General features: G+C 35.8%; 6 protein-coding genes across 9 annotated transcripts; 4 read left to right on the top strand and 2 right to left on the bottom strand.

Moving 5' to 3' along the window:
• Window positions 1-17,801: 17,801 nt before the first annotated feature.
• Window positions 17,802-20,398, bottom strand: LOC130625865 (uncharacterized). Its single transcript, XM_057440978.1, has 3 exons — window positions 20,017-20,398; window positions 18,917-19,045; window positions 17,802-18,513 (listed from the first exon to the last, which is right to left on the bottom strand). The coding sequence occupies exons 1-3, from the start codon at window positions 20,131-20,133 to the stop codon at window positions 18,313-18,315; spliced, it is 447 nt and encodes a 148-aa protein (XP_057296961.1). The 5' UTR covers window positions 20,134-20,398; the 3' UTR covers window positions 17,802-18,312.
• Window positions 20,399-33,857: 13,459 nt separating this feature from the next.
• On the bottom strand, window positions 33,858-36,441 carry LOC130625647 (histone-lysine N-methyltransferase SUV39H2-like). The gene is made up of 3 exons (XM_057440747.1): window positions 35,649-36,441; window positions 34,681-34,929; window positions 33,858-34,225 (listed from the first exon to the last, which is right to left on the bottom strand). The coding sequence occupies exons 1-3, from the start codon at window positions 36,267-36,269 to the stop codon at window positions 33,968-33,970; spliced, it is 1,128 nt and encodes a 375-aa protein (XP_057296730.1). The 5' UTR covers window positions 36,270-36,441; the 3' UTR covers window positions 33,858-33,967.
• A 17,809-nt stretch (window positions 36,442-54,250) lies between these two features.
• LOC130625406 (uncharacterized) lies at window positions 54,251-58,141 on the top strand. Its single transcript, XM_057440500.1, has 3 exons — window positions 54,251-54,411; window positions 56,414-56,521; window positions 56,724-58,141. The coding sequence occupies exons 1-3, from the start codon at window positions 54,300-54,302 to the stop codon at window positions 57,098-57,100; spliced, it is 597 nt and encodes a 198-aa protein (XP_057296483.1). The 5' UTR covers window positions 54,251-54,299; the 3' UTR covers window positions 57,101-58,141.
• Window positions 58,142-58,276: 135 nt separating this feature from the next.
• Window positions 58,277-60,959, top strand: LOC130625405 (RING1 and YY1-binding protein-like). 4 transcript variants are annotated; one of them, XM_057440499.1, is made up of 4 exons: window positions 58,277-58,968; window positions 59,493-59,618; window positions 59,786-59,835; window positions 60,031-60,959. In XM_057440499.1, the coding sequence occupies exons 1-4, from the start codon at window positions 58,871-58,873 to the stop codon at window positions 60,369-60,371; spliced, it is 615 nt and encodes a 204-aa protein (XP_057296482.1). In that variant the 5' UTR covers window positions 58,277-58,870; the 3' UTR covers window positions 60,372-60,959. The 4 variants fall into 4 exon arrangements, with proteins under 4 accessions (XP_057296482.1, XP_057296481.1, XP_057296480.1 ...); XM_057440498.1 differs by having other exon boundaries at window positions 59,786-59,844; XM_057440497.1 differs by having other exon boundaries at window positions 59,493-59,642.
• A 758-nt stretch (window positions 60,960-61,717) lies between these two features.
• LOC130625407 (YY1-associated factor 2-like) lies at window positions 61,718-65,089 on the top strand. The gene is made up of 3 exons (XM_057440501.1): window positions 61,718-61,878; window positions 62,218-62,346; window positions 64,348-65,089. The coding sequence occupies exons 1-3, from the start codon at window positions 61,781-61,783 to the stop codon at window positions 64,547-64,549; spliced, it is 429 nt and encodes a 142-aa protein (XP_057296484.1). The 5' UTR covers window positions 61,718-61,780; the 3' UTR covers window positions 64,550-65,089.
• Window positions 65,090-66,462: 1,373 nt separating this feature from the next.
• On the top strand, window positions 66,463-70,857 carry LOC130625404 (suppressor of Mek1-like). The gene is made up of 5 exons (XM_057440495.1): window positions 66,463-67,083; window positions 67,755-67,988; window positions 68,579-69,337; window positions 69,915-70,044; window positions 70,243-70,857. Exons 1-5 carry the CDS (start codon window positions 66,972-66,974, stop codon window positions 70,448-70,450), a joined length of 1,443 nt encoding a protein of 480 aa, XP_057296478.1. The 5' UTR covers window positions 66,463-66,971; the 3' UTR covers window positions 70,451-70,857.
• The last annotated feature ends 800 nt before the right edge of the window (window positions 70,858-71,657 follow it).

The raw sequence follows: 71,657 nt of genomic DNA, 5'->3' as shown, positions 1-71,657 counted from the left end.
GTATTCTCACAGAATCAAAAACCCTCTGGGTTCAAACAACAAAACATCAAAACACCCAGAGGGTTCCCTTACGAGGGTTTTGTTTTGAAAAATAAACATGCTATGCGAGATATCCATGTGGTGGTAATCCATCACACTATCTGCCCTATTTTTTGCTTGACCTACATTATATCAAATTCTCCATGGTATATCATGGAGAATTTAACCTATTTTAAATTATTGGGTATGATCAAAGACGCCATAGACGAATTTGGAGAGGAGGGGATTCTACGTGACGAGACTCTATTGAAAAAGTTGGCGGAAGAATTCGCATCATATCATAATTCACGCAAAACAAAGAGTGGTTACACCGTAGGTATCATAGCAGCACAATCCATTGGAGAAACCAGCACACAGCTATCGTTGAATTCTTTTCATTAAGTTGGATATGCTAATTCGACGCTGTCACAGGGTGTTAACGTTTGAAAGCACTTATAGATGCATCGAAAGCCAAACATCCCATTAATATACTAAGGACATCATTTAGTGATGTGGAGGTACTCGATAATGTCGTGGGATCAAGTCTACGGGAGGTTAGGCTGCATGTACTAATAAGGACATTTGATGTTATTGATAATCCCAATCCAATATGGCACAATAAGTGGATAAAACGACATCCCAAAATTGACAGATCGACTATAATTCGCCTTTATTTAGATTTTAACAAATTGTTCTATTTTAAAGTTCATCCAGATATGATCGAAGTGGCAATTAGTAAATTTTTCTCAAAGGATGGTGGCGTAGCAATAGCATCACCGGTGGGGCTCGGAATCGTTGCCTGCCCTTGCGGAGGATGATTGCCCCCAAATACCTGACAGTCACTTTTCATATGATCCGGAATCAGAACATGGGAGCTTTGATAATAGAATCCGACCGGCACGATACCAGCGAATCCAATACGCCTCTAATGTACTGTTGAAACTCGTTATTTGTGGAAAAAAAGATGTGATTAATGCTACATATTCCAGGGAGAATGATGGTACATGGAGCATCTGCTCATTTGGTGATTCCCTGGGAGATTTATGTACGCTTCCATTTGTGGATGAGCGAAGAAGTACATCCACATGTGTACATCAGATACCTGAGCACTTTGGCATAGCCGCGGCATGTATGTATATACAACGTGAGCTACATAAAGTCACGGGTGATAGTGTCAGTATTGCTCATACGCAATTGGTGGCTTCCTTTATGACATTTACTGGTACAGTAAAATCCATGACAGGGTACACTATGCGAGATCAAAGTGGTGCCTTGAGCCGGGCTGCATTTGAGGAGCCAGTTGATATGTTAATATCTGCTGCCATTAATGGAGAAGTAGATGATCTATCTGGATGTTCATCGGCAATCATTTGTGGAAAGGCTCTACATGTTGGAACGAATGGAAACATGTCATTATTGTATCGTGCAGGCTGATGTCCAAAAATTTTATGAATTATGTATTCATAAAATGTAATAAAATGGAAGAAATCAAGGAATGCTTACAATGCAAAAGGTCTTTTTGTTTTTTGATGATTTTAAATTGCAGCGGAATTGGCAATGGACCAAAATGTGTATCAAATGCTTAGATATTAAAAGGGCAACAAAGGAGCGAAATAAATGCCACCATAAAAAACAGCATGGCTTTTGCAAAGATTGTGATTTCCCTGAATGTATGCATGGGCTAATTCGGAATAGGATTAAGAATGCCCTAAACCGTGGCAGAGAGATTTATTCCACCGAGTACCTGGGGTGCGGTATTTGCACTTTCATTGGTCATATCCAAGCCCAATTCAAAGACGGTATGAACTAGAGCAATCGAGGGCAGTGGGAATTCGATCATAAAATACCAGTTAAATATCGAGAAAATGGCGAATATCCAAGCGAAGAATTACAGCTTGCGCGTTTAGATTATACCAACATGCAACCCATGTGGAAAAATGAAAACCAATCGAACGGCTATCGATCCATATCTAAGTAATTTAGTGCTTTATCCAAAGGTGTTGCGAAGCACCACCTTTATACACAAAACTGCAAATAAATGGAGTTATTACTACTGATTGGTATACTCCTCCCTTATATATTGATACTTGCTTGTTTCTATCGGTATCGACGCCTAATAAACATGGCTCACGAATTAGCAGAAATATTCGATACTCCAGCCGAGTCTGTTGCGCAAAAAACCGACAAGCACCAGGCTTTGAAGGATGCGATACGTCAAGGTAAAGCACACTTACTGCCTAAAAAATGTAGTGAGGCATTTATTGATAAGGGCACGGAGGATGTAATTGAAAAAATTCATACCGATTTCATTCAACATGAATTGCAGGAAAAAGGGGAGAAAACTGCAAAGGCTCTCAGTACCCATGCCATCGGCTTATATACGAAAGCCATAGGTAATATAGTATCCATTGATAACCCAGAAGGTCTACGGAAGGATATTGAGGATGATCCAATAATACGAGATAGTATGGCTGATTTGGGTATACTGGTATATTCGGCGTTTGGCAAATTTTTAGCGCCCCTACTCGTTGCCGCTCATACAATTAACCACTGTCAACCACCCGCGTCTAAGATGAATGAAGAAAAGGTTAATGAAGAGCAAGAAAATAATGGGAAACAGTCTATCAAAGGTACACATGGGCAATCGTGAAGTGTTTGTAATGGGAAGTATCATAGCAGATTCATTAAATAATAGCAGAATAAAATCGCGGTACACGGATTGGTGTGGTATATATGGGGACTGTTTCGCACGCGGTCTAGTGATTTTGACACCCGCGGCTGATCGGTTTCCACGACAAGCATGTAATTTAATGAGGGTTCCACATATGAATAAGATAAGATACGCCGGCAGGGAAGGTTTGAAGGCTAGCTAGAGTGAAGTGATTTTATAAGCCCTGTGGCTTATAAAGAAATGAGTGAGGAACAATCAAAAGAAGAAAGGGTAATAACAAAACCAGTGAAGCATCCAGGTAGAGTGGCCCAAGGTCACAAGTTGGCTGCACTGATGAAGAAGAGGAAGGAAGATATGAAACAACAACAGGGTGTTGTTGTTACTCCAGTCAAAACCTCTTCTGAGGTGAGTTCTGTACAGTCAGGCAGTGGATATATATATGGCGCGGGGGGGTATTATTACCCTCGCCTGTATTGGAGGTGCCATATATTTTTTCCGTAGGGGACCCGCCGGTACCCAGCAGCCAGCTGCAGTGGCTCAGCAAAAATCTCAAACACAGCCAGATATTTTTCGTATGAAATAGTATAATATAAACATGTCTACAAACGTAACTCCTCAGCAGAAGGAAATCATCGATATGGTCTATGAAACAGTCGTGGACCTTGGGTTCACATTTGCATATGCTATGGTTGGTAAATAGTTCCTTGGGATCTCGACTCCTAGTACTAGGCTGGATACCAGTGACGTTATGAAGATGGTGGCCTATTTTACAGCTGGACGAGGAAGTCGTGAGATGGCAGTTAGCAAGGGTTGGTTACCTGCTTCTATCGTCCCAAAACCCAAGTAAGCACCTTCAAGGTTTTGTTGTATGCCCATGGGTATACAACAAACATGATAGTTATAGAACCCCATACAGCTATATTTACAGGCCCCACAAGCTGTGGCAAAACTAAGCGTGTGCTCGACTTTTTTGAGAATGAGTATAGGGGCCACTTTCATAATATCGTGATTCTATGCCCAAAAATTCGATGGAACACGGCGTACTTGGGGAGATCCTCGCTTTGGAAGGATGACTATGTTTTTTTGATAGAACCTCAGGATCAACTATTTGAATGGATTGAACGATTATCAAATGTCCTCGCCGGTGAGAGCACACTCTTCATAGTTGATGACATGATCGCGGATGAATCCATGGATAAAAGGCACCAGAGCCTGCTCGAATTAGCCATTAGCGGGAGGCACCGGAAGCATTCGTTATGGCTGTTGACTCAGAGTTATACCGCAATTCCCAAAAACCTGGGGAGACATAAAAAGCAGTTGTTCATGTGGTACCCGCACGAAAGGAGTGACATAAAATTGGTGGAGGAAGAGACAAACATAATTAACGATTGGGAAGCGATCAAGAATCAGTTGAAAAAATCCAAACATGCCTGTTTGTATATTAGACTGGACCATCCCAGAGCCTGGAGTATATTAGAATAAATATGTCATACATACATCAATTAGAAAAGCAACTGGATGCCTGCCACCAAGAAATGGATAGGATACCACATTTGGAGCGGAGCCTTGAGGCTCTTGATGAAGATCTTCGTGATGTACTGGAAAGGGTAAGGTATCAAAGGAACACCATGTATTTTTTCATATTAATGTCAACTGTTCTAATGACATACATCCTGGTTGGAATATAATTGGGAAAGTTATATATTGACCGTTTCAAAATATTTCAATGTATAATTAAGCGTTAAAGAAGAATGGAAAAGTACGTACATAGTCAGCAATTTACAGAGTATTACGATGTGACGGTACCGGTTCTGCGATGCTGTATCAATGCAGGTTCCAGTACCGGTTATTGTTCACAATGTTTGGAGAATTTTAGTTATCGAAATGACTACTACTGGGAGGGTTTTATACACCCGGATGATGATGAGCTTTTAGATAGAGTGCAATCAGGAGAGAAGCCTTGGGCGACAATTGCGTGTGAGGAGGAGGATGAAGTGCTCGAATACGATATTGAGGATCACAGGGGTCTGCATATTGTATCAGCAAACGTTAACGAGTGGGGGGTAATTTGCTATGAAATCATAAAAGATAAGGACCTAAAGCTCTCGGATCTGGCAGTCTTGGAGAAAATTGGTGAGATATTAAAAATTCAAATTGAGGATAGGCGCCTAGTTGATATCAAAGACTTTGATATCGAACCAAATTTTATGAAAGGTATAGTCCATGGTTATCCATTCTATACACTACATCCTTATGATTATACACGACTTCACCCTATTGATGATTAAAGGGATCTTGCTCGGTAGGTATTAATATGAACCATAGGTTCATATTAACCATAGGGCTCGTTACCATTCTTTAACATGCTCCGGAGGTATTTCAACATCCTCTGGAATCAACATTAATTCCTCTGCCACAAAATTTCGATCAGGTCCATCTGCCAAATAGTATAACAACCTCGTACCTGTCACTATACGGTCGAGTCTGTACGTCCTTTTGCTCCACCAAGCATCTGTTGCACGTCTTTTTTGATCCCCATGTTCCTCGTCGGGTTGCAGCAGATACAAGTAAAGCCCGTCTTCAGGCAAAGGCTTTTTATCGGAATATACCTCGCTTTTCGTAAGTGGGACCTCCTCGAGCTTTATATCCTTGATTGGTTTTATACCAATCATAGCCGTCTTGGAATTGCTCAAACTCTTGACGATTGTATATAGGTGTTTGACCCAGGTGGTACTGGTTTCGTCAGATGCAAGCTCCTGGGCATCTTGGGGTTTAAAGAGTCTCTCGGCGAGTACTTTGTTGTAGCTTTCGACAAATGCCGTGAAGGTATGATGTTACCGGGTGGTAGCCCGTTTAATCTCGACACCCTCGCCTTCTAACAGCTTTGTCACGTCTGACTTGAACTCACTGCCGTTTTCACACTGAAAGGTCTTCGGATAACGGAGAGGTCCTGCCTTGTAAATATCCCTGAGCATATCAGCGACTTCGCTAGCTTTCTTTGTACGTAGCGGTCTTGCCACCTTGTAGCGCGAAGCTACATCGATGCTTGTGAGGATGTATTTATAGGTGTGTTTCCATATAATTTATTATGGGGCATGTACAAGAAATCAAATTGATGCATCTCGTTGGGTTTCGTGATGGTGAAATGTGGATAACTGATGCGCTTGGGGCCTTGATTTGCCTAAGCCATAGCAGCTGACGAGCTAACCAGTGAATAACTCTCTTTTTGGAGAGACCACTCTGCTCGGTGAGTAGTTTAATGGCTTTCCGTCCAGTCCAGAGATGTTCGGGCTGGTAGATTTGAGTTAACTTTCCTGCTTCCTCAGGAGTAATGATATGTGTTTTTGACATGTTTGTTATACATGTCAAAAATATTCCCTACATATACTTGTACACCGCGAAACCCAGCAGAGCCAAGGACCCTAAGATGAACGTGAGTTCACCGTCTTTTTGGCCTTTGCTAGGTGTGTAAAAATCTGAGAGCTTTGGGGCCTTCTCTATGGTTGCAATGAAATACTCCCGCATTCCCTCGTCGAGCTCCTTGAGACTCTCCCCAGCTTGCCTTTGTTCCTCCCTTCTCTTGTTGTATGCACCAATCTTCGCTTGCCTATCCCTTACCCATTGGGCTTGGGCAGCTTGAAGCTTTTCAACCGCTAAATCATGACGTTTTCTTTCTTCCTCGCCGTGTCCACTGAGTTTGCTAAACAAAAAATTTGACCCACTGAAAGCCAGAGCATTGATCAATGCTCCTCCAGCAAGAACTTCTATAGTTGCCATTTATTTTGTAGACCCAAGGCTTACAAAAACAAATTTTTGAGCCCTTAATATTCTACACTGTGGAACCTGCCATCCAGGATGCTTAATTGCGCGTCTTGGATAAGGAAGACGTAGCACCTAATGTCTCCATTGCCATCCGCTTTTTTCGTCATGTGCAGGGTTATACCATCCGATAACCTTTGCAGAGGCCGCCCACTACCATGTAGGCCCCGATCAGGTGTTGCCCTGAAATCAATGAATAGCGCATAGCGCTCGGTGAAAAATTGACCTATGGTCACTTCACTATTATGGCACCCAAATAATTCAACGATCTTCTGCAAATGATCTCGAGGGAGCATAGCATATGAATACAGCTCATTGGCCTCACCCTCCATCATGACAGAAATCTTCTCGATTTTGGGATTGCAGAATTGCTCATTGACACCCGCTTAAGCCTTGGATACTCCAGGATCGACGAATAATAGTAATATACCCACCAAGGATTTAGCAGGATTATCGACTTGGCGATTGTAGGATGTATCACTTTTCTTCATAGTCACCACTTTACTCCTCAATACTCGTTCGTATGGTAGGACGAGGCGGCTGTATCGCGACATCATAGCGCTCGCCAGATCCTCATTTACTAATTTTTCAAACTCGAGCGAAATGTTAGAGATTTTGTATGTAGCGTCAGCTGCTTTGGCTGCGGTGGAGCCCGCGGCTGGTGTACCGGCATCCTTGATGACTTAATCGTATGAAGCGAAATGTAGAACGAACTGTAGCCTATTGTGGAGTCCATGTTGATAAAACGGGAGATCTCTCGTCAACTCGAACATTTTCCCCAACGGAATACAAAAGGCGCCTATGGCACGCTCCTCATTTGTTCCTACATGGTCAGACGCTTTTACCTGTAAAGCGCGAATTGTCCCGTCATTTGGATTGATTCCCTCCAGGATCAGGTTATTTTCCCGATTGAATTTTGATATCCATAGATCACGGTAGACACTTAATACATTAGAATCCGTAATATGCTGGACCTCATTCCCATTCAAAGTAATACGTAGGTCACGCACCAGGGCCTTCCCAATATTGCTAACGATCGTTCTTTTCGTGTTGGTGCCGGTCAATTCCATATCAAATAGTAGTCTGATACTCCCAGGAAATATAACATCGCCCCAACCCATGTTTGGTACTTCCACATAGATCCTCATTCTGGCCAATAGTGGACGGTACATGACTCACTTTAACCCGCTGCCTCTTGCCTTTGACAGCGAGCATAGTCTTGACTTCCTGATAAGGGTTTAGTCTTCCAAAAACACTCATTTATTTAGGTAGGCTGGCGGTTGAAATAAATGGCTGATAATCCGGGATATGAAGATGATTTTACGCCAGAACGAGATATTCAAGACGAAGCCGAGGAGTTTAGTAGCGAGAGCAAGATCCTTAGACCCGAGCCTGATGTCAGCTTAACGCCAGGACAACAGCAGGGAGGTGCGCGTAGTCGATTGGATGTGGGGCTTGGGGAACAGAATTTAGAGGAAACTGTCGACGATCTTTATGTTAAACTTAGCGAGCATTTAGGATTAAGGCTGTCAACCAATAAAAATTATCATTATTTTAGGGTCGATGAAGGTAAAAAGCTTGTTTTTAGGACGGTTACGCTGGGTGAACGGGACTATAAAGAGATATTGCTTACGACTACGACCGGTGAGTTAAGAGCTATTACATCTATAGAGACGGCCTTAGGACCTACGCGTCTGAAGGCCTTAGGTTTTACCAACTATGTTACACCAAACAAAGGCAAAGCAATGACTCAAAAACTCCTGAATGATATTGATACAGTCGATAACAACTCTGGTAACATCGAGATGCTGCCGCTACTAGAGAATGTTCTAGACGAAACGAAGAGCCTGATGGATACTTCCTTTACAGAATCATTAAACGAAAGCGAAAGAAGAAAGCTTCATTTCTATGTTAAAACGCTCAAGGACGACTTGAATAATGTGAAAAGTAAGATGATTTACTACGATGGCGAGCTTTCCAATACAAATGACAAGATTAAGAGGCTTGATGCGAAGAAGGCTGGGTCCGACGTATCAGAGGAACAGATGATAAGGACCTCGATAAGGTCAAGGAAGATCGTGAAAAGATAAATAATGATCGAAGGGCGATAATAGAAGAACATGGTATCTCAAAGATCCATAGTCAGCTGAAGGCGATTAAAAATACACTCATGAAGATAGCTGGAGATAATGTATGCCTACGTGAGAAGCTAAGCATTCTCTTTAAAGAGCAGGGGATCACTATTGCTAGTATCGTATCAGCTGTTGGCCCACTGGTCTTTACCATCGTGCTCGCCGGCAAATGTGAACAATTGAAGAAGCGTAGGTTTACTACCTATATATGGACCCCATTTCTCATGATGGCTTTTGTACTTGTCATCCATATACCATACTACGTAAGTAAATTTACATCCAGCGGTATGATTAAATTTAAAAATGATTTAGCCACCGCTGGGGAATTTAAAGTTCTGTACGAGGAATACTTCCATAGTAGATGTCCTGGATATATATACGTGCTTCATAAGATGCCTCCGTTGTTGTATATGGTAGTGGATATACTAATTATGACGGCACTTTCTAATTTTCTAAGTACAAATTTCTGGAAATACGGCAGTGCTTGGATTTTATACGATGAATACGAAAAAAGTAACCTCTATGGTGCGGCAATGTATCCACTGGTACCAGATGATGTTTTCCCCAGGTTCGGGATGTGCTCCCTGTATTCAAAGCATGCTACTAAAAGAGTTACCAGTGGCGACTAAATCATGACTGTATGTGAAGTATCATCACATGTACTATATCAATATTCATTCGCTTTCATTTGGTTCGCGATGATTTTTGGTGTGGAGTTTTGTATCACTCAAATACTTTACAACATCGCATCGGCCTACGTTCTGTATCGGACGAAGAATCGATGCAGGTTATCCATGATGCAACTCGATTTTTTCACGATCGTTAAATCTAGCGATCTGCTTATGTATCAACAGTTGAAGGGTTACATGCGCTGCTGAAATGCCCTTGGTAGTCTCTTATAAAATTTAACACTTTTTCAAAAAATATCATCCCTTTTATAGGCACATTTTATTCCAACCACAAAAATTTTTGATTTCGTCAAGGATTGAATAATTGGGGAATTTCCCTTACTCATATTCTGTATAATATGAGTATATACTATTGCGCATGCGTACTATCGGTATTTCTCGGATTTTATTTTTGGATGACGTCGGATTTACCGATTTTGGGTGGAGGTGGTGGTGGAAGTGGTGGAAGCGGGGTTTTTGGGGGTAAAGGTGTGGAAGGAGCGAAAAAGTACTTATATTCACTCCCTACTACTACTACATCTTCGATATTTAGTGGAGTCGCTTTGGCATAAAAGTCTCTTGAATTAACATTCTTGCTACCGAATTTGAACATCCTTTTATTTTGTGATAAGGGAGTTCAATGAGGGTTTGGTAACGGGACAGCTTCCACCATTATACGTAATGTACTCTTGGTAACAGTACCAGCATAGCATCTTACTTTTTATGAAAAACCTCCGTCCACAGGAGCGTCTGTCGTACCCATCGAGCACGCGTTCACACTCATCGCATTGTTCCATTTATCTTACAACCTGGGGTTATAAGATAGTCAGTGATCTCCATACCTTATACTAAATCCCCACGAGGGCTCCCAGGTGGGCCATGTCCTGGGATGTGAAATGCTCCGGGACATGCTTGAGCACCGTGGGATCCCTCTGAAACGCCTTGGTACACATTTCCTTGGTCTTGAAATGGTTAGGAACATGCTTGAACAGCGAGGGCATCAGTCCAACAGCATCAGTGCACATTTCCGACGTCTTGAAATGATCCAGAATATACTTGAGCAGCCATGGGTACTCCTAGAGCGCCCTGGTACACATTTTTTGGGTCTTGAAATGGTCTGGAACATCCCTAAGCGCTCTAGGATATTCTTCAACCGCCCGGGTACACATTTCCTGTGTCTTGAAATGGTCCGGGACATTCCGCCGTATCATCCAGGAGCGCTTCCGCGCTGCCCCAATACACTGGGTCTTTAAATGGTCTGGAACGCACTGCAATAACATGGGTGCCTCTTCAACCGTCCGAGTACACATTTCTTGGGTCTTGAAGGGATTCTCATCATATCAACTCATGTTTATTATTATATCCCGAGTTCAATTAGCAGTCACAACCCTATGGGACTTTCCCCTACTCACTTGCACAATCTCTATTTTTGTTGATGTCAGCAATATTCCCGCTAGTCGCTATTGCGCATGTGTAGGATTTTATCGGTATTTCCGGAATTGTCAGATTATATCGGATTCGGGATTTCGGATTTCGGGAATTTGATTTTGTCGTCCGTCGACTGTCCCAGAACGAACATTTTACTATCTCTATCTGGGTCTCACTAGCAATCACAAACTCAAAATTTCAAGATTATTATTTACTACTAACCACCTACTAATCCTTTTTTATTTACATAACTAGAACAGATGGACTACCATAAGGAACATCCCTCCCTCTCTCTCTCTCTCTTTTTAGGCCCCCGCCCTACCAACCCCTTTGTATTTTAATGACTAGTTATCATGCTAGAACATATGGATTATCATATCTTCTGTAAAGAACATGCCTCCCTCTTTTTAGGCCCCATTCCAACACGTTGTTTGCCTCAGAATCGCCGATATGAATCCCTGGACATTGCCACATACATCTTCGTTATAAATCGAATTAAAAATTGTGATGCAAAAAACCTACTATCATGTTGGTTAAAATAAACAATGACGTAACAATAATGGAGGAATATTATAAAATTCAATCACCTACTGTACAAATTTAGCGCTTGTTTTGCTAGAACAGTATCAAATAAGTTATTATGACGCTGGATTAGACAACAATACGAAACACCCATTATGAAACACCGGAGAAACACCGATATTCCGATTTTTCGTATTAAAACAACATGGGAACGCAGATAAGCTAACCGCAACCACTGTTGAAGTTTTACTGACGTAACCCACCGTAATACGAAAAACAGTTTTAAAACTCCGCAATTTTATACAAAAACGATATAAGAACGTATCCCTGCTAACCGCAATCACTGTGGATACTTTACCGAAGTAACCTACTGCGATACCGCCTGTATACTTATTATATAGAATGTATCACAAACAATCACCACTACCACGTGGTTCGGATCAAATAAAATGGATATTATTCTATTTGTAACGAATTAACATCTTATGCGTAATACATTTTATACCTTGCATTATATAACAAGACTGTACCTAGCCGGCACAAAGAGCTCTAAAAGACGTCTTTCAGACATCTTTCGCAATTGTAAAAGACGTCTTTTTTGGCGCTGATTTGTCCGTATATAATGCATCTTTTTAAGCGTATAAAAGACGTCTTTTTAGAGATGCATTTCAAAAGATCTCTTTCAGACATCTTTTAAAAGACGTCTTTTAGACTTTTTTAATACATCTTTTAGACCTTTTACAGATGTAGAAGCAACTAAGATGCATCTTTAATGCAACTTTTTAAATGCATCTTTAGAAAGACATGACGTGTGGTCTTGTTATAATAAGAAATGTGAATAAAATTTAGTAGTAGTCTCCATCAAAAGGTGTACAGTCCAGCACAAATCCACGTTCGACCCATACAAAGAATTGATACATTTTCCAGTCTGTTAGCTACCACTTAGTTAGGTAGCTCCACCTTTTCCTGCAATATAAATTTTGTAACGACAGAGTGTAGGTTGTATTTTTATTTAAACCGACTATAAATTTTAAAGCATTAACGAAAAACTTATTCTGCAAAATAAAATTACTTGGTGACTGTCTTACCTAGAGCGGGTAACGACAGGCTTTTGTCTTGTTGCTATCTAAATCAAAGTTGAGAGAAACTATTTTCGTAAAAAAGTACAATAGTACTAAAAGAGAGCGTTGGGCGAATGAAAATGTAATAGCAGATTTTAAGCAACTGTGCTGAACAAAAGAAACTAATTCAATAACTCAGTTAACTTGCTTTGTCCTTGTACGCCATAACACGCTATTTATTTTATTTTACTTATATGGTGTTGTTTTACTTTTATGACAATAAAAACTTTTGGGAACCTATGCGACTACAACGATCATGCTCACAGACATGAGTTATCCCGAGTCAAGAAAATCCAGGGAGGGGGAGAGAGGAAGAGAGTGATGAAGAGAGAGAGAGAGTGAGGAAGTGGGAAGCGAGGTTAAGGTTTATTTCCATTGAACTGCATTCTTCGCTATAACTGGACTATATACATAGTTTAAATTTTTTATGTACTGTTATTGCTTTTAATGTCCTTTAAAATCAAATTGTTTCACAAGATGTTAAGTTTAAGTGTTTAAAAAATATTAATGATTTTAGCATGATATTTCTGCTTGCATGTGGCAGGGATGCAAAAGAACCAATTAGCAGCGATCGAGATATAGAATGATAAAAACATAAAAATGATTTTTTGGTTACCTAATCAAAGAGTATTAGTATTTCATTAAGGATTTTATATATAAAGCCACTAATTAGGCGGCGGACTTGAAGTTATTTTAAAATCATAGGATTTGCTGTTCATACTCGACACTCCCTTGATGTGTGAAAAAGTGTTACTACACAACTACGCACGACAAATAAAAAAGTAAAATTGAAAATTGTTTAAACTTGTTTAAACTTGTTTAGTGGGACAGACCAAAAACAATATTGTCATGTAAAACTGTCATGTTACAGCTTTTAAATGAAATATCAGCTCTAAGATTGTTTTATATTTCTTTACGTCCTTGAGAAAATAAATTAAAATTAAGATAACTAATTACAACATTCTTGTGGCGAATTCTCATTGGTATCGGCTAATCTCTGTAGGATGTGTTCATTATGTTGAAGTGCAGAATGTAAAACATGTTAACTCGAAAACAGAAGAAGTCCATAAACGAGAGACAGGTAAATATTTTTTTCTCCTATTTTTTTACTGTGTCTTTTCAAACTTTAACTCCTTCCTGCTGTGATGGGGGTCACTGATTCTTTTTCTTTTGTTTTTGTTTATAATTACACCTTGAAACTTTGCTATTTCTTAATTTCATTGAGCTTAAATTTTTCAAAAAATTGAAAAATTTGCCAAATTGCAGCCATGACGACTATTTTTTCGTGTTAAGTGAACTGAACAAACCTTTTTGCTCTTTTATCACAGAAATGCATGTTATTTAATAAGAAAAAAAATTAAAGATCAGAATCATTATTAATCTTGGTTGTGACATGCGTTTTTTAACCTCAATGAATTATGTAAAGAATGTTTTAAATTAAAATCACTACGATAGTGCAGAAAATATATTGATGTTTGCTAATCTAAAAACTCTCCAAACAGACATAAAAATTCTTTAAAATGTGATTCTCGGAAGTTTTTTCTGCCTAATTTTGGATTAGGATCTATACATCTATTTTTTCTTCTCTCGCTGAAAATGTATTTGTTTGTTTTCTTGTCATTTAGTTTTCTAGTTAATTAATTTGCAAGCAGAATCCAATGGCAAAATTTCATTCACCACAGTTCAAGTCAAAGAATGTACTCTTGATCCAATACCTTGATAAGTTTTCGTTCAGAAATTAAAATATAGAGTTCCATTAGTAGATGCTCAATGAGCAACAGGTAAGCAACATTCAAGCCAGTAAAATAGAAAAACATAGGTTGTATTGAGTGAAACTGTTGTGTTGTTTTTAAGAAAGTGTGAGTAACGCGAAATTCACAAGATAATCCTACAAAATTAAAATTATAGAACATGAACTACAGTTAGTATAAGAACAAACTTTATCGGTCTAAAACTTTAAGAACGTGTGTAACGTGTACTTGAAGGGGAAGGAATAGTATAGCTAAAACTAAGCATTCATTTAAAGTATTTTTTTCCTAAATGTTGCTAAAAAACTGGACATGAATTTTGAAACTAGCTTGTCCTATTTGTTCCGGGGGAGGGAGCATTCTCCTCTTCGGTTTTTTTAAACACTCTATTTTTGCTCGGCTGTATGGCTATGATACATCCTGAGTTCTAATATTTATTTATAAGCAAGCTGAATACTAAATTTTTAGGTCCCATACCTTCTAGAGCCGTGGATATTGGCTATTACTCAAAACTACTCCCAAATATCTCTATAATACTCATTTAATCGGGAAACTGTAACTTTCGTTAGGATTATACTCACAACACAACTCTATTTCAGCAAGGGGAATCATTGGACACGTGGTTAATCCGATTTACCGATTTTTTTTTTCAAGCAGTGTTTGGCATTTTCTCACGCGAGCTATGTAAAAACCACAACATATGGTCAATACTATTTATTTAACTATCAAAATATTGAAACAGAATGTAAAAATTCACACTAGAACTAAAGTAATTGAGATTTAAAGATACGGTAACCCCCCTTTACGGTCAATTTTTATAAAGAATTTTTTTTTTTAATTTTGATTTTTTGGCATATTTTCCTGATATCTTATAAAACAGAATAAAAAAATTAATAACAGGACCTAGAGTCGAAATGACTCAATAAAATTTCTCAGCGTAAAGATATGATATCAATAATAATTATTTTTGGCTATTTTTACAGTAACAACGGTATTACCTTTTAGGTGTGATGCAAACCATCATAGGCATTCTCGTCCTGTTATGTGGTGTAAGTGGAACTAAACACATTGTCGTACATGATCAGTTGAGCGACACAAGTGCACTTGTAGCAGGTGGCTTGCGAATCTTACTAACTGGTTTCTTTGGCATCATGTTTGCTGAACACACAAAAATGAATGATTTAAAGAAAAACCATTTTGAGTTTTGCTTTGCTTCGGCTGTCTTTGCACTACTTAGTTGTATTTTTTTTGCAGTTGGATTAAGGTAAAGTTGTGTTTGTTTACTTTTTATTGCAAGTAATCCAGTTTTGGCTAAAGCTTGGTACTCACTATGGGCTAACGATGAGTTAGCCCATAGTGCGCATGACGCGCTAAGACCTTAGTTCACAGCTGAACTCTGTTTATTTAGCAAACCCTGTGGGGAAAAGGCTTTGCAATGCACCAACTGCTGCTCACGTCAAATTGGAATTTGTGTGTATGTTCTTGTGATGACACTAATGATAGCAGAACTTGTATTAACATTTGTAGCTACTATATTGTGTTATAAAGCCCTTGGTAGATGGTGGGATGCACAAATAGAAGGTATGAACTTAATATAAGTGGATGGGAACGAAAAAAGTCCAAAAACATGGACACGAATAAAACTTTCTACATTTTTTCTTTAGTCTTTGTCGTTTTTATATTCAAAGGCCTTGTTGTTACTTTTTGTTTGGAAGATTAAAACACAATTGTTTTTTTTTTCAGAAATATCGGAACACAAAGTGGATCAGTTTGTGGTTAAGCAAATTGGCTGATGCTTCAATGATTGCACGCTATCGTGACCCTCTAAATTTAAATTTGACTACTAGTTTAACAAACAACAACATTAACAAATCTACGGATGTCCTACTCAAATATATTTTAACCATATTTGCTTCATGACGCTTGCCCTTGAGCGAGAAAAATTGCTAAAAATGCTAATTGTATTGATCCTATGGCCGCAGTTTGTGTTCGCTTAACATGTTGTATTTTTTATTTATTGTAATTCTATATTTATTGTATTTCTTTATGTTTACTAAACATATAGAAAAAATGTTGGTTCTTTTTCTCATTTCCTTTCCTTGTACACACACTTCATGGCAAAATTGTCGAAATCTCAAATTTAACATAAAAAAATGAAACAAAATACACAGTTCCACATACACTAACCCTGAAAACGAACATCGCTTGTGCATGAACCAAATTTTTACACAAAGAATGAGAGTTTGTCCATTGTTTGAAAAATGCGCGAACGTACTTGGTTCTATTATGACATCAAATCAAGTGAATCTTTCTCGTATAGTACGGCTGTGCTCAACAACTCACGTTTCCGGCCATCTGATAGATGTTTGCAGAATAATTGGTTTAATCAGAAATTCCAATTTGATATCCAAATCAATCGAAACGCCAGTTTCTGGATTGTATAATTTTACACGTTTAATTTGAAAATATTAAAAAATATTAACAGCATATTATTTTTCAATCTTAAGCTAATAACCCTGTAGCATAACTCTATCTCTGATTTTTGGGGATTTTTGGGCTCTAATAAAAAGAAATATGAGGCTATTTATTGTATAAAACTCATGTCACATATGGTATAAACTAGCTTATCGCCTTTTTCGAATAGACCTTCAGGTAATCCAGTGCAATTAGCACCTAAAACTTACTAAGCATCAGCCTTGATTAGGCGAAAATTCCCTAAAGAAACTAAATGCTTAATTGAAAAAAAAACTGATGTGTTTTATCAGGAATAAAAAAACACATCTTATGTTGTAAACATCTCTATAGTTCATAAATGTTCCCGTACAATCTTTTTTTTCTATCTGTAAACGTCAAAGCTGAAAACTGTTTTTTTATTATTTCTAGCGTTTCTTTATCGAGGTCTATTGCTATACGACAGCCAACAGGTTGAAAAACGAAACAGAAGTAGGAAAGTCATTTGGTTTAATTAACCTTTTAGCATGAACGTTAAAACAAATACCAGAAAAGAGTTGTTAAAAATCGTTAAGAAATACTTAACTCATTAGTGCAACAAGATACTCAACATAAATACCTTAAAGCTGAGTTATTCTTGTATGTTGGACATGCTGAACAATTATACAAACGACACAATAAAAAACTCCTACTCAAGGAAACTCGTACACAGCACCGACCATGCAGTTGCAGGAATAAATGTAAGTCGCCAGGTTAAGCCATAAGTAACTGTGTTACCCGGCGTTAAACGCGTAAAGTGATTATTAGGAACCGTAAACTGTGTCACACATTCAGGTGGAGCGCTTTAGTACAGGTATGCAGTATGTCGTAAGTTAAGTAAAGCGCATTATGCTAGTTACGGTGTAATATATTTTTAAAAAATAACTTTTCCGTAACCTTAGCCGAAATAAAATCACAGCTTATAAGTCGTTGTTATTTTGCTGAAAAAATTTCCGTAAAAGCGCTTAGTGCCGCACGTGCATATAGGCGTAATACTGTTTTGTAAAAAAAACTTTATTGCAAATTCGGCTAAATTAAAAACACATGAAACAACCCATCGTTATCCCGTAGCGCCCGTGTGAAAAATCGAAAAATATATTAAACGCCCAGGGTACTAATCCGAAACATTGCGGTCATTTAGCAGTGGCGTGTTCGTTACTGGAAAAGAAAGTAAGGTGTGTGTCTCAATATAAAAACATATTTTTTTACACATAAGAAAGTGTTCCAGTTTAGAATGAGTTAACACATATTGGTTTTACTCAACGTGTACAACTGTAAGTGAAAGTAAGAAAATCAAAGTGTTTTTATGTTTCGAAATAAAAAATATCTTCCAGTGATCATGTTGAACTATCAAATTGATCTATTTTCAATTAGTTTGTAGGCAATTTTTGGACTCTTGCTTGTATCGGTGAATCGACGTTAAAAAAATGGGTTGCAATTATCAATAAATACTATGGGAGCAAAGTAGACATTTAGACTGAGCTTGTCTAAAATAACGATATGTGCTTTAACCACCTTTCTAGAACTTTTTAGATTCTGGTACAAGATCGTGAAACAAAACTCGATAGGCTTCGTGAAGCCAAACTCGATATGCAGCTTCCTTCGCCATTATGTCTTTTTCTCGTTTATTAATACTGACGCAAGGTCCGCACCAAGTCCTTACATTTTGATAAAGCATTTCCATCTTTTTCAATTTCATTCCAATTCTTGTATCTCTACTGCTTCTCTTTGGATTGGTTTGCAACGATATTTATACTTCTTTTTAAACCTTTTTTTATCCTCGCTCCATCTGCGTTCCTTCACTGCCCAATTTTTGCGTTCAATTTTCTTACATATGAGACCACGTTTACATCCGCAATAATTCACGCCATACCCTCCACCTCCAAATAATACCAGCTGAAAGGTAAAAGATACGCAGTGAAACATGTGCACCACAAGTATGGCATAGCAGATCTTGTACTCAGATACTATACGACGTGTGTGGTAGAGGCAAAGATACAAGGGATAATGAAATTATATCGCCTACGCTATATAGCTGGACGACGGAGGCGGATAATATGAGCAGATGTACCCGACCCAACATGGGGCATCCTAGGTGATTCTCAATTTAAAGATTTATCAAGTTTTATTTTAATTCCGCCAAAGCAACTTCAAAATAGCATAGATGTGTCCGTTGATGTCCCATGGATATTTGCTTTATACCAGACAAAAAGTTCTTTTGTTTTTGATTGTTATCTATTGTGTTTGTAATCTTTTTCATAAGGACAGTTGGCAATTACACTGCAAGTTAAATAAATACCTTTACACTGTATGCACGACATGCAGCATTTCGTGCCAACATGGGATTGCAAACTCCGTTGTGTTTACTAACAGCCATGCAGCAGCTTTCAACATCAAACCTTTTACAATCTTGATGTGAAAGACACGTCTAAAAATCCAAAAAAAAACTACAAGGAACAACAACAAAAGGGTAGTTTCTAAATCCCGCGTAAGTATTTACAATTTGCTTTAAGAGCCATTTAATAATTTAAAAATAATTTAAAAAATATAACAGGGCCTTTTATTTAGTAAACAAGATGACATTTTTAGTACTTTTGCGTAAGTCCAGAGGGTAGATCATACACTAAAATAACTAAAAATATCCGTAATACATAAAAAATCTGTGGTAAAAAACAAGCTCTGTCCACCCCTCCCCCACCCCAAAATTTCGTAACAGTTCGTAGCAAAAATGGTCATACTCCCCTCCCACTCTTCAGGCGCTACGTAATTATTTTGGTAAAATTTATGTTTAATGACGTTACTGGTATCAGAAATGACGTGCATATATCGCTTTAAATATGCTACGGCCGTGATTCCCAGCAGTTTCTGCACTGGTATAGAATTAAATGTTACAAAATGTTTCAACAAAAAGGAATTATTGTGAATTATTATTGGGATATATAAAGAGTTTTTCTCCCGAAAAAATCTTGTTGTTTTATTAAAATAAGGTTTAATATTTTGCAGATATTTCTTTCAAATTTAGATTGTATCTTCACCTAAACCCTGGAATGATTTATCTCACCTTTTTAAACTTTTATATTTGTAAGTAAACTTTGACGATGTTTTCAAAAATGTCGAAAAGCAGAGGAGTTGAATTTTTCAAACTATTTAGAACTGATCATGACAATTGCCGTGCGCTACTTTTGTTAACTTTGCTGATTTTTGTCGAAAGCAGGAACATTAGTTATAGTATGCTTTATGACAATAAAATTCTAACTTGATATGTTTTTATACTAAGACCAAATCTAAAAGCTGGACCAGACCAGAGTTTGAAATATTAGATTTCGGTGTTGTGATATTAAAATTATATTTAATATCATTAAACTAATGTGTAAACTTTCATTATAAAAGTCGACTTACTGTTGTGGCTTCTACGCCACGTATGAAGCAGAGAGCGATTCCAATAACAAGAAAACCGTATCGAAGTAATTTTTGTGAGTTCTGATTTAACTTGTATTGTTGTTTCACCCCACACATTGTTTTAAGTATTGTAATCTAAAAAAAAACAAAAGAAATAACAGGTTAATTTACTGTCAATGTTAATGTCTACTTTATTTTCTCAAAGGGCGGGAAATTACTACCGCACTGGACGGATAGTAACAATAGTTTTTTTCTCAAGCTTTATGATTCAGAAAACACAATGTTAAGCCTCGGAATGAAAAAAATATTCGCGTCTTTTCGATAAAATCCTAACAAAAAATTTGACCCAGGTGGGGGTTCGAACCTACGTCAAACACGGGAAGCGCTCAAAATCAATGAAAAATCCCATTGTGGGACCTTGAGACCTCAGCTCCTTATCAGTATCTCGTCTCTACGAGCTAGATAATTATACACAAAACCTATATATAATTTCCATTATTAGTACAATTTATTATTTTTATTTAGCAGTATGCGCGAGTTGATAGTTTTGGACAACTTTGAAAGATGCCTTGGACCTATCATTGTGCGAAATTATTTTTCACTGATTATAAATCTCGATGGTTTTACCACTGTTCTAAAATATTTTGATATGCATCATTGTTTCGTCAAATCGAACCAGTATTTAAGCGCAATAAAAACAGGGGAAGGAGGGACACAAAATGCTGCGACAAAATGGCAGTTTTAACACAGAGAAAATGAAAAATGCTTCAAATTCTGACCTAATGATTGCATGACCGTGAAAATTTGTTTTTGTTACTATTTCAAACATTTCTGGTAAGTTTTGTCACCTGTTTTTTTCTGATTATCCCTATTCTAATCTGACAAATTAAACATTTTCAAGATTTTGCCAATACTTATTAATTTTATATACAAGAAAAAGAAGATAGATTATGAACTATTTATATTATAAACAGAAATTCAAAATAAAATGACAAACTATTTTCCAGAAAGTTTTTTTTCAGCCACGATTTTATTACATAAATACTCACATACATAACTTTTCTTAATTTTGAAATTTTCGACGAGGTCCCTCCAAAAATGCTGACGTAAGCATGACAATAATTATGCTGAATTATTCCTTTAGTCTACAATTCGGCCAAGTGTTACATCATATCTATAACCCTACTAGAAGCTATGAACAGCCAAGGACACTTTTTGCATCCACCATATATTCAAGGCCCCAAAAAAACCCATGCCAGGTAGGGTTAACAACGCTAAATCCTATTCATGCGCTCTATTTGGTGTTAAAACGCTTTACTTGGCATAAGTTTGTGGATAAGCCTCTACAACTGCTGGTAACTGGTTCTTTATTCCTTTCAAATAAAACTCCACTATTATTTCCTTGAATAACTTTCCAGCAGATGCGTATTTTCATTATTTTGTATTTTTCTCACGTCTGAGTACTTTTATACACATTATATTCTAGTATCCCTCACCCTATTTAACTAAAAGCTTTATAAGACGTCAATACTTGCACATGCGCTAGTTAAGCAGACCCTAACAATTATTCTTACTTAGTTAACTTATTTTATCTCTCTGTAGTTTTCTACGCTTAATGCGCTGTTAAGTTGACTCTAATTAGAACTAATATCTTGTACTAAATGAAAATAACTTTCCTTCATTCTTCTATTAAGCGTCTCAGTAAGTTAGTCAATAGACTACAACATTAGACAAAAATTGGTGGAAAGGGAGAGCGGTGTTGTGTGATCGCAAGAAAATAAAGGAAAGGCGTTTCTATCTAAGATCACAAACTTCTTAAAGCTTCAGTCACTTGTTCACGGCGGACCCAGAATTTAGGTTATTATTCAAATTTTTTAAACCGTTATAATTTTTGCCGACGTCACGGAATCCAATTTTACGCTCCAAGTGATTGATCCAGCATACTCAACTTTGTTTACTTGACCCTCATCCATGACAGATAAACATTTCTGCAGCTTATTAAAGGATCATCTTTGGCCACAGCTAAGAAATGGCCATTTTAGAAAATATAGAACGCCACAAAAATTATCAAAGATATAATTATAGCTAAACTTTTTCAGGCAAAAAGTCATTAAATTTGTACCATATTTAAGCGTGATAAGTAACTGCAGAAAAAATGAGAAAATCAATGTACGCATTTTGAATATCACTATCCTCCTCATATTTATAACATCACCGCCCCATTTTCCCAACATCAACGTACTTCTCATTGCAGAAGTGTAGCATGCTTTTTTGAAAATGCGAAAAACTTTTAAAAGTCGTATTTTATTTACAAAAAAGCGTGTAATAGCGCATCTACTTAAATGTTATTTTTGTAAACAATTGGCTGAGCTGTGTTGCGTTCGATTTGATAAAAGCAACGCACATATTTGAGAAGTAAAATTAACTTGTGCAAATGGCTACGCTTTGTGTGTTTCTGAAAAAACACAGGTTTACAACCTCTAATTCTTTCTCTAACTTTCTTTCTCTGGCATCTTCTTTATGACGGTTATATTGTTAGCTACAATATGCACTATTTGGATATTATCCAACAAGTACTGAGCTAAACATGTTATATTGAAATATTGCAAATTCTAACAAGTTCATCACAGTAAACGTGTATCTTCTTTATATTTTAGTAAATATGAAACCTACTACAGCTTGTCTTATATATAAAGTATAAAAGACAAGTGTAGTTTAAGTGTATAATAATGTTTGATAACGAAGGTGCAAATAAAAAGTATTTCTAAATGAACGAACTACTTACCTTTATTGATAACATCGAACAGGCGTGAAACTCATCACACAAATCCAGAAAAACATAGACCTTATTCCTCTGCTATGCATGAAACCATCTGATCTGTTATTGGCTGTGAGTCGTTGTCTACGATTGGAATGGCATGAAAATAATTTGAGAAAGTTTTGTGTGCAGTGTTGATGTAAAACAAGAGGGAATAAAGTCAGGGTTTGGATTGAATAAACAAAATTAGACAAACAAAACTGTGATTAATAATCCTTCATATGTTTGTTGTTGTTTTGTAGTTGAAAATGTTTTCTTACGAAAAAATATCAAATAATGGAGAAAAAATCCGACATGTCAAATTGATTATGTCCATGTGTATGACTATGAATTAAAAGCTATTTCAATATTGACTTTTAAAATATTTCCTTATTTATCCTGTTATTTGAATTTTCTTTCTTTTAAATCCTCACGAGAGCACGAAAAACTTCTGTTTGCGATTTTTTTTAACACGATCGCTTACATTCATGTATGCGGTAGTGTATCATTTTGTAATCCCGTCGCGATTTGCAATCCCATCGCACTTTCTAATCTTGTCGCACTTTGTAATTTAATCGCAATTTGTAACCCATTTTGTCGCACTTTGTAATCTCAAACCTACCGCAGTTTTTTAATCCTTTTATGACACACTTTGTAATCTCTTGACCTGTCGCACTTCGTAATCCCACCTTGCCACACTTTGTAATCCCGATATTTTTGCGATAAAATATTCCTTCCGATTCCTGCGTTGTTTTTAAATGCTTTTTGTATTAAATATGGAAAAGCAAATGGGTAAAGGTTTTTTAAGTTTAAACTACACGTAGAAATACATTCTAACAGGTGACATTTCTAACTAAAGTCATAATTTAAATGGAGTGAAGCAAAATAAAGGTCAACGTCATTGGGATAAACCCCTCCTGACGCATGGTTTACAAAGTGCGAGTGGATTACAGAGTGACACACTACATACGCAAGTTGAGAAAGGATTTTAAAGCAAGAACTAAAGCCAGGAGTATTAAAGTCTATACAAAACTAGTAAGAAAATCTGGTTGTTTTCTTTTTACGAAACGAGAAGGTTTTGATTAGGAAAACGGATCAATATTGTTCCATTTTATAAAGAGTTAATGGTAATATTTTTTGGGTTCATTGAAATAGTCTGTTCAGCATGCTCTGAGAAATTTTTGTTTTGAAAACTTTGCTTGTAGGAACGTACTTTTTTAATACTTAAAAAGGCATGGTTATTATGTTAGGCAAATTTAAAGAAGATTTTAAGAAAGTAAGAGATAGCTTACAATGGCGGCCAACTTTTTCATCAAAAAAATCCGCGGAATGAAATTTCTGTTACTTATTTCTTCATGTGTGGAACTCCCTTTACTTAGTAACCTGGAAAAACGTTTGTTTTTTTCTAAAATCACGGGTAACAAAAAAAGTTAAGAATGAAAATTCGACATTGCTTTTCAAATATAAGACAAAAATTAAGTATTTTTAAATTTGAAATGTTCAAAAAGGCACAAATTGAAAATAAAATCCAAAGAGCTAAAATTTAATTTTTACGTGTTTCAACTTTTTTGTTTTTAGCAACAACAGTAATTTTATTCAGTCATGCTGTGAAGCAAAGTATAAGTGTTTGGTTCAGAGAGCAAAATTTTTTGCTCACTTTTTTTTATTGTGATAACTGGCTGGACGCACCTTGTTAAAGATAAAATGTAAGGTAGCTTTTTAAATAATACAGTTGTGACCACGAAGAGACAAATAATAAATTCAAAATATAAAAATTTTGCGTGATATTAGGATTGGACGGAATGTGTTTAAAAACAAAACATATTTATTAAAAAAGCTATACAAAATTCGCAAATATATAGGTCAATGATTAAGCTAAATAAGCTTGGTTATGAAATTTATTAGCAGTTGTGGTACGTACAATTTCAAATTCCCAACAATATGTCTTTATGTTATGAAAGAGCAATCCCATTTTATTCTAAATTTAAAAATCTTTGATTTTTCTTGTGTGATATGTCTACAAAAATACTGTGAGACATTTTGTTATTGTGAGAGATTCCTGTTTGGCATGTTGAAAAAGTAGCAAACTATACCATCTCGTCTGTCAGTGGAATCTTCACTAGGCGAAACAAAATAGTCGCAACCTTTTTCCGCATTCCCTGTCATGGTCGCTGAAGGCGTCAAATTAATTTACTATTGTGTTAGATAAGTTTGGAAAACAGTATGACTGTATTTGAGCAGACGATTTGAGAGGTGGAGAGTTTTTTTCTTTTTTTTTCATTATACATGATAATTATTAACTAAATATTTTTTTTTTTACAAAATGAAATTAAAAGCACGTAGCAGTTATAATCTTTTAATTATCCACTCCTCGAATGCGTGAACTCAGTTGCGCAGTAAAATAAGTAAAGTTTTTACTGCGTGCCAAAGATACTATAAAATAAATCTAACAAACTAAACATTGCCAAAGATACATTTAAAAAAAAATGAACAATGGAATTAGCAAAATATTGCAGCATTTCTGCAAATAAAATCAACGTAGTTGACGTCACAATACAAATCTGTTTAAACATCTCCCAAGGATAATTTTGCGCTGAAAATGAATCTTCACAGTATGTTTGTCCTATTTTTAAATTATACACACATCGATGCTATAGCAATGTCATCAGAAAGGCATGTTAACCTTTTTATGTTAATCTTAAATATTTTTATCCTCATGAAAAAACTCACAATATGATCATTGGTCTGGGCATCTGCCAAAAACACATCCAACGTTTTACGTGAGTGCCATATCTTGTCACTAAAGATAACATTGACATAAAAGTCACGGTACCAAAGAACGGGTACGGCCTATTATCATATTTCTATATAACGTCAAAGTTTAGGCAGGTCATAATTTCTGGTAACTGTGCAACGTGCCGTTGGCCGCCAACTGTGTCGCAGATTTCGGTAGAGCACTTCAGTACAGGTATTTGTATAAATTGTGATTTTAAAGTTTATTGAAGCCAACAGTGGTCTTCATTAATCAACTGGGCGCAGAAGAAAAGAAAAACCTTGCACAATGCAGCCTTGAAATGTAAAAAAGTGGAATTTTGAATAAGATAAAGATTAACAAATAATATTGAAAAAGAGATATTATAGGTGTTGTATCACTCAAATATGTGTTACCTTACGCAAAATCAATTTGACCATCAACGTCGAAAGAATTGATGATAAGAAAGGCTTTATCTTTAAGCCTAGTTTTTATAAAGTAAAATAAAAATACTACATAGGGTGCCCTCTAAAAGATTGCTAATAATGTAGCGTTTGTTGGAAGTATGGCTATCGTTGTTTTGTAAGTCGGCTTACCTTGATCAAAGTTGTATAATTCTAAGACAATGCAATGGAACAGCATAAAACATTGACTTCAGTTTCTATTAATTGAGTAGAGAAAAGGGGTTATGAGTAATGGTCATGGCCGGCTCAGTTCAATAAATTGGAAATGTCTAAATGTTCTGTGTAACCATATAGCCGTCAGTTTAGACCAGTCTAGTTTACCAGCACTTACGCATAAAAAGTATTTGTTGTCTGTTGGTGGATTGATATAGCAGCGCAGCAGCCTTGCAGTTTACCTTGCCATGCAACGAGTGAAATATAGATGATTGGGTTGGTTCGCTCGAACAATTATAGAAGAAGTCATAATACAACGTCAAATTTCTGCGTTCTCGTTCTGTTAAGATTAGGTCTGTGTTCTGGCGTTAACATTTTTTAACTTGAAGCCAAGTCGACAAAAACAGTGATTTGATATTGTAATAAAAATATAACAGCATCTTCTGGTTAAAACAAATCGTTACATGGGAATCTGCTAATGTCAGAACACAGGGTGTAATTTTGTCTACACTTCTTCAAAATATTTTGGCTTTTATCCGGTAAAATGTTGCAAATTTCTTACTAACACTGTTACTTTGATCGAACGTCGAATATCGCGTTTTGAAGGTTTTTCTCTCGCGCGACTTATTCAGCTATTGCAAGATTACAAAAGCACTTATCTCATCTGCCAAGGAACGTTTTGAGTTCTACATCTCAATTTTTACCGTCATAGCAAATAAACTCTGATGAGTTCACTTCGGAGGTTACACCAATACGTTCGGTTCCTGACTGCTTGTGCAACTGTTCATCAGAAGGCATTAAACACAAACCAATAAGGTGCAAGTCTTCTTGCAAATGATGAAAGTGGCCGCTGTCGAGCATAGAGCAACATGTCACCACCCAAACCGACTTTTACCATCAGCGCTACTCACCGCCTTAGCTACTTACTTAGATGAATTTGGCGCCACAAAATGGATAAGTAAAAATACCAAAGGCCATTTGTTACTGGGTTGCCAAATAAGAACAATAATTCATGGGCTAAACCGTTAAACTTTCTAGCAAATAAAATGCCAAGGTCATCTGTTACTGGTGCGGCACGAAAAAACCTGGACGGCAATAGCTTTCTTTTATGCTTTCCTGCTTTTTATCTGGAACAACATTGCCAAAAAGAAAGAAAATTACAAAGTGCATGCACAACGATAAACTCGACCAGTTAAGTTTTAGATTACAACTAGAACATACTAGAACAAATTTTTTCCTTTTTTTACATATATGTAATAGTAATAAGTGGAGTCGCCGATCTTCAAAGATGAGGCCTTATGCAGTCAAACGCCCTTGCTTGCATAATTTTTATTTTGTTTTCAATTTTCAAGGATAATTAGTGGAGCCGTCACTCTTTAAACACAAGACTAAGAAAATAATCAACGCTTGATGATGTTATCTCCTCTTATCTTAGCTATGAAGGAAAAAGATATAGGATTGCACACCATTGAGTAAACTTTCCTTGCAAGGGACCACTGCTCTGTGATTGCAATGATACCACCTACAAGCACTAGGCCAAAAGCAACATCAGCATAATGGCGATTGTCAAAATTTCCAGTGTGTTTGAGTAAAGTTCTTAAGTTATGGAACTTTGCGACAAGACACTTCCCTCTTTATGTTGATAGGAATTGAAAGGGTGCCTGGGTAAGATGTAACAGGTAACAAACCTTAGAGACAACACAGAACCGAAAGCGACACTCTGAGACTTCTTTTTTGAAAATAGAAGCTTCATAACTACTGCAGTACTGGCAGGAGAAGTACAAGTTAACGCCTGTGACAATTCGTCGCCTTTTAAAAATGTGTAACTGATCGTAAGGTGGATTTGAGAGGCAGTTAAAGGAATGGAGCTGATTGCTAAGATGTCCTACTACTATCGCAAATGTCGCAAGTCGAACTGATTTTCCACGAGTGTTAAATAATCCACTAAAAACAAAAAGCTAAAGACAACTCAGGTGTGGGATATTTAAGAATCTTAGGGGACTTCTCTTAAAGTTAAGAATTTGACCACTCGTAAGCCAGATGTTATAACATTAAATTTGTTAGGGCGCACTCTCTTGAAATGTCGAACTAATCTTAAACCTACGAATCTTGATATTTTTATAAAATTTAAAATTGCTTAAAAAAATAAGAAAAAGAAGAATTAATAACTTGATAAAGAATGGGGTGTTTAAGAAGTATTCTTAAAATTAAAATTAACCCTTCATTATTCTCATAAAAAAATTGTGGTGTCAAGAAAGAATACTAAAATGAACTCACTTTATTTCATTAAAGAATTTGTTCAAGCCAATTGAAAAACGTATGCAAAGTTTAAAAAACATTGATTGCGGGAGATGTTTATAGACGTCGTTGTAGAAAATTTTATAGAACATAATCGCTTTTTTCTGTCACAAGCGCACGCAATTTGAGTTTTAGTATATAAGACTGGTTGTTAAAACCTGTGTAAGAATCCATTTTCAGAAATTTTTTCTTATCACAATACGATTTGACTTAAACACTTAATTTTTTTTACGAAATGGACAATAATAACAACGTCAATCGCCCGTGATTTTACCCGTACAGCGATTTAATAAAAAGCACTCGTTAATGTAAATTTAAATTACCCTTCATTAACTTTGAGTTTGCCCTTACATCAAATTACATAGCAATTCTTTTTGGTGTTAAAACTCATCACGAAAAATATTTTTAAATCAGCATGCATGCATGTATTTTTAGCTAATCAAATTTTAGGCAATATAAGGACGTGTTTTTTCTTGACTGTGCGAAAAGTGGAGATTTCTATATCTCTCACTTAATCTAAAATATCGTAGCAGTCTCTAAATCCAAGAAGAATTCCATATTAATGGCGAATTAAAATAAGATTTTTCTTTCAAAATATAAAAATTAGAGTTTTATATGATAAGTAGACTGAGAGAAAATTACGTCTAAAGTCAGGAGTAGTTTAAGATACGTTTTAGTCCTTAGCTGCAAAGATAAAAAAAGTCATCTTAATTTTTGGAACCTTGAAGTCTTCTTTTTGGTTCGAAATTTCGGGAAATGGTTCAACTGGTCTTGAATTTAGAATAAAGTAAAAAAAAATTCAAACATTAAGAGTATTTCATGATCAATTAGTCTTTTTCCGATTTTAACGTAAACATCATTTTTGCTATTATCTTAAAGTACTCTTAAGAATTTCATGATTTTCTTCAGCAGCTTCACTTTTAGGTATACAATTGTTGGATTTGACTTGATTTCACAAGGTTAAAAAGTGCCTGAGGATAAATATGGTCCTTTTAATTTTTCGACATAAAAAAGCGTACTAGAAGGCAATTTGACTGTTATATCTGAATTTGCTCGTCGATACCGAAATAGAAATGTCTCAAAACATGATATTGGCTATCCTAAAGATAATCCAGGACGGAAAACGTAGAAAATAAAGAGTGATCGAAGATTAAAATGGTTTTTTCGTTAAGGCGCTGTTAAGGACTTATCTTTTCAAGAACTACTCCAAATTTCGCCCGAAAGTGTTTCAGAAACTGTTACTAAGAAGAATTTTCAATATCAGTGAAGGCCAGTGTTATTAACAAATTCGACTCCACAAGGAGTGGTACGTGAAAGTTCAAGTCCTTGTTTTCATGATAGAATTTAGCTAGATTTCACTTTGATGCGGAAGTAATTAAATTAAAAAAAGATCCAATTTCTAACAGTTTGCGTTAGACAAGCCGCGTTAATGATTTAAAAAGTAAAAGTAAATTAATAAAGTGAAAATATTTATGCAATGTATCTTATATATTAATTCCCTTGCGTGAGTAAAACTGTGAGTCCACGACACGGAAATCACGGGTCACTTTCTTATGACGTGGCTGTACGCTAAAATTTAACTAAAAAGATTAGGGATGTACTTCATAGAAATCGCACATAAGGTGTAAATATATAACCCGCTGCTAATAACGATATAAATATATATACCCTTATGCCAAAAAACTCTATGTTAGCATATATATATATATAGGTATCGCTACATATGAAACGGTATTAGATATTCACAAAGCATACGGACTGTTAAATGAAGTTCCTAGCATAAAACGGAAATTGTGTTTACGAAAAAGATGGCTGTTCTTTTTGAGTATTCTCTACTCTTTCATTCAAAATAAATCTTTAAAAAAACATTTGAAGAAGAGCATGGTTTTATAAACTAATCATAGCAAGGTTCTGTAAGGTTTTTTCATGTTTTATTTTCAGTTTTGATTATATTATTGTTGCCAGACATGTTTTATAGCTAGCATCATAAAAGCCAACCACCACCAACAACTAGCTAGCTAGCTAGGAATATATATATATGTAGCCATGTTCTTTATACCTAGCTAAGTCTCCAGTTTATATTTAAGTGACTAGCTATTAGCTGCTGTAGCTAGCTAATGCTAGCTTTAAACTAAAGATTCCCAGTATATATATTCCCACAAAACCCATCAAACGTTATTAACCCTGAAGATTTTAAACATTTTCCTGGTTTTTTTTGGTTTGCGAAGTTCTTTTCCTCCAAATATTCTGAAAATAAAGTTCAGAAATTACTTTTTTTTAAAATGTAAATTTAATTTCTTTCAAATTGTGGTTTTGACATTTTCATGTAAGAATTTGTGGGCAAACCCCTTAATCAGCATGCTAAAAGAACTGACTTTTCTTAATTTAGAATTACTAAACACAACCATTTTCTTACATTTAGTGAAACTTTTGTGCGTATGGCTTATATTTAATACACCAAAAGAGCTACTTTGTTGATTACAATTTTATACTCTTTGTAAGCTATTTTTTTCTTCTTTTTGACATTTTGAATTAACTTATTGTTGTAGAAGGCATATAATATACATGCATATAAAAAAATAGAATTTTGCAAATTTCTGTTTTACCACTCAATTTTTACATTTTATAAGTTATTTGGAACAGAATGGTATGAAATAGACCAAAATACCTGATCTTAGTTGTTTTTAATTTACAGGCTGTGTCTGTGAAACTTTAAGGGGAACATTTGGTTGAAGACAATGGCATGACATATACTGATAGAACTGATTTTTGTTGTGTTAGATGTTATATCTGAACCTTTTTGACATTTTATGTTAATTTTGCGAGGAAGGACCATATATATATACACAGAAGAAGAATTCAATTTTACACCTTGCAAGCTTTGTTTTTCTATATTTCGTATAAATTCTTACTGGGGAGGACTCCGTGCAATATATCGAAATGACTGATCCTTCTCGATTTAAATTTGATGTGTTCTAAATCGTATATAGTTTTGGAAATTTTGTGTAAGATTTAATGGGTAAGGGCTAGATGCAATGTGTCAAAAAAACTTTTTTTGTTGAATCAGAAGCACTCCCTACAACCATTCTTTTTTTTACAGTTTGTGAAGCTTTTGTGAGGAAAGAGTGTATGCAATATTATCGAAATAACTGATTTTTGTTGCAAACTTTTTTTCTTTGGCATTTTGGATTAAAATATTGTTTTAGAGGGCATATGCAGTAGATATATGTACTGAAATAGTGAAATTTTGCAAACTTTGATTTTGTCGTTACCTCTCATTTTTTACATTTTGATTAAACTTTTGTGGGAGACCGTCGGTATGCGAAGGACCAAAATAAGAGATTTTAGTATTATTTAGAATTTGTATTTTGTGTTGCAAAATTGGTGCAAAAATTGACATAAAATGAACTTATATACAGATTGATTGCTGTTGTTTAACATGACTCATTATGACTTATATATATATTTTATGAAAATTTGTGACAGAATACTATGTGAGATTTGAAATTTTGTTTACTTTATTGATGGTAAAACAGCATGCAAATTGCTAAAAGGACTTTATTAATTTTAGGTTTAAACACCGTTATTTTGTTGGCATTTTGTCTAAAGTTTGGTGAGGAGGGACTGTATGCAATATATCAAATAATGTTTTATTGCATTATAATTTGTCCTTGCAAATCCCTTTTTTTACACCTTAGATAAAAAATTCTGTCAGAGGCACAATTTATTGTTTATTTTTCACATTGTGTGTCAACCTTTGGCAGGGTTTGCAATAAACTAACTGATTTTAACATATACAATGAGAGATTTGTGTTTGACATTGATCAGCTTTTTTGTATATATGTGGCGTTTTAAGTGATTTAAATTTTATGGGTGAGATGTATGTTGAAATGCTTTTGGAAACTTCTTTCCGAATAATTTTCGCATTTGTCAGATGGTCAGAGCAAGTAATTTTAGTAGATTTAGATTTTAAATGTCACATAAATACTGCAGTTGTTGAAAACCTTTAATTTTTTTGGTCATTTATATAATAATGCAGATGTAAGATGTGCACTGCTGTATTGTTTGTTTTTCGATGGACATATATCTGCTACATAAATTAAATGGAATACAGTGGATTTTTCCACGGGAAACAGCTAGTAAGAATTATTTTTAAGAGGAGAAAAAGATTAGAAAGGTCATCTGAAAATCTCTATCCGGAAAGATCCCAGAATGAGTTACACAGTCGTCAGTCAAAAGCAAGTTGACAAAAAGCGCATGGCGAGAGTTGAACGGAAGATCGATGGTTGTATGGCAATGCATCTGTTTGAATACAATCCTAATGAGAATTCTGTATATATGAAAGAATTCTTATGTGATTGTGATAACTGTTTAAATTTAGAGTTTGATGCATGTTTGAGAGTAGATGGTCCTGATGAGAGTCAAATGGATGAAGTTGAGGAATCCGTAGAAAACGATGATGACTGTTACCTGGATGAAGAACAAGATCGTGGTCAACACATTTTTGAATTTGTTTCGATTCCATGCTTTATTGCCGTAATCTCATTCAACTCCTGTGAGCCAATTTATTTTATTAAAGTGATTGAAAAGGGAGTTGCAACCGATGTAATGAAGGATCGTTACGGACACTCCATTAATTCTGGCGAGTGTTTCTTGAGAGGAAACTATCTGAAGTCTGACAGGTCTCGCAATATGGCTTTGAAAAGATTCAGCATAGTTCCTGGAGATGTTCTTTGTGATCCTGTTGAAGTGTTTGAAGCTTTCGTTGATATTGATCATGACAGCCTTTGTATGCCAAAGGATATCTATGCGGAACTTGTTTTAAGAGCATCGTAAATTTTTACAATTTTGCCTTGGACTAAGTTAATCTCAAATTACTCTTAAATAAGTCATAAACAGAATACTATACTAAACATTTGCACACCCTATATCGAATTTGAATATTGAATCGTATAACTGATTCTTATTATTTCATTGAAATTATCTACGTCCTGTTTTTCGCTTCTAGTGTAGGATATTGAACCTAGATTTTATGAGGATGTTTTACGGGTGCATTTTAAGGAAATTGTAGATCGTCTTTGCCTGTTACAGAAAGATACGCCTGTTAATTTGCTATTTTGAATGTCCTCAGAACGCCTTTTTTCTCTAGCACAAACAGACATATTATAGGTTGAGGGCTTAAGTGCAGGTAAAACCCAATAACGCTTTTATACTCTATGTTATGACTTAGCCGGGGATTGAACACACGACCTTTTGCATAGAGGCGAACGCTCTACCATAAGGCCACTGGTTGATAAGACCTTACTTCAATTTTCTTCGTAGCCCTTTTTTATTATCAGGTGGTGATAGCATCCATGATTGATAAGGTAAAAATAAATTGTTTCTAGTTAAAAGTAATTGTTAAAATGCAATAATATATACAATAATCAGGCGATCTCTATATGTAAAATACACAGTTACATGGAGTTACATAAGCAGACACAAACGTTAAAATAAATACTTGCGACAGTTCTTTGCGCCACAAGCACAGTAGACTCGCTCCGTTACGAACGTCTTCATTTGTTTCGCGTGTTTCGCGTGTTTTGACGGTGACATCGGACTGTCGTTGTCACTTCCTGTCATCATGTAATCGAATGACAATTCTTCTCCGGCTTGAATATCTCGTACAGCGAATAAACCAATGCGAGGAAGCCGCGGGTCCAACGTGTCCACCCACACGCTATATACACGCAAGTTGGGATCACACTAAAAAAGACAGCAAGACGATTGCTTACTAAACGAGTAGCTTTTCACGTCAATAAATTGTAATGTTTCGTGGTTGTACCTTGTTACCAACGGAATTAATTTTTGCTATTTCCGGGAATTTTGTCAACATTTTAGAGAATTTGTCTGTGTGAAAATTCCCGGAGAGGTCAATTCGCGAAAATTTTTGTAGCAAAATTATTGAAAGTGCCTTAGTCGTTAAAATTAATCTGCACAATTCTTATTCACGGGAAAGCCGTATTTTTTATGCAATCTAACTGACGCGTTTCAAACCTGTAGTAAGGCCGCCTTAAAAAAATTAACCATAGAATTTGACAAAGTTAGAATCAGCGAACAAATAATTTCCTACAACAGAAAACGGGGTTTAATAAGAATATACCAACAATTCTTTCCCTGAAAATTCACATTGCAGAGTATTTTTCCGTGATAGGGCTTACCGAATGGTTTATGAAATGTGAAACGTTCCCATATTTATATGCATCAACGGTAAAGGTTGCATCCTTATCATAGAAATCAAGATCGAACAGGTATGTTTGTTGACGAGAATCATACAGCTTTCCTCTTCGCTCAGCTTCATCACTTGTAATAACTTCTCCAACGTATTCAACTACAAATTTATCCTTCGGAATAAATTCCCTAGTCTTTAAACCCCAACCACGCCCATCAGGAGTGCGAAATATGCATACCTATAAAAAAAAAGTCTGAAAGAAAGAAGTTTGTTTCAAGGCTGATACCACCATTATGGAAGAACACCTGAAAGGAACAATTTTGCAAAAATTTTCTTTTTTTATATAAAAACATATTCCGTACGAATATTTAAGATAAAAATTAAAGAATATCCTAAGGATTTGTTCATCTTGAATTTTCTATTGCATCATATATGAAATATAAGCAAAAGAAGAAAAGTTCGCATGCTCACTTTTTTAAATTTCTAATTTTTGGAAAATTCGAATATATAATTTTTAACTAAGGATGTGCTAAGAACATGATCAGGATGATTTTTTGCCACCAAATACAATATTAACCCCAATCCCCAAAGGGGGATTTGGAGTTAATATTGTTCTTCTAACTATTTAGCGTTTTATATTATAAATTGGTTTTCCAATATGCGGAATTTTTGCAGGAATTTAATTTGGGCATCCACACAATTTCCAAATAACTAATGTAGCTTTTAGTGAATTTTTGAGACACCTAACGAAATAGAACAAGTTAAAAACATAACAGGCTTTTGGTACAAAACGACACATTAAGTGTTGTTGAAATTCTTCTGGGTCCACTGCATTGATCAACTTCTCTTTAATTTGACATTTTGCATGTGCCATGAAGCATATATAAATCAATAGCATGCATGTACGTGTGTGTCAAATTCATGACAAATCAATTTAACAAAAAAAAAAATTCATACCCGTGTAGTAAGACCCTTCTGTATGACACGGTTTGGACATTCTTTAGAGCATTTACAACTTTTATTGCATTCGTATACTGGTGACCCAGGAGGTAATAATATTCTTTTGCATCTGTCATAAGCAAAGTGGCCTCCACTGTTCTTTGGACATACACATCTGTTGGGGACACACCTTGGGAAACATTCACAGCCAACTAGAAAACTTGGATCTAATAATTGATTAGCAACACCATTAGTTATATTTTCACGTACATAGTTAAAATCTGTTGGAGGCGCTTCATCGTCAACAAAATTCTCAACAGCTATAACTGGGTCCAGAATGCAAATCGCATTTAAGTGAGACTCCCATTTAACTAGTTTAGTATTTAAGTCAGGATCCATTGATCGTGCATGTTTCTTCGCCAATTTAAGTGATAAGTTTAACTTTCCCCTATATTTACGAGCTAATTCATTCATGCTTTCAAGTCCAAGAACTTTACATGCCATCAAGTCTTCTGGCTTCATTGTAATGATTTCGTTCTGGGAAACTTTTCTGGTTGCTTTTTTAACTAATGCTGTTCGTTTAGCTTTGCCAGTCACTTTTTCTAATTTCATTACTTTTTCTAGTTTAGGGCGACCCATACTCTAAAATATACAAACATACCTCAGTTGGCTAGAAGGGTAGAGATTTTTCACGTAAATTGCTTTGCTGGTTGTTTAGCAACTATATATGTAAAAATTGGATGTTTTGCCCAATAACAATTACTTTTATTGTGAAATACAAAGAGCAATTACTGTGAAGAGAAAAATAACAAGATATGAAATTTTGATACGTTCTTAGGTCTTTTTTTATTTTTGTTGCCCTTTAATAAACACGAAAACATTGCAATCTTTTGACACCTCTGTCATAACTGAGCTTGCAAACTGATTTTCCTATTAAAATGTATATAGAATGTATTTTCTTGATAAAAAACTGACAGTACATTGGATAAAGCTTAAGAAGGGGATAAAATATTGAATGTCCAAATTTACATTACAAAGTTATGGCTTAATATATACCAAAACCTGAAGTTGGCATTTTTGTGCTGATGTCAACATTAATAAAAATGAAATACAGGAAACTGCACAAGAAGCCTGACTGCATGCACCCACACACACATGCCACAGCTGTCCAGCAGTGCAATTCCTTAGAAGTGTTATGCTAGCTTTTTGCTCACACAAAACTCAAAAAATATAACGAAAGAGAACGCTTGGCTCATTAAAAACTCTGTTCTAAAATTCAGTAGTTCATGTCACACTCACAATTAATTTAAGTTAAATGTTAACATCATAACTAATCCAGTGTGACTTTAGTAGCTAGTCTAATATTAGTGGCAGCCTTGTGATGGAGCGTCACTTCCAGTGTAGAAGGTCTTGGGTTCAAACCCTGGCCAAGACACGCCTGAGATTATAAAAGTGTGAATCTATCCTTTGTGCTGGCGGTGAACATAAGACAATGATTAATATCTAAGGCCGTTGTCTACTTAAGTGATTGCTGTGCTGGTGAGACTTTTGCAGCCCAAATGGGATTTTAAATGCACTAGCACCCCTTTTTTGATAGCAATACCAATAGGAATTGAAGAGAAATTCTTACATAATAAACTACCAACCCATGTTTTTAAGCATGTAGATGGTGAATGAAATACAGATGAAATTTCTCTCTGCTTTATGAAACAAACTTTTGATATCTGTGTATATAATATAACTAGCTAGCTGCGAAACTGTCAAAAAAAAGATTCATTTTTTGTTTTAACAGTCTCTGTAGCTTTTTTAATTCACGTTGGCAGTTGAAATAGGGCCAAACATGTTACTAAGGGATGCAGACAAATAGAATATGGCTCACCAAATATAAATTGAAAAAGATTAGCTATATATAGCTATGGCAAGCTAGGCCTAGCTAATACTCTTGTGAGACATTAGGTCGACTGAAAGAAGGGAAGGTTTTTTTTACTAGCAATAATGTGAGATTTATGGTCAAGGAACTTTACTCAAATGGAGAGGGTTAAAAAGTTCTTAAACATTTGTAGTGAATGTCGACGTCTCTGTTCTTTCTCTTCTCTCATCAGAGACATGACTGTGATTTTGTTGTTACGCGTTAAACAAATCTTGCCTCAGAAATAACCACTTTTATAACAAATGTAAGTTTACTCCTTAGAATAAATAATAGCACTTCCAGGAATTGTCAGTTGTTTTCTTGTTGCTAGCTAGCTGACTTGTTGGCCCCTGTTTTATTGACTCGAAAACACAAATTCCCGCCAACGAAGGTTTTACACGAAGAACAAAAAGGTAAATTACAGACCAATTTATCCCTAAGCCAAAACTCATAATGAGACCCTGCGCTAAGGATCCCGACAGGTAATAATTTTTAAGAAGACCTTTTTATGATCGTAACAGGGACAAGTGGAGTAAGAATTTCAAAAAAAAAAGTACACAAATTTTTTAAGTGAAACATGCTTTGACATATTTTAATGATCACAGAAGACATGTCGAAATATGTTTCACTTTAAAAATAACTTTTTTATATTCTTATAAGCACTTTACACAAACATTGCTTAGTAATTGCTTACATGGATAAGTTCATACAGGCAAACTGTTTATATTCAAAATATTTACTTTATTGATACTGCATATAACGGCGCACCTCCAAACACACTTAAGTGCACCGACGAATCCTCCGCTATTCAAATCTCTCTTCCCCACGGACCTTGGACTACTCGTATATACATACAGCACACTTGCACTAGGCACACTTGCTTTTATCCCAGAGCGCACTAAGGATACAGTCTAGTTTGCACTGAAGATACTTCTAGTGCGCACTAGACATTCTGGTAGTATTTTTTCTACTGTCTTCAATGCTTTGTTTCCAAACTGTATAGTTAAAATCTCAATTTAACTAAAAGCAGGTAGTGGAATCAGAAAGACCTTATCATGTTTTGGTATCTACAAAAAAGCTTCTGAAGCAGGATCATGATGTTGAATACGTCTGTTCATGAGCTAGCTTTTGTATTGTTGCGGCAAGCAAGTTACAACTTGAGTTATAACTTAAAATTGAAGTGATAAGTTATAACTTATAAGCGAGTTAAAACTTAATATAAGATGATACAAATATGCTATCGCAGATAAGAAATCGTCAAGCAAAAATTGAATAGTATAACAAGATGAAAAAAAGAAATGGCAGACTGGTGAAGATCTTGCGAAGTTGGATGAAGATATGAAAACCTTTAGAGAACTCCCAACTCAGAGAGGATGAGAAATAGATCTTTTGAATTAGTGGAGTGGGAAAGATAGATTTCCATTTCTATATAGTTTATAGAATAATGCGAAGAAACAACAATGTGAGGAATAGGTTTATGTGAACATATACTCTATGAACATGACAGACGCAATGTAGGCTTAGGCTCATGATGTGGGGGAAATTACTGTGTTTATCAAGCTATCAGGAACCAATCAAGTTTAATAAACGCAGCTGTGTATGTAGCAAACGCTTTTTTATTTAAGGTGTTTGTTCGACCCTAAAATACCAAGTGATGTCTATGTTGAAAATTGCAGACCGTTAAAGCAAAGTAAATGTTTAAAGTTATGCTAAAGACGAAAAATATAAAATTGGGTATCTCACCCATGAGATTTGAGATTTTAAGCATACGTTTTGGAAACAAAGCATTTAAGGCAGTAGAAAAAATAGACCACTTCTTCCACCACTTTCTTCATGCGAAAATTCATTATAAATTCAGTGAATTCAGAATAACGTTCGAATTAACAACTCGAATTAAAATTCATCATTTGAATTATAACCTAAGAATTTCTCCTTTCATGGTGTGTCCCAATATAGTGTAAATTTGGCAATAACAATGCTGTTTGATCTTGACGACTACCCGAAATAAGTCTCTAAGTATTCTCAAATCTTGGTTAAAGTTAATGTGTTTGGGAGGCACTGTTTCACTATACTTGAAAAAAAACCGCTACATGCCCCAAACTAAAAAATTTTGATAGCAGAATCAGAACTAACTTCCACAGAAAAAAGTACCTTAGAACCTCTGTGATACACGGCTATTCGCAAGCCTGCATGTTTATAGAAACAAGGCCGTAATTACTATGCGCAGGTTTATCTCGACATGTTTTATCTGATGGTTGGAACAGTTAGATAAACAAATATGATCAACCTGAAGCGGCAAGTTTGTGTATATATGAAAGCGATTGGACAAGTCAAGTTCAAAGTCGCTTCAGCACAAACTGATGGCCCATAATAACAGCCTCTTTAGAACTTGCGCAAAGAATGAAGCAATTTGTTGGAAAAGGCACATAATCCGTGATGAAGATCTAATTATGGTAGGCTATTAATAAGCTCTTTGTAGGTTGCTTACATAACTTACAAATCTTGAGGAGGATTGGCTGGATACCACGTACATATTAAAAAGACGGAATCTTTTTAAGAATACTCCTACTCTCTTGAAGTCCTTTCACCACTAGCTCTTTCTCATCGATATTGTTATAATGTGCTTTGTCTGCTTCGCATCCTTTAGCATTATACGGCGCTGTCCTTCCTGCATAATGTCACTGACCTTTGTTGTCAGTCACCACCCTATCCAAATTGCATTAGAGATAAAACCTACGATAGAGTTCGATTGAGCCCTTAAGCTTAGTCTCTAAGAAGCATTCTTTGTACGTGTTTGTTCGGTGAAATCAATGCTGTGACTACATCTGGTCGTCATTCTGAACCTGTTTTTATTTAATTCTACATCTGCTGGTGATGACTGTAACACACAATAGAGCACGATCACTTTATCTGAACAATGCACTATGCGTCTTAAAATTTCTCTCGAGTCCAACAAGTTCCTTTAGGACTTTTGTAGGAGACTGCTCTATTTTCTTAATATTCTACAGCCGTAGACCTAATTTTCGTCCTGCATGCTATTATTCCCAGGTGCACTTAAGGTTAATGAAGGATATTCCCAAAAAAACTACATTTTTATCTGCAAGATATTTGTTTGTGAGCATAATCTTAGGTATGTGTCACGAACCCTTTAGGGGGAGATGCAAATGCGTGGCAAACGTCTACGTAATTATATTGCGTTTGTTGCTTCTTTGATAGGACGTATTGTAAAAATAGATAAATTACCGCTTAGTGGACAGTGCTCTTTATCAAGCTAAGGGCAGACAAGTCGTAGTCGACGGTACTTGTTTGTGCCGTTAAAACCATTGTAATCTTCTTCAATAAAAAGCTTTTCACCCATAAGGCTTAGGTTTACCAATAAGCTCTTACAGCTACTGGATGGCTACTGTGATACTACTGTCTACAGATACCGTTTCTTAACACAAAGATTTCTTTCATTAACTTCCTTGTTGATAAGGGAGAATATATACTGGATATTGTATAACCCGTTTATGATCTCGATTCAGATAGCTTATTTGCTACATCTCTAATGTTAAAATCATTGCCTATAAATAGACTCCAACAGGTAGGTCTAATAGATCGACGCTTTAAAACGATCCGTGAGCCTAGTCATCACAGAGTATAGATTCCACTATATCTGTAATGTAGAGTCATTAGCGCATTTCTCTTGTGAAAGAAAGATGAATATGTATTCGTAAAACTCTAGGGCACAAGATATATATTGATATAACTGAATATACGAAAGTATGTTCAGTAGCTGACATATTCATCACAAGGATTATCCCGGTGCAAGACAAAGCTATCTTGAAGATGAATCCTAGAGTTGATGGATTATTTGGATTTTCACGTTTACGATTTTTTACGTTTATCTGATCCTCGAAAATCTAGAAAATGCACGTTAGAAGTCAAGGTGGCACCATCATTGCCCAACGGCTATTTCTGGCATCGTTTAAGCATCTGCTGATAAAAAACACGAATACGAGCAACAAAGCTCTAGAACGTTCTAAAGTACGAAAGAATCAAGGTGGATTTTAGTATCGCCTATGGAACATATATGACGCCAAGCATAATGAACTTTTAAACCATAAAATATCTAATTTTACAAATAAGATTATAATCACTAAACAGCATATTTAAATTGGTGAATATCCAGCATCCATTGCCAATGAAGAAAACCTTGCCAAGGTTGTGTTTAAATTAGCCATTTAGTTATGAAATGAGATAAAATGAGAACAACAATTTTGAAAATATATTTATATTGAGCTGAGCCATCATCAGTGCTATACATGTTACAATAAAATAAGAAATCAGATATGCTACATATATACAAGTTAAAAAACATACGTATACGCAGAGGTTCCAAATCTTTGTTGATATTTTCGTGCTCTTTCCATCGTGTCTCTACATTTTGTTTTGTTTACCAATGTAATTTGCATTGCACGTGCATACGCCTTCGTAAATTTTGCATGCTTATTGGGGATTTTTGTCCTTGATGTAAAAGAGATTTTTGACTTTCTTTGTCAGCCATTTTATGCCAATATTGATCTTGTGCTTTGTAAAATCCTTTAGTTTCTGGACAAAACGTGTCACAAATTGTTAATTTGAATAACAAAAAGGAATCTCTACAAGGATAAACTTTTTTGACTACTTGAGCAGGAACTCCGGAATAATCAGATCCTCGGGCTGAGATGATATCTTTTCTTTAAACTGACGAATTACACTATCTGTTAAGCGTATCGGGAAATCAGCATGGTTAAGTTGAACTCTGATGTTTTTCTTTTCTTCATCAAAATTCATGCCTATGCGATACGATCTGTTTAAATCGCCGTTGATCGCATTTCGTTTATATCTCTTCGGGATTTTTGAAGTTCAGTGTGTAGGTAACTTGTTTGTTTTTATTTACAAGGTCAATTCGTCAAAAAGGAGGAAAAAATTAATACTGCACTTATCGTACTCGTCAATTTCGTTGTTCGTCATTTAAAACAAAGAACTGGAAAGTTCTGAACCAAACAACTCAGGTTCCCATCATCAATCTCTCTTCCAAAGAACTCACCAACAAAGAACTGATGCAGTTGAGTTACGACTTACAGTACAGTTTTGTTGACAAAAATAAACATGTGAAGAAAAACGTCGCTGCAAGCCTAGAATCACTTGCTCAATTAAGCAATGACAACATTTCTAACGAACGAAAAGGTGATTATCACGAATTCTTACGAGCGTACTGTGACATCCTCACCAAAAACATCTATAACTCGAAAGATTTTGCCTACAGCAACCTGAAACGTCTCGTCAAAGTAAAAAGCATCGTAGTCATCCCGGGTGATAAAGACTCTCGTGTTGTTATCAATGACAAGATAGACTATGTACATAAACTGAAAGAAATGATTAACGAAGAAATTGAGAAAGGAGTCTACGCAAAATCATCGGATAACACACTTAAAGATCTCAAATATTTCCAAGATTTTCTTTATCGCAACTTCAAGAAGTACGAGAATTATGATCGAATGTGTACATCATCTAACACTCCCGCTATACTTTACGGCACGGCGAAAACACATAAATTTGAAGATGTCTCGAACATTTCTAATCTTTAACATTTCGACCACTTATTGCACAAAGTGGCACTTGTACGTAGAATGCTACTCAGGTAATCTCTGATTATTTGAAACCTCATTTTTCCAACATCTTCCTGACAAAACTTGGAACGAAATCGTCCAACCAACCGAACCAATCCTCTATAAATGATTTGTGGATGATGTGATAAATAGACGAGTAACCAACTAACCAGATCATCTATTTATCTAATCAAAGGCTACCACTAAAACATTCGTTTTACAGTTGAAGTAAATCCTCCAAAGTTCTTGGACACCAATTCGATCATTAAAGAAAATAAATTTATCACCTCTGTTCATCGATAATTAAACAAGTTACCTACACACTGGACTTTAAAAATCCCGAAGAGATATAAACGAAATGCGATCAACGGTGATTTAAACAGATAGTATCGCACAGGCATGAATTTTGATGAAGAAAAGAAAAACATCAGAGATAAATTTAACCATGCTGGTTTCCCAGTACGCTTCACGGATAGTGTAATTCGTCAGTTTGAAGAAAAGATATCATCTCATCCCGAGGATCTGATTATTCTGGAGTTCCTGTTTAAGGAATCTAAGAAGTCTATCCTTGTGGAGATTCTTTTTTGTGATTTAAATGAAAAGTTTGTGACACGTTTTGTCCAAAAACTAAAGGATTATACAAACCACAAGATCAATATTGGCATAAAATGGCTGACAAAGAAAGTCAAAAATCTTTTTTACGTCAAGAACAAAAATCCCCATCAAGCAGGCAAAATTTACGGAGGCGTATGCACGTGCAATGCAAATTACATTGGTGAAACAAAACGAAATGTAGAGACACGATGGAAAGAGCACGAAACTATGAACAAAAAATCGGAATCTGCAAACCACCTAAGGGAATACCCAACACACGCTCTCAATTGGAAAATTCTATTAAATGCACCATTTGACACAAGAACACGAAAGAACATTAAAGCGTCTGTAATCGCCCTCAAGAGACCTACCTTAAACGACCAATTAGGCTCACAGCGACTATATCTCTTTAGAAATGGTGTAACCTAAATATCATAACCGTCTTACCGTAGAGAATCACCGTACAAAATTTTTCTTTTTTCACCTCTGCGTATACGTATGTTTTTTAACTTGTATATATGTAGCATCTTATTGTAACATGTATAGCAAGTTTGTTATCATTTCATTTCTTGCCAAGGTTGTATCACATTTCAACGTTGAATTGCAACAGGAACTAAGCCGCAGGAGTTCGTGCGTCGTTTAGTTAAGCCCCGTGGCTTCATGTGGTCAAAGGTTTCGCTCCCTCTTTGCTCATAAGCCATCTCAGAGGATCGCAATGGCTCCGTCTTTTTTTTTTATTAATGTCAGAAAGTTTTCAGAACTACGCCAATTTTTGCGATCTTTTGCCCATTTTACTCATTTATCCAACAACCACACCAGCAACACCGATATACAAACTGAACCACTTTAGTCACAACCTTAAAAAATATAATCACAACTATACCAGTAATACCAAGGATACTTCCAAGTCTCTTAAGTGTTTTCGCACAAAGCTAGCACTACTAGCACCAGCACCACTTACTTCCGTTACATCAAACACAATAGTTGAAATCGCGCGTCTATAGCACTAAAGGTAATGCCTTGCGCCTTGGAAAAGTGACTTATCGCCTTTCACTATATTTTTAGCGTCTCTTTAATCACCGAAAGTTGACTTTGAGTTTGATTCGAGAATATACCATGAGCTTTATATGCTGCCTCACGATTATTCTGCAATTTTTTCAGATGCTCCATAGCTTTCGCAATGTCTCTATCCCACATCTCTTTCTGCTCTTGTAATATACCAAGGTTTTTTTACCGTTAGTCTCTTCAACTTTTGCCTGAACAACCTGACGTATCGTAAGAAATAAACTTAACCTGAAGTAGCTTTGTGTTATCACGCAGGGTTTATTGTTCATCACTTGACCCTCTTCGTTTTCGTTCTCACTCCGTTAAAGAAAGTCTCTGACAAAAGGTTTTTCGCCTCCTCTAGAACATTCCCAACAAATAGCATCATCTGAATCTCCCAAAGTGTTTACTCGCACTTTATTTTGCACGTACTTGTAATCATACGGCATTGGGCATATGTGCCAACCACATGACGGGTTCTGTACCCCTTATCAATTAAATTTTTAAGTTTCACGTGTACTATCACCAGCAGCGTATTCTGGCAAGAATGAAGGTCCCCATGCCCTATGACGATGGTTTTGAACAATACAAAAACCCATACTCGATTTCCGGATACGCCCAAGTATGCCGCGAGTACGGTGCAGATCCTAATAGCCTCTACAAGTTCAAGGCTGTCGTGTCGTCATTGACGGATGGTAGATGGTGGCGGCGGGTTGACGGTGGTTGGGCCAAGTTTATTATGCCCACAAGCCAAGGTCTGACGTCAGAGGGCCTGACCAAGCTGAGTGAGAGTATCTGGGTTTATGTGGTCTATTGCTGGAGTCCCAGGCAGGGGCCAAAGCATCCCTTCTAGCGACCGTTGCGGACAACTACACAACAAGGCAAATTCTAGTACAGAAATGTGAGGCTATGGTAGAACGTTATGAAAATGTAAGTAGGGATATTACGGAGTTCCAAAAAGTACTTCAATATGCCTGGACCCCAGTGAACTTTGCCGTCATGCACCACGTGAATATGCTGCCATCTGATAAAAACCTAGGCATAGGAAAAATTGTAGGGTATAACAACAACATTATGATTTCACCGGCCAATGCAATGATCGGTATACCGCTTGACCTGAATAACAAGCCTATTGTGCGACATGCCACACCTCCTATACATACCATACCACCTACACCCCCAAAGCATGCTACCAAGTATTTGGCATCTGCCAAATCACCCCCTAGGCATACAACACCTATTACACCTCCCATACATACATCCGATATACAGGTCATACCACCTCCTGAACATACCATACCACCCACCATACCCAAACAACAACCACAAAATCAACACGAAGATACCAAGGCTGCATTAATAACGACGGGGGGTCGGTCTCATCCTTGCATATATATGGCTTAGAAAATAGGCGCCTATTATCTCACGTATAGCGCGATAAGCCCGGCAGCTCCTGCGATAGATATGTACAGATGTTCTGCGGCATATTTCACGATGGTTGACGCTACCCTCAGATAAAACGAGACTACCGTACCGATGATCCCGGGTAACGCAACACCTGTCTTGCCTGCTAGGTATTTGAGAAAGTTTCCAAGCCTTTCAAGTTGCTTCTCTACAAAACCTTTTTCACCACCGGCCGCGGCAATTCCTCCTACAGCACCCCTGGCGCTTCCCCCTGTAACGGAGAGTAAAATGGTGCTTATTAATAGATCAATAGCAGAGACGATACTCGCTATCCGCTGCTCTTTGAAGAGTATCTTAAGCTTTTCAAGCAGAGTTGTGTTATCTCCAGCGATTTTCAACAGCGTATCTTTGATATGTCTCAGCTGGGGGTATATGTCAGTGGATAGTATACCATGTGCTTCCCCTATGGCCTTCTTTTTATCGTTCAGAACCTTAATCTCTTTCTTCGCCTTTTCTATTTCCCTCTCAAGGTTCGATTGCTGTCCTTCGTCCGCCTCAACCTTCTGCTTTTCAAGTTCTTTCACCCTGCACTCTGCCTTGTTAATCTCACTGTCGTATAGGATCATCTTAATTTTCAGGTTTTTAAATTATCCCTTAACGTCTGAGGCTCGAGGTCAAGTCCCCTTCTTTCACGTGGGGTGATGTCACCTTCATCATGCCCGACAAACGAAGTGTCTTGTATAAGGCTCTCTCAAGCAGGATTGTCGACGTTTATCGAGGCTTTCATCGGTTATGACGTCATCAACCGAAAAGACTCTCCTCCCCTGCCAGCAATGAGGATAGTTTCGATATCCATTCAAACAACTCATTCCCAGGGTCTATCCTAAATACATAGTTATCCCTCCATAATGAGGCCCTTTCGAGGTAGATACTCTTCCACCGTATGGTCGGGCACAGGATGACTATGTTATGATAGTGGTGCCTGTATTCGGCTTCAAGTAGATCCAAAGCACGTTGTGTCTTGCTACAAGACGTTGGGCCTGTAAAGATTGCCGTATGTGGATCTTTAATAGTGTCCATTTACTAATAGTTGCTCCACTTTCGATCATGTATGCTAGGGTACAGGGCGGCACATCCTGAACAAATTAACACGCCTCCATGTTTGTTTTGCAAGGACCCCTGGCAGATCTTGGTCCCTCGAGCCTAATATTAGAGGGGTGGTGGAGTATATAGTAATTTACCCTGCAAACACTGTAGTGCATTGCGATACCTTTCAACGAGCCTTGCCTTCTCGGGGCTATCCCCAATAAGTTCGATATATTTAGGTATAATGTTTTATGTGAAAATATCGTAGAGAATCAGGTAATTCTCATTCTGTTAAACACCTCGAATTTTCGCATCAATAGCAATGGGATCCAACTCGTGTTCAACGTCAGTCAGTAGACCAGTATGCCCAAGTCTGCGAAAGAGTCTTTAATAATAGGGTCATTATTGATATCATTTTTCAGGGCCTCAACGCTATCTAAATTTACAAAATTGTTAACCAGGTTGGCATAAAGGAAGACGGCATGGGTAGCCAACGCCCTTGACGTCTTCTCCCCTTTCTCTTGAAGCTCACGTTGTACGTACTCGGCATGTACCCTTTCTACCACCTCATAGGGGGCCTTGTTAATGAACCCTTCTGTACATTTCCTGGGTAGGAGATGTCCTTTGCCCTTACGCAGGGTTTCTTTAAAAGGCTGGCGTTGATTCGCGAGCTTTTCGATATTTTCAAAAGATTCCGCAGAGGCTGTGTCGATATCAGACATCTTTATTGTATGTTGAAACTTTAGATAGATTAGTAGTGTTATCACATAGGGTAGAATTACTGCAATATACAAACACACTTCCATTTATAGCAAGTGTGTTTGATCAACCGCGCCAGGCTACATTCTACTCAGAGATATATCGACGGCCCTTCTTTTTGTTATCTGAAACCGACATGGGCTGCATGTTGGTGTAGTGCAGTCTTTTCAATTGTTTTTCCTCGCTAGGATATTCTCCATTCTCCCTATACTTTAGTGGCACCTTGTGATCAAACTGCCACTGCCTTCGGCTTCCCCAGTTCATCCCACCCCGAAACTGGGCCTGGATGTGCCTCATGAATCTTATGATATCGCACCCTATATATTCCCGGGATGCTATCTCTATATCACAATTAAAGGCATCCTGGCTAGAATTAAGCTATACTGATAAGCAGGGCGATCGCATGTTAGACATTGGCGTCTTCGTTTTTCATGTGGGCACTTGGTACGTATCTGTGACGACCTATTATTGACAAGGCATTTGATGCATTGCCTTGTTCGTTGTCCGTCACGTTGGATCACCCAGAAGATGTATAGTGGTAGGGTTTGGCTACAGTTCGTGCATTTCCTGGTCCCCTCCATATTGTTTTTGTTTTGCAACGTACCACCTTTACAAAACTTTGGACAGTTTTTAAAAAACCTCGCTATTCAAAAATATTTACAACACAAGCGGAGAGGTACGTACACCATCGTCATGTACAACTCTTTTGTCGTAGAACGCCGAGAGCCCGAGCTTGTTTTGTTTGTACGTGATCATACCCTGCTCATCAGGGTATGATCACGGTATCATCCGAAAACCAATAAATTCCGCTTTGAAAAACCCTCCTGTTCGACTCGAGTATTTATCAGTGACGAGCCAGTTTTGTGCCTCTTTGTCGGACTCGTCAAGTAGTTCGGGGCGATAGCAAAATACGCACTGTCGGTGTCCATGTAAATATACTCAGTCCCGACGATCTACGTACTTGTCCAGAAAATCATAATAAAATTCAAGCATGCGCAGCTTCGCGAGTTGATACACCGCGATACCACACTGGTAGGCTCTATCGATAGTACATTTGTGCTTTCCCCTTCTTACCTCATACGCATCCCCAATCTCTTCAAGGTCCTCAAGGTACAAGCTTTGCAGAGCAGCGTCAACCTCATTTTCATCCCTCGTTAATGTAGTATTTGCATGCCTTGCCAAATCTTCAATCATCTTGCCGTAGAACGAGTTGCCTTATCCCCCGCAATACGCTTGTCAGCCCGTCGTCGTGCATCAGCAATCTCTTCCGGGAAACAGGCAAAGGGCTTACCCCGGGCGTACTTGAAGAACTGGTGAAAGGCAGTACCCTTCAGCCCATGGTTAAGGTACCATTTTAGCACAGGGATATGCAGTAGGATTTTTTTAGCTCTCATCAAACCCAAAAGCTTATGTGTATCCGGTAAGCGCTCGCGGACCGTAGTTTTTAAGTATTCATGCATGTTCTCAGGGCTCTGATCATCAGGTATCTCCTTGACGACGAACAGGAGAGTCATTTCGCCGCATTTGTCACGCAGATACTCATGTACCTCGATATTAACCTGGGCAAACCCAAACAACAATCCATGCATCACACCCGCGCCAGTAGCTCTAAGTTATGTGCCAATGTCCGTGTGGCCAATTTGATCAACTGTTTCTTCCCACAAGTAAAGCCCTGTAGGAGTGTGCTTGGTTAAAGCATGTTTGCGTCGTAGCCTAAAATGGTCTTGCATTTGTTTGGTTCTTTATAGATGTGAGATCTGATACCCGTCACGTCTCGTTTGTGGTATCTACAGAATATGATCAATACAATACCACCCACCATCCCCGTCCGCAAAAGGTCGTAGGCCTTATTCCCCGTACATTTTTCACATGTTTCCGTACCTCCTTGCAGGACTTACAAGTCCTGCTATAACAAGAGTCCTTACACCTATGCCTGCATGGGTCTCCTGGAGCGTATAGCTATAGCTTGGGGTTCAACCGTAGAGACTTGTTCAATACGTAGCGCATCGACATCCCCGAAATACTGACCGTGTCCTTCAAAATATCTATCTCGTCATCGTAATACTGCAGTCTCGTCTTTTCCACGGTTTCAATGAATGGTTCCACATCGGCTAAATTGTACTCACGCAACCAGTCTATCATGGTGATACAGCTGCGCCTGTAAAACTCGGCGCAGAATGTCTCGTACTCCTCGCTGGATAGTGTGTTTTTCCCACTTAGACGGCTATAAAAGTCCTCGCGAGCCACAGGCCCAGGGCATGCCTCTTTTCCAGCTCCTCCACAAACCAGGATCTTGGGATTTTCGTGCTCAATGAACGTCGGGCGACTATTCAAACTATCGGCAATACCAACACTTATCGGAACATGTCTCAAAAAGTATGTTAGATGAGAGGTTTTCCGGTAATTTAAAGGCCTTGTTACAAACTCGATTCCTCGTTTTACGTTAACCCTATCTCTTGCAGCCAAGCATCTCCAGAAACATAGGTTATCCGTTCCGGCATATTCACTATCCATGGAGTAGATGCCCCTTTTTTTTCGCAACCAGCCCGGGAGAGGGCTGCATCCCAAAAGAGGTTCACGCGTACTTATCACCTTGATCCGTACGTGATCGAAGATAATTTTTCCTTACATGCTCCTAGGGTCTGGGTGGTTCTAGTGGGTGGTAAATAAGCCTTAGTCCAGAACTCGTGATCCTCCAAATCGAGACGTTTCATTTCGCATTCTTCAATGAACGCTTCAATTTCCGCTATACTTGACATCGATCTGGAGCTCTTAGTTTTGTGATACAAAGATACACCACCTCCACCCTGGTAAATATGACAGCTAAAGCTGTACACAACCTTAACGCGCATGTCCACGTGTGGTGTAATTTTTTGGATAATAGCGTCCTTTAGAGGTTGGTTTAGATGCTTGTTGAAACGCATGTTCTGATTCTATTTCCATCCTCCAGCATCTGGATATCGTCCTCGGGGTCTTAAATATCTTCCCTTGCCTCCTGTTCGATCTCGTCGTGAAGCGCTGTCCCTCCAGAAATTTGTTCCCTTGCCTTGTTATAGTAGAAGGCAACAGTATCCCTCACACTCTGCAATCGATCGGCAAGAGCGTCACGAGTTGCCGTTACTGGTACCGACACGGTGCAATATAGTTTGCTGATTGCATTCTTAAATCAACTCATCTTCTCTTTATTATTATATACAGATTTCAACAAATTCAGAGGATTTCATTCTGCCTAACTAACACAGTTATTCCCCTACTCATCTTTGTACCCCTTGATATGCATGATTCAACACCGACTTGCGTATGATGTCACAGCGCATGCGTTGATGATCAGTGGATTTTTGCTGATGATCAGCGCATTTTTGTGCAATGGAGCGTGACGAAAAGTTGTGACGTCACAAGCAAAATTGTGCTTGATAATTTTTATAAGAGTTTGACCGCGATTTTTAAAAAGTCTGGTTATATTCCATCCCTACACTAGCTAAAGTCGTTTTCTTTTTCGTAATTTTGTTAATTCCATTCTTTCCAGGCTATGTGTCTCCTTCTTCGAAGTAGTAATAATAGCAAGACTTTCTTTCTCTCTTTTTTTTTCATTCTTTCTCGCATTCGATTTGGCTACAAAAGAGCTAACGATGCACCGTAGCGTGAATGTGAAACGAATACATCAGGTACCCGCAGCTCAAAAGTTGAAATCGGCTAACACATTATGCGCACTATGGTTAGCTCATCGTTGTTAGCCCATAAGTGAGAGCCAAGCTTTATTGACTGAATGAACTCCTTGCCTCTGGTCCGTAAACTACACATTTAATTGCTTTCTGTTTTTTGCAGCGAGGCAGGCATGTTGTTTGTACCGAAATTCAAACTTCAGACGATAGCAAGGAACGAAAGATATTTACAATTCCCCCTTTTTATATTTATTCGTTTTTAGTATTTCACCTTAATGGCTTCCTAGCTTGCTACACATCTTTTCTATAAAAAAACTTATGGGATATTGCTAAAAATAACTCCACAGCTATAGCTAGCAATAAGTTTAACAGAAAATGTTTCTTAAGATTTAGAAAAATCAAGGTTAAACCCGAAAGTAAGTTTCTTGTTGGCTGCTTCATGTCTCAAAGTTTCACAAAAAAGAAGCCAAGCAATAGTCACGGGTCCTCACACATCTTTTCAAAAATTAAAACATTGAACGATAATTGAAAACTTCTTTCTATTTCAATCTCTTTCTGGTATATGTCTGGTATATGTTGATTGTGAATGTCATAAAAATATGGTGTCTATGGAAAGAAAATAGAGTGAATATTAGATTTGAATAAAGTAATGTAAATATATTTAACTCGATTATCATCATTGTCATCATCATCATCATTATTTTCTTGGCTTATTGTTTGTTGAGATTGAATATATAATGACCTTCTTTCAATATGACATAGACAGTACTGCTGTGTTTTAGGAAATGCTCTTCTTATTATGTATATAATGCTGCTTTATACGAAATGGAATACTATACAAATGTACCAAATTTAAACTGTAAAATTATAATTTTAAACATAAAAAAGGGTAAAAATTTTACTCAATAATATTTAAAAGAAGAACAAAATGAACGACTGCATTTTATTGCTTTACCTACAATCTTGGTCAAAATATCTTGAGACAGAGAACTAATTTAGAAGTTTGTCACCACAAGTAATTGTGTAGGCTATTTTTATATTAAATTCACACATCTTGAACTTGTCAAAGGTTACTTGTCAATATTCAGAGCAGACTTTGTTAAGTCCAAAGTCTTAAAATGTGCTGTGTTAATTTTGGGCCCTGGCGTGGATTATTTTGGTGTGTCAGCATGCTAGAGGAGATGACTAACAACTTTTCAGCTCTGCCTGACTTGTCTACAGTACAGTCTCAATGTATTGTAACTTGTTGACATTTAAATTTCCCTTTCGTATTAGCGTAAAGTAAATATTAATGACTTGTTAAGAATGCAAAAAATTTAAATAGTTTTACCTAGACAATTTTTTATATCTTCAAAACTTTGTGCGTTTTAAGAATATATGCCTTAACATTTTATTCTATGCTACTCTTTTTCAACAAAACATTATGCAAAATATTAAAATTCGTGCACAAAACTATTGGTGTTAAAATGATATGAGCATGTTCTTTGTTTGAACGACTTTTTGTAAAAAATATTATTCTTTTTTTAAAAATATATCCAGGCCCATCAATAAGAAAATAACACCTGAGTGATAAATTGCTCCCCAAGGTTACAATAATTTAAACTGGGCGAGCAATCTGAATAAATAGAATAAGTTTATAACACATATTTTAACACCAAGTCTTTTTTATATACATTTTATTTCAATTATTATTATAATATTAGTATCATGAAAATTTTACAAGGATATATATATGTCTGATATACAAATCTGCTATCAATGTATCCTCAAAATTTATTAATGGAATCTATTTATTATGTAATACAGTTGAAATAAAAAATAATTACAATTTATTTTGATGAGTTGCAAACGTTATTTGTAGCAAGCAGAGGTCTTTTGATGCAGAAAATCAACAAAATCTTTAACATAGTTGTGAGCGTGACTGCCTTATTGCCGCCATCATGACAACATCAGGACAATCTTTTTTTCTCAACAAAACTTTAAGAAGAACTTTTGCAGCATTAACTTTAAAAAATGCGACTGCACATTTAATGTTAATCCACTTAGGCAAAAGGCCATTAAAAATAAGTTGCTTTAGGTGTTTTGCATATACCAAAAAAATGTTCTTAAAATCTTACACAAAATATAAAAGAACAGCTTGCAAGGTGCAAAATCAAGTTGATAAAAAGTTACAACACCAATACTCACAAAACTGATAGTAAGAACACCAACAGTCACAACACAGATAATAACAATGTCAGAAATAAATCTCAAATATGTCTCAAATATCTTATAAGTATTTATGTTTACCTCATTCTAGCACAATTGGAAAATGTGATATTTTTTGGTAGTCTGGTCATTGAAAAAGCCAGGTGTGCATCACCAGCAAACAAAAGCCCAAAATTGTTTCTATGGTGTCTAGACCTGCAATTTTTAGCTTGGTTATTGAAATAATTTTAAGCATAGGGTGTGCAGCACTTATAAATTAGTAAATCTATATAGATGTAACATTTTTCTGTATAGTATCTTTCTTGCTTTGTATCATACTAAATATTGCACACATATTGTATTTCCATGGTAGAATTAGAATAAAGTTAAAATGGATGTGGCTGGCTTATCTGATAGTGACATGCGAAAAGCTTTAGCAGATTATGGTGTAGATGCAGGACCTGTTACTGCAACTACAAGAAGTATTTACAGGAAGAAACTATGTAAGTTTGATGTATAATATTATGTATCCAGATATATTTTACCTTGTTCTAGGAAATTACCAAGGCAAAAAATTAGTTTTAATTTTGAAATTTCCTGTTAATTAAATGCTCCTTATTAATTAAGTCCATATATGACACTATACACTGGCATTGCTAAAGCTGTTTACCCAAACTTTGGTAAGTCATGACATCTTAAAATAGCAAAATTCCTTGTGAATGTGAACATGTTATTGATTTGTGGATTCGGCTGTCTGGTACCTTCTACTTACTACACTAAAGGACGTACTTTAGGTGGTATGATTATCCCTAACTAATAGATGAATAGATAGTTTTTGATCTGCATATATATTCTCAAAAAGAATATGATCTAGCTAGTTATAAACCTATAGCTAGCCATAAAGTTATAGTTATAGCTATCTTTATAAATTTCCTGTCACTTGTAAATATTTACAGTATATGCTGCATAATATATATATTATTTACAGTAGCTATGCGAAATATCCAACACTATAAATTTCTTCAATATTTAGGGGTAAAAACAAAATTTGTAGCTAAACTCACGACTAAAACCATCATTTGTCTTTTAAACTTGCTGTGTTTACGCATAAATTGTTGATGTCAGTCTATCTAACCACTGCACAGAACCGAGAGGCCTGTACCAGGGTCATGTTAGTATTGCAATCCGGATGTCAAAAAGATGCATGCCCTTGGGATGAGGTTTCAAAGACAAACAGATACATATAATAAAATAATAAACATATGACATATTTTTTTGTTAGTGTCTGTAATAAATGAAAACTAACATTACTTTATAAAAACCATTTCGTTTTGAAATAAATAAAAAAGAAGAAATAATTAATTTAACCTTTGTCAAGTTATTCGGGATATTAACCAAATAAAAAATGCCATTTTTTCACAACAGTTTAATTTAAACACAAGTGATACCAAACTTTCAAATAATCCAGTTCAAGTTCCATGCAAATATTAATTGTTCATTCTTTCAGAGTGGTTATACACTTATGCTTTGCCGTATTGATAAACAATACGTTGCGTAATGCCAAGCTCATCTTTGCGCACATGGAATGCACAATTAGTTGCCAGTCAGCCTACAATTCGTATTCATCCCAATGGCCAAATGCAAGAGCTGGACTTCAGCATGGTTCCTTAAAATCTATGTTTGTAGCCTAAGTTTTAAAATTGGTTTGCTTAAGATTTATAATGGCTGAAAAATGTGACAATATTTTTATCTTAACATGCAAAGCATATTAAAAGCACAAAGCTTTTAAAAAACAAAAGTCAAAATACGACCTACAAACCTTCAAAATGCCCAATTAGATCGTCCACCAAACACATTGTCTTTGCTAGAACTTTGTTGTATTCTCAACAACATTGGATAACAAACCGTTGAGGGGTTTATAATTAAAATGGTGTTAGTTTTGTAAATTTTATTTTTTGGTTTTGAAAACACATTTGTTTTTTTAAATTTATGAATAAAAACAAATAGCATACATATAACAAAATCAAATAATTTAAATCCCCTTTTTTAAAGGAATTAGCATCAAGATCAAATAAGGTTTCGTTACTTGCAGTATCATTTTAGGTGATTATAGTATAGATTTATGACATTCTCAATTTCTGCATCATGAAACATTTTAGACACCTAATTATTTTCATTTTTTCTGTTTCACCAAATACCCAATGTAAAGTATGAAAAGTATGTTTGGAATCAAAATTTAGTTGTATTAAGAAAAAACTTAAATGTCTTTTAGAACTTCTGCTGTGTTCTGCCTTTCTTATATGTGTCGGATCTCGGAAATTGCTTAAACATTGAAAAGACCTTTCTAAAAAAAATTGCAGAGGCAATGTTTTTCCAACACAATTTCAATTTCAGGAAGTTATCAATAATCGTTTTTGTTTTTTTTCTGTCCCACCAGTCGCATACAAAATGTTCTTGAATAAAATTTGTTCCTTTTCTTGTTTGTATAGTTTGTTCTTATTTCAGCTAAAGTTATATCATCTCAAGAAAACTCTCAAGGGCATTTTGTGGATGAAAATTACAGTGAAGTTGTATCTTCAGCAACATTTGACATCAATTCTTCATCTGATCAAGGTACAATTTCTGTTTAGAACAAAAGTTACCTTATATATTGTTTACTGGAGACATGACTGTACTGTTCTGCAACTCAACACAAACTGTATGGACGCTGACATTTAACTTATATTGAGCCGACAAGCTGTAATGAGACACATTGGCAAGCAGTTATTTTACATGCAAAGTGATGAAAACACAATGTGATTTGCTATTGTTTTAGTTGATTTTCAAAAGGTTAAAACAGAGAACAAGAAAAAAGAAAAAAGTCCACCGGAACCCACTATTAATACACAATCACCATATCGTTACGCACAACACTCTTTTCCTTCAGATGACATCTTGAGACGTAGACCTCTCTATACACCTGGTGGTACTCTCCGCACTATCCCGAAGACGTCATCTCCGTTATCAGCCACTGTGAAACAGTTTGATGAAACAGATGGAAAAAAGGCTACAAAAAGCTCTTTCCTGTGGTGCCGTTTGTTGCTTGTTGTTTTGCTGGTGTGCGTTCTTCTCGTTGTGCTTGTTTATTATCACATGGAGCAGAATGAAGTTAGCAAATTACCGATAGAAAGTAAAGCAGGAACTTTTAAATAAAAACAAAACATTTTCTAGACACTCAGTTTTTTTATATGCCTGAATTTGGCTGTGCAAACATTTGATGTGCATTAACATTTTCTTTTCTAAAAATACAGAAATAAGAAATAGCGCCAATCTGGAAAAAATAAAGAAATGACTTAAGTTTCATAACACTTAATTTTTAGACAAAAATAATCATAAAATTTAAGTTCATCCATAATCACGATTAAATCAGTGTAATTGTTGTAAATCGTATACTATCAAGCTTTAAGCACCAATCACCTAAAATAATCAGTGCCTTTGTATAAAGCAAATGTTAACATTTTTAGACTCAAAAAGTTTTTTGTATTATTGTACCCATAAGAGATGCACAAAAATTAAATGAGCGTTAAACCTAAAATTTCATGATTTAAGGTATTTAGGGTATTTTATGATTTAAGGTATTTGTGGTAGATTTGAAACAATGACCTTACTTTATGTCTGTTAATATATATAGATTTTTTTTATGAATAGAAACTATGTACCAAGTCGTTTGTGAGAAATTTTACTGAGCTTTGGCTAGCCTAAAAAATATTGTTTGCTGTTGTGCAATTTTAGTACTCAAACTTGTTCATGTATACATAGACAATGTAAAATTATTGATTATGTGAGGATCAAAAAAATGAAAAAAAAGAAAAACACACAGTGTATTTTTTAAGTCCAGCCCTAGCTAATATATGAGCTATTTTAACATGTATACTTGCTTATACTAATTGCTAACTTTTGTGCAGCTGATTTATTTTCAGTCCATCACGAGCAACAGATCTACTTATGCATAATTTTAACAACCATTTTGCAAGCTCCTGTAATGTAATGATTTAAATGTAAATTTTCTGTGTCTATACATGCAATGACTCTAGTGTCCAATCACCTGTTAACAATTTTTATCCTGCCGTGTCCTTTTCCTTATTTACATATTTGTTAGCATTTTTAAAGTTCTTTTGCTTCTTGTTTATTTCAGACCGTTGTTGTAGTGATTACTTAGTTGTATATAATTACAGAAAAATGTTAATAAATATAGTAATGTTTGTTTTCTCTCTTTACATGTTTTTATAGAAGAAGTTATTTATATGTACTGTTAAATAGCAATAAAAACATCGAGAAATTCAATTTAGTAAAAGCTGCCTAAGGATATAATTGGTTCATAAAAAATATTTTGGAAGAATGCTTTAAACTTCAGCCTCGAAATAAATTGTATCTTATACAGCTTTCTGCAGTGCTTGGTGTATCTTTGTAATCCACCAAGAATTTCCAGAAGTTGCTAATAGACTATAGGTTCTGTAAACATGCAAGGTTTAATTCATTATTTATATCAAAGGAATTTTATTATGATTCTTATTATTTACAGAGTTTTTGTATTGGTACTGTTATTATTGAGGGTCCTGGGAAGGAGGGTCCTAGTACATTGCAATCTCCTAATTGTGCCGTGGAAGGCATATAAAGCACAACAGTCACTCAAATAGACAATCACTTCATATATCAATCCTAATTTCCTGCTGAACAAAGAAGGGGTCGATTCACACTTTAGGCTGGGAAATGAATTCAAAACATTTCGCGAACACTTTACCTCAAGGTCACCAGTTAGTATATGTCTACAAAGTAACAACTTGCTACAATAATAACAATAATAATAAAATATTCATGCATTCAGCTTATAACGTTACCGTATATTTATAATATATTTTATAAACACTTTGACGAATACATATTTTATAGTTTGTGCAAAAAAAAAGGGAAGTGCATTACTTGATGGATAATTATTGGGAGTGTTCTGTGTGTACTGTACACAATAAAAGTAAGTTCTTCAAATGTGAAGTTTGCAACACAAGAAAGGGAACATCTACAAGGTAAGCATAATTGGAAATCAACTGTTTCGTTGTGATCACACAAAATATATAAATTGCTGATATAAAAAAAAATTGGCGATGTGAAATACAAGTTAGCCAACGTGAATCAGGCAAATGGCATTTCACGATGGCAATTTTTGCTAATGCTAAATAAATGGAATTAAAAAGTTGATTCTCAAAATGTTAAATGTTATACTAAATTATCTCTTAGCTACCATCTCCATAAGTTTATGATGTTAGGAGCAACTAATGGAAAAAGTATAAAATTAAAACAATATCTGTTGATAACCTTTTGAATGATTTTTTTCTGACCAATATCAAACTTAATGTTTCCTGAAAGTTTTGCCTCTGCTGCTAAAACGTCACTAAATGTGTATTTACAAATTTTAAAAACACATTAACAACAGTTAAGCCCTGTGGTTTCTTAACTTTTCCGATTGTTAAGTCAGCCCAATTAACGTTTTTGCATAATCTTTTTTTCGTATAAACTGTATATACAGAAATCTATAAAGTTTATATTTTAGAAAGCCACATGTGGATGCAAATTTTGTTGACCAGTCAATTGCATTATCTTCGTGTTCACCTATTTCACCCCTACCACCACAGTCTAATTTTCGAGGAAGTAATTTCAGCAAAACCAGCACAATGAGGCAAGGGTTGCAAAAATATATGTGGTATTGTCTGCTTTTTTGATTTGATTAGCAGTCTGTTGTTGTTGTGTTTATCAGCTTACTTTAAAGGTTGTTTTGCAAAGCCTATTACTCTACTTGTCATTTTAAACTGCAATGATTTTTAAATGCATTTACTTTACTTACAGTTCTGTTGTATCATCAACAACATTTGATGAAAGTCCTTTGTCTTATAAAGGTACAGAAGGTACAAGTTAAGTTTGTCATAGCTAACTGTCTACTGAAGACATGACTGTGTTGTTTTCCAACTGAACACAAACTGTATGGACGCTGACATTTAACATATTGCTCCCACAAGCTGTAATGAGACACATTGACATTCCGTTCTTGGTCATGCAAATGTGATAAAGACACAATATTGCTATTGTTTTAGTTGATTTTCAGAAGCCTAAAACAGAAATCAAGGCAAAAGCAAAAGGCTCATTTGAACCCACTAACACACAATCGCCTTATCATTGCACAAAACTGTCGTTACCTTCAGACGAAAAGATGACGCGTAGACCTCTCTATAGACATGGTGGTGTTCTATGCACGAGTTTAAAAACATCAACTTCAATGTCAGATAAGGCGAAACAATTCGATGAGACAGATGGATCTAAAGCTACTGAAAGCTCTTTCCCATGGTGTGGTTTGTCGCTTGTTGTGGCAGTGTTGATTCTCCTTTTTTTTCTTATTTATTATCACATAAAGCGAAACAAAGTTAACATATTTTAAGAAGCAAGTAAACTTTAAACTTTTAAAAAATTAGGATAACAAACAAACATTTTTAAAGATTTTTATATAGCTTTTAGGAGTTAGATGTTGTAAACTTGAAACATTTAACGCTTTTATATCTACTGGTTATATAGATTATTTTTTTATGTCTGTTAATTTCATGTAAATAGGGCGGTACGTATATACCCTACAATTTTGAAGTGTGTCTTTTTCCCTTATCAGTACACACATATTTACACATCTGCATTAAAGTTGTTGTTTTTTTAATTATATTTTATATTTTATTTTGCATGTTTTGGAGTTTATTTTCCTTTATTTTCTTGTATCAGAAAAGATTTTGTTACTATTGTATCAGTTTGTTTTTTCCTCTTTATTTTTTTTTAGAAACACTACACTCAATCAATTATTTAGACAAATCATGTGTTCTGTGGATATATACTTATTTTAAACACATCAACAGGGCAACAAGTTGTAATAGTAACAAAACGCGCATACGCTTAAATTCTAAGAGCCTCTACTTTTTACACTTTTTATATGCTATGCTACTGTAAATATGAGGTCTTAACTCCACTAATGCTAAATTCCACGTTACTGCGGTTGAAAAATGGTCTATTAACATTAAGCATTACTGTATATTCATTGGAATAAATTCTTGCAAGAATTAAATTTTATAATTTTTGATTATAAGAATATGTCTTTGGGTTTGACGACTCTTACGACCCTTACCCCAGTTTAGTAAGGATGCCTCCTTACTAGACTGGGTTTTCTCACTTTGCCTTCAGATTAACAATCCTGCTGCTCAATTTCGTTTCAGGAGAAACTTTGACAGGCCGGCACTCTCAATAGACTGGTCCACAGCAGCAATGTTCAGTGTAAAGCTGAGTGTTGGGCGCCATTAACATGTGTAAATGTTTAGTTTTCATTTGATTCATTAAGGAACATTCTAAAATTTATCTGTTTAAGGATAGTTTCGTTATAATAAGTTTTATTTAGTTTCAATTGCCTATTTGTTGTGTTTTTGTTTGTTTTTGTTTTATGTCTTCATTCATTGTTTATTGTTTTGTACTATGGTGCTGTTTGAAGACTCCTGTTTAATGGCCTGCTATCATGCAGAATCCACTCTGGTTGGAATTTTGTTATTATTTTGAAAAAACGCAGTTTAAAATTAACATTAAACATGCCTTATTTTGTACTGGATATTATCCATTAGAGATTATAAATTCTCCCAAAACTTATCATCCATTTTTTAAAATTTAATTCTCGTAAAATCTAAATATATTCAAAATTTCGATTCGCTAAATCGCAAAATTAAATTCTCATGAAAATAAGTTTCATTAAGGTAGATCTACGGACAGTGGTTATAAATACATATTTTATAGTTTAAACAAGAAAAAGGAAGTATATACTTGATGGATGATTATTGGGAGTGTTCTGTTTGTACTGTACAAAATAAGAGTGAAGCCTTCAAATGTGAAGTTTGCAACACAAGAAAGGGAACATCAACAAGGTAGGCATGATATAGAAATTAACTGTTTCATCTTACAACTACTATCATAGGTTAGAGCATCGTACTGCCTAAGTTAATAACTGCTTGTGTAAAGTGGTCTTAGAAACACACAGTGGATCGAAATGACATAAACTGATTTTAGTTTGGGAGCTGGCTGACTATCTAGACATTCTAAAAATGAAGAATGCAATATTTTTACAGATGCAGGTTCAGTGGTTAGGCTTACGATGTATAGTAGCTACAATTTTGATCTATTTAAGCCAAAAAAACTCTTGTTACGACATAGAGGCCAATCAAATATGTCTGTATCTTCTGTATATTCTGTATCTTGTATCTTAGAAAGCCTCGCGTGACAGCCAGTTTTGTCGCTCAGCAAATTGCGTCATCATTTCCGCCCATTCCACCACTTCCACCATCGTCAAAATATCAGAGAAGCAATTCTGGCAAGAGGAGCACAACCAAGAAAGGGTATAGTATATATGCAGTATTGTTTATTTTTGTCGATCGCCCTTAGCCACAAGTTGTGTATTAGAAGATACTGCCTGCCCTTAAATGCATTTACTCTACTTGTGGTTTCAACCGCGTTTGCTCTACTTGTGGTTTCAAATGCATTTGCTCTACTGGTGGTTTCAAACGCATTTTCTCTGCCTGTGGTTTCTAACGCATTTACTCTACTCTGCTTGTCATTTCAAACGCAGTTGCTCTACTTGTCATTTCAAACGCAGTTGCTCTACTTGTGGTTTCAAACGCCATTACTTTGCTTTGGTTTCAAATGCATTTGCTCTACTGGTGGTTTCAAACGCATTTGCTCTACTTGTGGTTTCAAACGCATTTGCTCTACTTGTGGTTTCAAACGCGATTACTTTGCTTGTGGTTTCAAACGCCATTAATTTGCTGGTGGTTTCAAACGCCATTAATTTGCTGGTGGTTTCAAACGCATTTGCTCTACTTGTAGTTTCAAACGCGTTTACTTTACTTGTGGTTTCAAACGCCATTACTTTGCTTGTGGTTTCAAACGCATTTGCTCTACTTGTGGTTTCAAACGCGTTTACTTTACTTGTGGTTTCAAACGCCATTACTTTGCTTGTGGTTTCAAACGCATTTGCTCTACTTGTGGTTTCAAACGCGATTACTTTGCTTGTGGTTTCAAACGCCATTAATTTGCTGGTGGTTTCAAACGCCATTAATTTGCTGGTGGTTTCAAACGCATTTGCTCTACTTGTAGTTTCAAACGCGTTTACTTTACTTGTGGTTTCAAACGCCATTACTTTGCTTGTGGTTTCAAACGCATTTGCTCTACTTGTAGTTTCAAACGCGATTACTTTACTTGTGGTTTTAAACGCCATTACTTTGCTTGTGGTTTCAAACGCATTTGCTCTACTTGTGGTTTCAAACGCGATTACTTTGCTTGTGGTTTCAAACGCCATTAATTTGCTGGTGGTTTCAAACGCCATTAATTTGCTGGTGGTTTCAAACGCCATTAATTTGCTGGTGGTTTCAAACGCCATTAATTTGCTGGTGGTTTCAAACGCCATTAATTTGCTGGTGGTTTCAAACGCATTTGCTCTACTTGTAGTTTCAAACGCGTTTACTTTACTTGTGGTTTCAAACGCCATTACTTTGCTTGTGGTTTCAAACGCATTTGCTCTACTTGTGGTTTCAAACGCGTTTACTTTACTTGTGGTTTCAAACGCCATTACTTTGCTTGTGGTTTCAAACGCATTTGCTCTACTTGTGGTTTCAAACGCGATTACTTTGCTTGTGGTTTCAAACGCCATTAATTTGCTGGTGGTTTCAAACGCCATTAATTTGCTGGTGGTTTCAAACGCATTTGCTCTACTTGTAGTTTCAAACGCGTTTACTTTACTTGTGGTTTCAAACGCCATTACTTTGCTTGTGGTTTCAAACGCATTTGCTCTACTTGTGGTTTCAAACGCGATTACTTTGCTTGTGGTTTCAAACGCGATTACTTTGCTTGTGGTTTCAAACGCATTTGCTCTACTTGTAGTTTCAAACGCATTTGCTCTAGTTGTAGTTTCAAACGCGTTTACTTTACTTGTGGTTTCAAACGCGATTACTTTGGTTGTGGTTTCAAACGCATTTGCTCTACTGGTGGTTTCAAACGCATTTGCTCTACTTGTGTTTTCAAACGCATTTGCTCTAGTTGTAGTTTCAAACGCGTTTACTTTACTTGTGGTATCAAAGGCATTTGTTCTGCTGGTGGTCACAAACAAGTTTGTGAATATTGCTATTTTTCTAATAATTAGGTAGTGTCTGTTAAGTTTGAAATCACTTATCGAGTGCCGTTTGCACTGTAAATACATTACTAATAATGTAAAGCGTATGAATATAAGTATAACATATCATCTCTATTTCGAAGAATAACCGTGTCATATGAGTCGAGATCTTCAACTATAACTTGTTATCCTAGACATATTCAACGTATGTACCTTATTTTTTCTTTGTTAGCCTAAGAAGCAATTTGAAGTTCAGTATTGATAAAAGTAGTGCTGAAGAAATCGAAATCACAGTTGATGACGTCACTGTTGTTATAACAGATTACAAACTTCTTCCGAAGAAAATTGAGGTACAAACACCGGATGATAACGAAATTAACCCGAAAAAAGTCCAAATTGCGGAGATCGAACAGATTTCCCCAAAGGAGGAATAAAATAATATTCGAATTTTGTATGATGTAGTCACAGTCAAACAAAGTTGGCTATTAACAGAAAAATATGCATTTATAGACCAGCAACTAACATATTGCAACGCTCTGATTCGGACAGATACAGCAGTACCCCGTGGAATATTTATACGTAGGAGAGTTTTCTTGCTAATTATATGTTTTTTATTCTTATTTTTTATATATTGAAACATTGAAAGCCAATATATATTGGATGTTATTTCTGATCAGTTTTTTTACAACTTTGAGAAGGGAGAGAATAAGCTTTTTGGTAAATTGAACTTATTACTGCGAAAAGAAAATTGGTTTTCGGAATTATAGGCCACTTTGAGTGGACTTTGTGTTAAGCGTGCCAAAAATAAATCCGTTTTTTATGCTAAACACAAAATCGACTTATAATAAAGAAACTCCGCGAAGGAGAATAATTCAAATATTAATAAAATATTTGCATGCTTTTGTAAAATTATTTAGCACAAGCACTCCTTCGCTATGTATATTTTGATTACGAAATAAAGAAAGTGTAAACTAGTTTACTGTTTGTTGTTATGGAAACAGTGTTTATATATTGTGTCTAACAACCACGGTATTTAAGTGATGTTACATCAAGATGGATACAAGCATGTTGGAAGACCTATGTTAAAGATTTTTATTGGGGATGGGAAAATTTTTTTAAAGATACAAAAACCATTGGAAGTTTTTGGGTTGGGATGAGGCTGTACGTGTTTACGCGGTTGTTGATGTTTTATTTATAAGAAACTAGTTTTTAAGAACGTTGAGGCTGATATTCTGCTAAGAATTAGGAAGTCATTGAGAACGTGTTCAGCCTGGTTTCCTTTATAGCTTTTGAAAGAATAAGAGTCTATAACTTTTTGTATGTTTTTATAATAAGAGAACCTTGACAACTTCCCAAACAAATTGAAATGAATTGTATTATAAGGGAAAAGCAAGCGATAAACTAAGCCCGACTGATGATGATTTCTCTATCAAAATTTCATTATAATTATTATTGTTTATTTAGGCTAATTTAGTCCCACAAAATCTGATACAGGTGATAGATTTTGCTCCGGAGAACAACACAGCCCCTTTATCTGTAAATAACAACTCGAATTCATGTCGATAAAATTGTTTTATATTGAAAACGTAATTACATGGCCCTTGGCAAATTACGAACACAAAACACAAGCTTTTTATATTTATTAAAATGAAATTTTATCTATAACATAAATTTTGCTGTTTCCATGAAAACAATAATATGAATATTGTGAGCAAAAAGTGGAAAAAAATGTGAGATGATTTTTTTGTTTGTTTGTTTGTTTTATCATCTATATTTATTAGAAACAGAACTACCTTAGGGGTCAAAGAACTATATTATCGATGTAAGACAAGATCAAACCTTATGACATATATTTGAAAGTGTTTTTTTTTTTTTGCGAATTACAATAAATTTCCATCAACTAAATCCTATTTTAGGACCGGGAAAAGGCGAGTGGTTGGGTAAAATGACCATAGAATTCTAAAGGGTAAATTTTTATAAGCAGCACAATATTTTGGATAATATTTAACATAAGTTTCTCTCTTCGATAGGCTTAAGTGTTGCTTACTCGCTGTTTGCTGACAATCGACTTAGGAAGATTTATTACGGTTAGTTATATAACCATTAGAACAAAACATCTATTTTTTTTTGTAATTTCCGTTTTATTCCCTTTTTATATTTACTCATTTTTAGGCTAGGGCTGCTGCTAAACACTTGTGTTTGGTTTGTATAAGATTTGAATCTATTACTTATAAAATGTTACTTGCAAAAATAGCGTAATGTCTTTTGCAGTTTACGTGAAGTACCGCTGTGGATTATCTTGTTGTCAGAAGCGTGATGTATTACAACCTAGTTTTCAGGGTCTATCGGCCCCTGACTTTTTTTTCTATATCTGTCTGATAAAAAACAAAGGAACCTTCAAGCGAGGAAAGTTAATTTCCCACAGTTTTATTTAGAATTATTATTACTAAAATTGAATAATTGAGGGATTATGTGAAGGGAGCACAAAATTGTTTCAAATACCCTAAAAAAATTAAACCCGTTTCGATGTTGCTGTTTTTATTTTAAGACCGAAATTAAATTTCATTTCGCTCTTGAGATTTATGTTTAAATATGATAAACCCGAAATACAAACTATTGTTCATGTTAAGGGTTATTGCCCAATTGTACAAAATTATGGCGCGTGTGCTGTTCACACAATCCTGATATGAAAAACGGGTAAATCTCATTTCGGATTCACGTGAGGGCTATCTTTCCCTCAAAAACTTGCCTCTTAGCCAGGATATACATGAATCCGAAATGAGTCAATTTTTCCAATAACCACTCAGTTTTACAGCAAAATAAAGAAAAATCAAACACTATAGAAAGCACACACACATGACTGAGGGAAGTGTAGACACAACCGCAACTGTGGCAGTTGATATACACAAAACAGATGGTGTTCGCTTGGATGCAAAAGATACAACTGCAGATGAAAGCGAAGCACATGGTAAATAACATACCATCACGCCTTTTTAATGTCAGTACCCTGCAACTATAATATAATGTCATAATTATAACTTAACTTTTAATAGTCCACATACTTTCTCTACAATTTTTTCTCTATCTTCGCAACACATATATTACGACTGTAGCCATTTTCGCGGTCCAACACTATTCAATATTGAATGTCGACTAACCTTATCGGCAAAAAAAGTCGGCAAAAAGTGACTAAATTTTAGCTAGGTGACTAATATTTTTTGCCGCTAACTTTTTTTCCGACTTTTTTATTACCGACCAAATTTTTTTGCCGACATTTTTTTCCGACCGAACTTTTTTCTGACTTTTTTCCGACCACCTTTTGCCGATTTTTTTCCTTGTTGCTAATTTATATCAGTTTTACGCAATTATTCTTTATTGGTGACTAAATTCAAAATTAACTCCGTAAAAAGTGACTAAATTCAAAAATGTAGTCGGCAAAAAAGTGACTAATATTGTCCAAGTGACTAATATTCTTGCCGACTTTTTATTTTTGCCGACTAATTTATTTGCCGGCTTTTTTTACCGATAAGGTTAAAACTCAAGGGTGATAAAGAGATTCGTAAAATAAAGAAAACTTATAAACAAAAAGATGCTAACATCTCCGCTTCTCTTACCTGGTTTAATTTTGCTATATACTAGCTGACAAGGATGTAACGCCTAACAAAAATGAAAGTGAAAAGACAATAGAGAAAGAAAAAGATGAAGCGAAAAGTACGGAAACCGAGGCTATAATTCAAAACAGCAGCAACGATTTGGAAAACGCTGATGAAAAACAATCACCAAAAGTCGCAGGAGTGGGGACCACAAACTCTAGTGCTGCGGAGGAAAATAACCACATAGAAGAAGGGTCCGATGAGAAGGTTCTTCAACAAGGTAATTTTTAATTTTGTGTGTCATCTGGGACGAAAATCTATCGAGGAAATTTATGGCTTTTTGTACATTATACTAGGTTAATCACTTGGGGAATTCTGCCACCAACTTAATTTTATATTATAACTCCTGCAATGCCACGCCAATAGTGCTATAACTAAGTAACTTTTAATATATTCGCAAAAACTACTGTGTTGGGAGTTACCATGACGAGAGTGGTCCTACACGTGATCCAAAAATGTCTGATACATCAGCATCGTTATTACTCATCTGTGATAAGGACACTGTGTTGTTTTCATAATTTGGAATTATAGTAAGCTATTGCGCGTATTTTTTTTAATGTGTTAAAATTCTAATTTTCTTTACGTTAAATACAACTAACTGATAGGTTCATCTTTAATACACACAGTTTCTAGCAAAAATAAATATCGAGTTTGACGGTGGTGTAAAAGACTAGCTGTTTGATGAGCTATTCTGTTACAAGAAAACACACACCAAAAACACAGGAGGAGAGAAAAATAGCTACTGTATTTAGACTGTAAGTATTTGATGTGGTTGTTCTACCGGAGTTTACAGTATATTCTGGTCTTTAGAAAAGCTCGACAAATCAGCAGATGGTGAACAGATGGGAAAGGATTGTACAAGCGAGAGAGAGGCTCAAGAAGAAGAAAAAGAAAAAGAAGAGAAAAAGAAAGAGACCGAGAAGATTGCAAGTACAGAAAAAACAGAACCTAATCTAACTGATGAAAAATTTGATCTGGAAGAAAAGATAATTAACAAAACAGAAGGAAATGTCGCAGCAGTTAATGATAAATCTAATATAGCTGCTGTTGATGAATCCTATACGAATCACAATAACCCCAATGTTAATGATATGGATGATAATAAATCCGATATGGATGATAATAAATCCGATATAGATGATAATAAATCCGACATAGATGATAGTAAATCCGACATAGATGATAATAAGGCCGGTATAGATGGAAACAAAGCGAATATAAACGGTGATAAACCCGATGCAAATAATGAGAAATCCGACAGCAACAAAGGTGATCGCAGTGCTATTAAAGGAAAAACCGATAATAACAACAACGACTTAGAAGCTGACACAGCAAAAATAAATGACGAATTTAGCGGCACCGAGATTGAAAACGACAAAAAAGAAGATATAAATTTTAATGCGGACATTGACGATTTTTTAAACGAAACGGACGAGAAACCTTCGCTAGAAGATGAACTGACACAGTTCACAAGCGACCTACAGAAACCGTCGCGCCTAACAACAGGCAGCAATGACAAAACACCAAGAAAGAGTCTGGTGAACTTGGATGCTCTGGAGTTTGAAACAGGTGATCTTTCATCTCATCCGCATTTTAGTACTATTTGCGTAACTAGCATGTATCAAAATGCCATGCAAAGACTAAAGCCGTTTTTTTCTTGTTTTTTTTCTTTTTTATCACTAAAAATTCTGGTTTCTTAACATTTTTATATTTACATTATATAGATATTTATAGATATTCAGGCTCTGACCGAATAAAAGGCTTAAACAAGAATAGAAGAGCTAAAATTTATGAATGTTTTTCAATATAGGAACAAGAACTCTCGTATGTGTTTGCCTAACAAGCTCTCGCATATATCTCTACCTTCATACTTTTATCATTGACTACTATTTGTTACCAACAAAAAATCTGTTAGCGGCCAACTACTTTAATCGACTTTATTTTATTTAACAAAATTGACTGTTTATTATTCATTTTTATTTAATATAACACTTGCTTTGAAAAACAACCTCATCCCTAGGAATTCTTGCTTTTTTGACAATGTGGACTGAGGGCAAATGATTTTATCAACTAGAAATTTTTTGTGAATTTTTTCTTTACTGATTTTTCTTTGCATTCACATGCTTCACATATCTCGTTTATTTAGACTTCTTGGCTCGTCGTATACAGGAAGGACGCGATCAACAGGAATATTTAAACAGTAAAGTTCATGACAAAGACAGAGAATTAGAAATCGCAGAAACGAAAATCAAAGATTTAAAACTTCGACTGATCAGGTAGGAAGTCAATTACTGCTTTTAGTAATTTGATATTTAGTTTCTTAAAATTAAGTTTTTGCGATATTACGATCACATAGCAAAAATAAAAATTTAAATGGGCGTGGGCTCACCACTACCTGATTTGTTATTGATTTTGCAAGGATTTTAATGTCTATTTAATTTTCCAAGAAGATCATTAAATTAATTGTCTCTTAGATTTACAAAAGACGACCAAGCGAAAGATAAACATATCGCATCGTTAGAAAATGAACTGAAAGAAATTAATAAGAAACTGGAGGATCTGTTGGATGAATATCAACATTCTAAACCAACATCTATGACGAATGCAAATAAAATAGAAGCTCAAAGAGAAGATGCTAGAGATAATAGGAAACAAAAGTCTAAACTCTGCGTCATACTATGATTTTAACTAAGACGGGCTATCATAAGAGCAGGCGAAGAAAAACTTTTCAAGATCTGTTAACCTATGGCAAACAAAGTATTAAGGCTGACAATATCCTGATCTACAATTGAATACGGACCAACCAAGATAACTTAAATGTTAAATTACAGAACTTTTATCATATGATATTGTTTATCTGAATTCTTTCACACCAACGCAAGCTACGCAAACAAGGTAGGTTCTCAATGAGGAGGACAAAATTATTAGACGGAAAGATGAGAGGTTATTGTGAAAAAAGGGGGACCAAATTATCTACGAGGATATTAACACATGATTCTTTTTTCTTGCGAATATATTTTTTCAACATTATTTTCTAAATTTGATAAATGTAAATATAAATAATATAATACAAAGTTTCTTCTTCTAAATTTTTTTTTATTTTTCTCTAATCTTACTTCGATGGGTAGCTGACTGCAGAGATGCTCATGCGCATATTGCAATGCATATAAACGTTCCACGTGGTGCCACATCAACCTCTCTCGCCAGTTCTATTGTGACAATAGAACTAACTGGAACAATTGTTCTAAATTACTGGAATACATATAATGTAACTTCTAACTCGTTTATACTTTTTTATTTTAATACAATAACTATGGCGAAATAAATGCCGAAAAACGGATTAAAAGAGGTCTATCACAATTTTGAAGAGAGAAGTTATCACTCTTCATCAAACCAAGGACTCTATGCAGAAAATAGTCAGAAATAAACACTCCTTCTTAGCTTGGAAGACTGGGAGTTTTAGGCCATGGGGGTAATGATGCTGACACCTATGCCAAATATGAAATGTGCCGAAATTGATGCCATGGATGAACATAATGTATATGCGATTTGTATATGCTCGTATACGCGATGCAGTTCGGTTGTTGTTGGTCATTTTTGTTGAAAATGATCAGAAAATGTCTAGCATGTTAACCCAGATCTGAGAATAATCTATAAATTTAGCACTACAACCTATCCTTCTTAGTTTTGATTTTAAAAATTTGAAAAAATTATTGTGCATATTAAAGAGAGTACCCAGCTCTTCTCATACAATCTCTAACGTATTTTCAACAAAATCACCCACCTGGATAATAATAGCCATCAAATATGTAGTTTATGAATGTGGTTAAGTAAACTGTCCCGGGATGTCAAGTCAGCTAGATACCTATATAGTACACAGAGCAGCTAG

Source organism: Hydractinia symbiolongicarpus, chromosome 14, assembly GCF_029227915.1.
Source record: "Hydractinia symbiolongicarpus strain clone_291-10 chromosome 14, HSymV2.1, whole genome shotgun sequence".
In the NCBI taxonomy this organism is placed as follows: Eukaryota; Metazoa; Cnidaria; class Hydrozoa; order Anthoathecata; family Hydractiniidae; genus Hydractinia; species Hydractinia symbiolongicarpus.
This window is presented reverse-complemented; position numbering and strand designations above follow the sequence as displayed.

Excerpts from the sequence above, each read along its gene's own strand:
- LOC130625404 (XM_057440495.1), top strand. The coding sequence starts at position 66,972 with ATGACTGAGGGAAGTGTAGACACAACCGCAACTGTGGCAGTTGATATA. Across the intron at positions 67,989-68,578 it reads TGAGAAGGTTCTTCAACAAG|AAAAGCTCGACAAATCAGCA; the intron begins GTAATTTTTAAT and ends TCTGGTCTTTAG. Across the intron at positions 69,338-69,914 it reads TGCTCTGGAGTTTGAAACAG|ACTTCTTGGCTCGTCGTATA; the intron begins GTGATCTTTCAT and ends TCGTTTATTTAG.
- LOC130625647 (XM_057440747.1), bottom strand. The coding sequence starts at position 36,269 with ATGGGTCGCCCTAAACTAGAAAAAGTAATGAAATTAGAAAAAGTGACT. Across the intron at positions 34,930-35,648 it reads AGAAGGGTCTTACTACACGG|GTATGCATATTTCGCACTCC; the intron begins GTATGAATTTTT and ends TTTTTTTTATAG. Across the intron at positions 34,226-34,680 it reads CACATTTCATAAACCATTCG|TGTGATCCCAACTTGCGTGT; the intron begins GTAAGCCCTATC and ends TGTCTTTTTTAG.
- LOC130625405 (XM_057440496.1), top strand. The coding sequence starts at position 58,871 with ATGGATAATTATTGGGAGTGTTCTGTGTGTACTGTACACAATAAAAGT. Across the intron at positions 59,643-59,785 it reads GGGTTGCAAAAATATATGTG|TTCTGTTGTATCATCAACAA; the intron begins GTATTGTCTGCT and ends CTTTACTTACAG. Across the intron at positions 59,845-60,030 it reads GTCTTATAAAGGTACAGAAG|TTGATTTTCAGAAGCCTAAA; the intron begins GTACAAGTTAAG and ends CTATTGTTTTAG.
- LOC130625406 (XM_057440500.1), top strand. The coding sequence starts at position 54,300 with ATGGATGTGGCTGGCTTATCTGATAGTGACATGCGAAAAGCTTTAGCA. Across the intron at positions 54,412-56,413 it reads TATTTACAGGAAGAAACTAT|CTAAAGTTATATCATCTCAA; the intron begins GTAAGTTTGATG and ends TTCTTATTTCAG. Across the intron at positions 56,522-56,723 it reads CAATTCTTCATCTGATCAAG|TTGATTTTCAAAAGGTTAAA; the intron begins GTACAATTTCTG and ends CTATTGTTTTAG.
- LOC130625407 (XM_057440501.1), top strand. The coding sequence starts at position 61,781 with ATGGATGATTATTGGGAGTGTTCTGTTTGTACTGTACAAAATAAGAGT. Across the intron at positions 61,879-62,217 it reads AGAAAGGGAACATCAACAAG|AAAGCCTCGCGTGACAGCCA; the intron begins GTAGGCATGATA and ends CTTGTATCTTAG. Across the intron at positions 62,347-64,347 it reads AGGAGCACAACCAAGAAAGG|CCTAAGAAGCAATTTGAAGT; the intron begins GTATAGTATATA and ends TTTCTTTGTTAG.
- LOC130625865 (XM_057440978.1), bottom strand. The coding sequence starts at position 20,133 with ATGTGTGGGGTGAAACAACAATACAAGTTAAATCAGAACTCACAAAAA. Across the intron at positions 19,046-20,016 it reads GTGGCGTAGAAGCCACAACA|ACGTGTCTTTCACATCAAGA; the intron begins GTAAGTCGACTT and ends TTGGATTTTTAG. Across the intron at positions 18,514-18,916 it reads GTCGTGCATACAGTGTAAAG|CTGGTATTATTTGGAGGTGG; the intron begins GTATTTATTTAA and ends TTTACCTTTCAG.